Consider the following 72089-nt stretch of genomic DNA (forward strand, 5'->3'; position numbering starts at 1 on the left):
GCTGCAATCCCATCTTGGGGAACTTGCTGGCTGCTTCTTTCCAGTGGATTACAATGAATTCTGATTTGTGCCTTTGGTAAATTCTTGCTTGTGTCTGGGTCACTGCCTTCTCTGTCCTGTTTCCTAGGGCAACCAGCTCCTTCAGTGGCATTAGTCTAACTGTCAGGAGGGCTCTCCTTCATGATCACATCAAGGCTTAAGTGAACAAATTTGCCCTAATGATCCCAAGGCACACATGCAACTTCTTATTTATCTGTTGTCACTCACAAAATGGAGAAATTACCCAGAAAAACTCACCTTCAGTCTCCATGGCCAGGGTTGGGATACCTGACAACTCTTGAGCAGTTACTGGTAAGGTAAACTGACTGCCTACCTGCTTCTCTGAGACCCATTAAGATAAGTTTCTGGGAGAGTAAGGCCTCTGCTAAGAAACCTGGTCAGAATGCTATAGCCAGTATGCCTGGCAGGAAGAAATATATTCTAAAGGGACACTTGTAAGTCTCTCTTTGACTATCAGACCATCTAAATAATGGGCTCCAAGAATTAGAATGTCCCCAAGACTCTCCCATTGGGTGAACACATGGCTGAAGTCCTGGGGCAGCTAGAGGGAGAACCTGTCAGTAGAACTCTTGTCAGATGACCTTGTAGGAGAGACTTGGAACTAAGACAATGGTGGGCAGGTGCTTTAGTTACTTTTCTGTTGCTGTGATAAAACATAATGACCAAGGCAATATATAGAAGAAAATATTTATTTGGGTTTACAGTTGCAGGGTCCATGGTGTCAGAGTAAAGTATGGAGACTGGAGCTAGAGACTAAGATCTTAGAACTTAAGCCCCAAGCAGAAAGAAAAGAGAATGCATTGGAAATAGCGAGTGGCTTTGAAACCTCCAGCAAGGCCACACCTTCTCAACCTACCTGAACATCTCAACCAACTGGGACCAAATATTCAAATACCATTCCATCCAAAGCACTAGATCAGACATCACCTTACTGGGACTGTTTAGACATGCACATCTCTTGGATTCTATTTAAACCTTACCCTCAGGTCAGCATGCCAAAAGATGGGCTTAGGAGTCTTTGGATCTCTTTGCTCTTACTGATACAGATATATTGACTAAACCCCCCTTTTCAGTTTTTCACTATTAGCTTGGCTGTCTTAATACTATTATGGAAGATGAATGGTTAAATCTGCCCCCTTGGGGCACAGACTGTGACTCCAGGTCTAGCAAGAAGGTAAAGTAACTTGTCCCAAGTTCACGGGCTGAAAAACGACAAAAAAGCTGGAACCTAGACCTTGACCTGCCAGAGTCCATGGCCAATTCAATTCAGCATCGCACAAAACACCTCCAATTTTTATTTTTCACACTTTATCTCCTCTCCCAAGTCCTCTCCCTCCAGGGAACCAGTTGCCAGACTCCCAGGAAGTGTGCCTAAGTCTCTTTGGCTGGAGATTGCAGGGTCCTCTCCCAGCCAGGTCAGTGTCAGCAATCGATCTGACTCTTCTGGGTGTGAAAAACAGCCGATTAGAGCTGTAAGTAGGTTTAACAACACAATGCACAAGGCAGCCAGAGCATGTCAGCAATTTTTCCTCTGGTGGCTGGGCATTAGTGAAAATGCTGAGAGAGGCACCCCTGCTGCATGACTGCTGAGGGAGAAATTCTCACCGTGGCACATGATCTGATGAAATAGCATGCTAATGTGTCGAGACTGGGAGGACCCAAGCATAGAGTTCTTTGGCTCTATAATTATATGAATGGGAAAAACACAGTGCAGAGATGGAAAGGGATGGCTTAGGGAAATGTAAACTGTTATCACTGGGGCTGGCAAGATACCTCAGTGGGTAAAGATGCTTGCTGCCAAGCCTGACTACCTGAGTTCAGTCCTCAGGACCAACACGGTAGAAGGAGAGAACAAACACTCGCACATTGTCCTCTGACGTCTACACTTGCACGATGGCACCCTGTCCCCCACAAATGGTCAGAAAATCATCATCTTTGGAGATGTAAGTAGAGGCCAGAGTGGGGATTTTATTCAATCCAATTTCTATGACTCTTCTAAGCCAAGTTCTTAATAAGATCCACTTGTAAGTGGCCCCAATGAAACCAACTTGTTATTGAGATGGTACCAGAAAAAAGCAGAGACCTCTTGCACAGTACTCTTAGGCATATGCTGACAACCTCCTAGGAGGTTGTAGCCATTCAGTTTTTTATTTTATTTTTCTGTTTCCTTGACCTAGGAAACTTAATAGAGGGAGGTTCATTTGACCTACACCTTCAGGTTTAGTTCATTATTATTGGGAAACCAAGGTAGATACTTGAAGCTGCTGGCCATTTTCGTAGCGAAGAAAGTAGAAGGAATGAACACATACATGTCTGTTAGCATTCAGTTCATGCTCTGCACATTCAGTCTAGGGTTCTCTGCCTAGGGAATGGTTGGGTCAATTAGCATAATACAGATAACTCTCCATATTCCTGTCCTCATGCCAACCTTATCTAGACAACTCCCAATTGAGACTCTCTTCCCAGGTGACTCTAGATTTTGTCAGGTTGACACAACCAGCAATCACCTTTTAACCATCTGTTAGTCAATGGAAAGGGCACATGGATCTCAAGAATGCTTTCTGTCCTTTAAGGATGGCTACAGAATTCCGTGGATGGTTTCTACTGTGTCCCATCAGTCAGAGTTGTACTATAGATGACATTTAGCTACAATAGAGTCTGGGAAATGAGTATTTGGTCTTCTCTGGTTCATTAGAAGTGCATGGAAAGGAAAATGAGGTTAGCCGTAAGTGTGTTATCTAACAAACATGTCCACTACAGTCACGCAGAAAGTGTTATTCAACTTGAGGTCACAGCCTATGCCTTAAACACCCTTTCTCAGCAGGCAAATTAAAGGAACCAGATAGGGAGATTTATTCAGTATGGCCACATTGGAAAAAGGGACAGAGATCTGGAGACCCACGAGTCCATATTTTGGAGTCCTGAAGTAGGGATAGAGTTTAAATAGAAGGCAAGAGATATTCAGAACTAAATGGTCCCAGCAATGTATGGACCCTGCCTACTACCGGCTCAACCCCATGACTATCTTTCAAGGCCTGTCCTCACAAGTTGTAAATCTTCTGCTTCTGCCTATCTCTAGGGTTTCAGCATTTTTCTCATCAGCAGGAGATTCTTAGGGAAACTCCAATTTCTTTGGGTCCAGTGTTCAATAATCCGATGGCCAAAAGAGGGGCACAGTGTTTATTCGAGCATCTTTGTCACTGCAAGGGTTAGAGTAGCAGAAGAGCCAGGATCATAGCTTGGGTTTATTTGCTTCTTCAGGTCCTATATCCCCACTGCTGTGAGTCTCAGCTAAAGTCACCTCCGGAGCCTCCTGGGACCATCTGCCACCCCAAGTCTCTGGCACTTTATAGAGGTGCCTCTGACCCCTGCACTCCCACCAGATGCAGACTCCCCTTCATTCTCCTGGCTTTCCTGTCTCTTCCCAACAACTGATCCTGACACTCCCCCCTACCATTCCCATCCTCATCCCCAGTTACACCTAGTTCCCTCCCTCTGCCTTCTATGACTATTTTATTCTTGCTTCTAAGTGAGATTCTAGCATCCTCACTTGGATATTCTGCACTTTATGGCAAATATCCACTTGTCAGTGAGTACATACCAGTTATTCCATTATTCTGGGGGGAAATACTGGTACAACCACTCTGGAAATCAATCTGGCAGTTCCTCAGAAAATTGGAAATAGTTTTCTACATGAAGACCCAGCCATACTGCTCCTAGTATGTAAATCCAAGAGATACTCCACCATTCCACAAGGACACGGGCTCACTATTTCATGCAGCCATATTGAGAATAGCCAGAAACTGGAAACCCAGATGCCCCTTAACTGAAAAATAGATACAGAAAATGTAGGCCATTTACACAATGTAATATTATTCAGGTATCAAAAACAAGGACATCATGAATTTTTCAGGTAAATGGATGTATCTAGAAAATATCATCCTGAGTGAGGTAACCAAGACTCAAAAGGGTTTGTTTGCTTCTAAAACCCATGTTCTTATCCTCCAAGAATGAGCTGGTCCAGCTGTCTTCTTTCCCACAGAAACTGAGGGTGCTTGTTAGTCGTGACTGTAGGTTTCTTTATCTACAAAACAAAGGGATTGTTGAACCGAGGTTCGCTCCTTGCTATCCCCGAGGTCCTATGACTTCAAGTCTTCATCTGGCTGATAGCATTCTTAAAGTCTCCTACAAACCAAATCAACAAGAAAAAGACTGTCTCAGGCGAGTGACACATTTCCCAAGACACAAATGCATAAAATGAGATTGATTTTTTTTGGAGTTTGTTTTTATGGAAGGTGGTGTGCATGTTTACATGTGTCCCTTTGAGATGTCTGATTCAGTTTCAGATGGTGAAGGGAGATTGATTTTTGTCTGCTGTGATCTGTAAATCTCAGTTGTTGAGGCTCCTGCTCAGGAGCTCCCTCCTCCACTCGCTCCTTTTCAGCTTCTTTGCACAGTCTGCTAGAGCCTTTACATTTCAGAGTGTAATTTGATTTTCTGCTGCTTTTTTGATAATAGTAGTTCCTCTTCTAAAGCTGAGAACTGGGGAACAGGATTGTCGTGTTTGTCCCCAGGGCTTTAACCCTCTTTTCCAACAGGAGATTCGTAAGGAAATTCTACACACACACACACACACACACACACACACACACGTACACTATATATATATATATATATATATATATATATATATATATATATATATTCATATAATATTTTATGTATTTCCTAGAACTCCATACATATACAAAATGTATTCCAATCGCATTTACCTCTTACACTACCCCTCCTCCACCCAAATTCCCCTTCTCATCACCCTCCCACTTCACACACTTTTCTTTCTTCTTTCAACACACCGAGTCCAATTAGTACACGGATGTGGGGGTATCCATTGGGCATAGGCAGCCTCTAGAGTCACTTTCCTGAAGAAAACACACTCTCCCTTTATGCTAGATAATTTTATGTTAACTTGACACATACTAAGGCCATCTGAGATGTGGAAACCTCAACTGAAAGAATGCTTCCATAAGATTGGGCTGTGGGCCCTATCTTGCCCTTTAGGAGATTTTGTTAATTGTGTTTGATAGAGGAAGGACAAGCCCATTGTATGTGGTGCTACCCGTGGGCTTGATGGTTCTATGTTCTCAAAGAAAGCAGGCTGAGCAAGCCATGAGAAGCAAGTCAGGAGGCAGCATCCCTCCATGACCTATACATCAGTTCCTGTCTCCATAACCCTGCCCTGCTCCAGTTTCTGTCCTGACTTCCTTCGATGTGGAAGTATAAGCTGAAGAAACCCTTTCCTCCCTAACTTGCTTTTGGTTAGGCTGTTTCATTATAGCAATAGAACACTTTAACTGAGACACCCTCCTACAGCAGTCATCAACTGCCTAGCTCCTCAGATAGGATGAAGGCTCCCCAGTTCCACATTTATCCATGTCAAAGTATTGACTGTCTTGATCTAGTGCATATCCTGTGGAGGCCACCACAGCTGCTGTGAGTTAGTGAGTGCTGTGGTCCCATGACATCCAGAAGACACTGTTTCACAGAGGTCCCCCCTAAATCTCCGACTTTCATAACATTTCTGCCTCATTTTTAGCCAAGTTCCCTGTGGTCCCATGTCTTGTGTCAGCCATGGAACAGAAGAAGCACTTCTGTTTCTCTAGGTTTGTTTTCTCATCTATGCAGTGGGCTGTATGGGATGATAAGGGACTCAGTGTGCTCCAAACTCATGTTCCTACCCATGTCCATCTGTGAAATCAAAACAAACTAGGTATAATCAACAGAACTTCCTTTTTTTATACAATAAAGTGATGCTAATACCCCATAGAAGAGCTACAGCAATACTTCCCAGAACATTGTGAAATTAAGATATCACTCTTGTCATTAAGTCATTTGCATATTTTTTGAACCTGTTCAAATTCTCTCAGGTCAAACGCATCCCACTTATCGGAGAAATCCTGATTGTTTTGTCCCAACTCTCGAAAATCAATCTCTAGCTCTCCACAGCCCTTGCTGCATGGAACATTTAGGAGCCCTTGGGAAATGGACATGGATTGTTGATTATTTCTGTGTGTTTGTAGATCATGTCTACATACGTGTTATCATTCACGCCTCTCACATGCTTGACATCCATCACAGCTTCCATTCCTGTGATTCTCTTAAGATTATGTAGGGACTGGGACATGGCCCAGGGCGTGAAGTGCTTACTACATAACAGGAAGACCAGCGTTTAGACCCCTACAGCCCATGCAAATGCTTTGTGAGTACAGAGGGCCACATGTAACCATAGTGCGAGGGGAGACAGAGACAGGAGGTCCCTAGAGCCAGCTACTCACCGGAATATCTGCATTAGTGAATTTACCCTGTCTCAGAAGAAAGATGGAAATTGATTGGAAAGACTTCCAACATAAATTCTAGGCCTCTATGTGAATGTGCATATATTATGAATACTGGAAAAATACACATGTGAATATGCATGCACACATACAATAGCAGTATGTGTGGGCTCTGTTAGTCTCTTATCATTATTCTTTTTCAGTATTACTGAGTTTCATTCAGGGACAAGTTAGTTTTAATTAAAATTATTTTCCTTCTTAGGAGCAATAGTAACACATACATGTATGGCTCCAAATTCTAAATGTCTAAAAAATTTGCTCCTGTGAGACACTCCCATGCTGCCTCATGTCTGGCCTAAGGATCCTGATTAAAGCAGGAACCTTTCCAGCTCATTGATATCCAAGCCAGATATAGTCCATGAATCCTAGGATGTTTTCTTTCTTGTATCTCTTTGTGACTCCACTTGATGTGCTGTGTACACCTACTCAGTATCTTAAATGTGTATGCATCGTGTGTGAATATGTGTGTATGTGTGTATGTATGTATGTATGTATGAATGTATGTATGTATGTATGTATGTTTTGCTCTCTGAAATTTTATCACATGTGTAGGTTTCTGTATTTCTTACTTCCATATGCTGAAAAGTTGGCTCAGCAATTAAGAGTATGTACTGGTCTTGCAGAGGATGTAAATTCAGTTTCAATACTCACATGATGCTTGCAACTGCCTGTCACCCTAGCCCCAAGGAGGGATCTGGCCTCTGTGGATACTCTACTCATGTGTATACTTGTGTGTGTGTGTGTGTGTGTGTATGCATGCATGCATGTATGAATGTTTATATATATATGTATATATACATACATATATATAAGCAAAAATAAAATATTTAAAAGACAAGACCCATCCATTTTATAGTCATCTCTACCTCTTCCCTCTCCCTGACCCCCAGGATCTATCGACCTTTTCTTCCTTTCTAATTTTCTGTTATTTAAAATGTTCTATAAAGGACTGTGTGGTATGTTACCTTGGGTGTTGACTTTTATAACTGAATATGATTCCCTGGTAGTTACTTCTGTGTGGTTTTTCTTTTCTCAAAGCAATTATATGAGTATATCTAATGTCACTTGTCTATCAAAGAACATCTCCCATTTGCAAGTTATTTTAATTATCAGGAACAAAATTCCTGTGAGTATGTGATGGCCTGCATCTGAAATGTTCCCCAAAGGCCTTTGTGTTTAAGGTGTGGTCTTTTGGGAGTTGATAGAGCCTTTAACAGGTAAGCTCGCTGAAGCTGGAGGGGTGACTCAGCAGTATGAACACTTGCTGCTCTTACAGAGGACCTAAGGTTGGTTCCAAGCACCCACATAGGGTGATCTCAGCTGCTTGTCACTTCAGCTCCAGGGAATTTTAAGCTGGCCTGTGCAGATACTGCACACACACACACACACACACACACACACACACACACACACACACACACACACACACAGAGAGAGAGAGAGAGAGAGAGAGAGAGAGAGAGAGAGAGAGAGATGCATACTTGATGAAAAATAAACCATTAAAGTCAACCAAGAGGTATGACCTATGAGAAGCCTTTACATTAGGAGTGGTTCCTTGAAGAGAACCCAATCATTTCCCTCTTCTACCTCTTCTTCTTCTTCATGCTCGTAAGCTTTGGGTGGCTTCGCTCCACTGTTCTCTCATCAGCCCAGGCTGAACCTTCAAGTCTGGGAACCAAACATGACCTCTCCACACCTCAGGCATTTGCAATAGAGTGGGAAGCTGTGTGACACAAGGTTCTTGTCAACATAAGTTTACTGTGACAAGTACCTTGTATGACCTCTGGCTTCTATGATAATTGTTTGCTTGGTTTTAGAGGAGACTGCTCGACTCTTTCCATTGTAGCCACAGTGTACCACACTCCCACCAGCAATGTAGGAATGATTTCATCCCTGAATCTGTGCCAGCTCTTGGTGATGTCACTGTTTCTATTGCAGCTATTCTGATTGTCATACAATGATGCAGAATTGTGACTTTAATTTTCATTTACCCGATGGGCATATTGAATATCTTTTTATAGGCTCCTGTCAACTGTCAAACTTTTCCATTGAAATATCTGTCATGTCTTTTGCTCACACTCTAATAGAATTGTTTTTTAACTGTTAGACTCCAAGCATTCTTTCTGTACGATAGATGCCAGACTGGTACTGGACATATTGGTTGTAGGTGCTTCCTCCTAGTCTGTTCTGTAACTTAGCTCTCTTCTAGTCTAAGTAGCTGCAACATCTCTATGTTGGCCGTTTAGTATGAATATGATGTGTTGCCATGTATTTAATTATTCTCTGATTTGATTCATCAGTATTATATAATTCTCATTTTATATATCCTCTGCTTCCTACAAGTTTATAACCTTGCTTTTGAGTGGCTAAATATATAGCTTTTTCAGCTTCTTATAAAATTTTTCTACCTTTTTAATTGAATGATATAAATGTGTGTGTGTATGTGTGTGTGTACATGTATGCACCACAGTGCATATGTAGATATCAAAGGACAACTTGTAGAACTTGGTTCTTTCCTTCTCTCATGTGGGTCTTGGGGACCAAACTCAGATGCTATGCTTGGTGGCAAGTGTTCATACTTTCTGAGCCATCTCCTTAGGCCAGTGCTGCTTTCTTTCATATATGTCTTGGTAGGTTTATTGCTTATTTATTGAAATACGTTTAAGTTTGATTTTGTGCTTTTATCTCATTTTCTATAAATGTATTAGACTCACTTATTGCAGAAGTAACCCTGGTATTTGTTTTTAATAGATGTCCTGGGATCTCTGCAAAGACAATGCACCTATAGTAAGATTAATTTTATTACTTCTTCCCTAGCCTCCTTGACATATGTTCTTCTCCTTGTCTATCTAGAATTGTGCCCTCAATCAGGCTGTGAATGACTTGGGGGAAGATCCATCCCTGTTCTGGGTTTTATGTGAAAGGTTTCCCTTCCTTCTCCATAAGTACCCCATTAGCAGGGGTCAGCCTCACTTGTTAGCAGACCTCTGAGTGATGTCTCAGCATAAGGCTCTTCTGTAATTGACCACTTCCTTTGCTCTTTGCTGGTGATTTGTAGCCTTTAAGGTTTTTTTCCAGTTTTCACACATTCATGAAGGCAGGCATAAGAAGGAAAATCACTAGAGTTGGATCACCATCATCAGGACTCAATGCCTGCCTGCAGAGAGCTGAACACCCAGGAGCAATCTCCCTCCTGAGCCCAGGGGCCCACAGACCCATAGGAAAGACAAGCTCCAGTCAGGGACAACAAGATCACCTAACATCACAGATAACAAGATGGCAAGAGGCAAGCACAAGAACCTAAGCAATGGAAACCAAGACAACTTTGGCAACATCAGAACCCAGTTCTCTTACCACAGCAAGTAATGGATATCCCAACACACCAGAAAAACAAGATATGGACTTAAAAATTATACTTCATGATGATGAGGAAGTTCTTGAGAAGTGCATGAATAACTAAACCCCTTAAAGAATTAAATGAGAACACACATAAACAAGTAACACGTAACAAGTAAACACGTAAACAAGCCCCTGAAGAAGAAACATAAAAGTCACTCAAAGAGCAGGAAAACACAATCAAATAGGAGAAGGAATTGAAAACGGAAATAGAAACAATAAAAAGAAATCACAAAGAAGACAACCCTGGAGATAGAAAACCCAAGAAAGAGATCAGGAATCATAGATGCAAGTATCACCAACAGTATACAAGAGATAGAAGAGAGATCTCAGAGGCAGAAGATAACAGAAAACATTAACATGCCAGTCAGAGAAAATGCAAAAATTAAAAAGCTCCTAACCCAAAACATTTAGGATATCCAGGACACAATAAGAAGAAGAAACCTAAGGATAATAGGTGTAGAAGAGAGCGGGGACTCCCAACTAAAAGGCCCACTAAATATCTTCAACAAAATCATAAAATAAAACATCCCTAACCTAAAGAAAGAGATGACCACAGACATACAAGAAGCCTACAGAACTCCAAATTAGACCAGAAAAAAACTCAGTCCAACAACAACAAATGTTCAAAACAAAGAAAGAATACTAAAAGCAGTAAGGGAAAAAGGAAAAGTAACATATAAAAACAGACTGATCAAAATTAAACCAGACTTCTCAACAGAGACTATGAAAGCTAGAAGATCCTGAACAGATGTCATACAGACCCTAACAGAACACAAATGCTACCCCAGGTTAATATATTCAGCAAAACTCTCAATTACCATGGAAGGAGAAACCAAGATATTCCAGGACAAGAACAAATTTACACAATATCTGTTCACAAACTCAGCCCTTCAAAGGATAATAGATGGAAAGCTCCAACACATGAAGTGAAATTATACCCTAGGAAAAGCAAGAATATATTCTTCTTGCAACAAAACCAAAAGAAGAAAAGCACACAAACATAATTCTTTTTTAACAACAAAAATAACAGGAAATAACAATCACTATTCCTTAATATCTCTTAACATCAATGGACTCAATTCCCTAATAAAAAGACATAGACTATCAGGCATATACAGGATCCAGCACTTTGCTGCATACAGGAAACTTGTATCAGAGATAAAAAACAGACACTAAAAGGCTGGAAGAAAACAACAAAAACAACAAAAAGCCCACATACACATGGAAGCTGAACAATGCCTTACTCAACAATAGTTTGTCAAGGAAGAAATAAAAAAAAGAAATTAAGGATTTTTTTTAGGATTTAACAAAAATGAAGGCATAGCATATCCAAACTTACAGAATGCAATGAAAACAGCTCTAAGAGGAAAACTTATAGCTCTTTTTAAGTACCTTCAAAGAGAAACTGGCGAAAGCATATACTAGTGGCTTGACAGCTACACCTGAAAGCTCTAGCACAAAAATAAGCAGATAAAACCAGAAAAGTAGACTGTAGCAAATAATTAAACTCAGAGCAGAAATCAACCAAGTAAAAACAAAAAGAACAATACAAAGAATCAACAAAACCAGGAGCTGGTTCTTTGAGAAAATCAACAAGATTGATAAATTCTTAACCAGATTATCTAGAGGGCACACAGAGAGTATCCAAATTAACAAAATCAAAAATGGAAGGGGAGACAAAACAACAGAAACTGAGGAAATTTAAAAAATCATCAGATCCTATTACAAAAGCCTATACTCAAAAAAATTAGAAAAATCTAGAGGAAATGGAAAACTTTCTAGATAGATACCAGGTACCAAAGTTAAATCAGGATCAGATAAACCATATAAACAGTCCCATAACCCCTAAAGGAAAAGCAGCAGTCATCAAAAGCCTCCCAACCAAAAAAGCCCAGGAACAGATGGGTTCAGTGCAGAATTCTATCAGACTGTTGTAGAAAACATAATACCAATACACTCCAAACTTTCCACAAAATAAAGACAGAGGGAGTACTATCCAACTCATTGTTCAAAGCCAAAATCATGCTCATACCTAAACCACACAAAGACCCTACAAAGAAAGAGAACTTCAGACCATTTTCCCTCAGGAACATCGATGCAAAAATATTCAATAAAATTCTTGCAAACCGAATGCAAGATCACATCAAAACAATCATTCACCATGATCAAGTAGGCTTCATCCCAGGTATTTAGGGATGGTTCAAAATACAGAAATGCATCAAAGTAATCAACTACATAAAGAAACTCAAAGGAAAAAAACACATGATCATCTAATTAGATGCTTCAAAAGCATTTTACAAAATTCAACACCCCTTCATGTTAAAAGTATTGGAAAAATCAGGAATTCAATGCCCATACCTACACTTAGTAAAAGAAATATACAGCAAACCAGTAGTCAACATCAAACTAAATGATGAGAAACTTGAAGCAATCCCACTAAAATTGTCAGGGACTAGACAAGGCTGCCCACTCTCTTTCTGCCTATTCAATATAGTACTGGAAGTCTTGGCCAGAGCAATTAGAAAGCAAAAGGAAGTCAAAGGAATATAGATCAGAAAGAAAGAAGTCAAAATATCACTAATTGCATGATGATATGATAGTATACTTAAGTGACCTTAAAATTCCACCAGAGAACTTCTACAGCTGATAAACAACTTCAGCATCATGGCTGGATATAAAATTAACTCAAACAAATCAGTAGCCTTCCTCTACTCAAAGGATAAACAGGATGAGAAAGAGATTAGGGAAAAGACATGCCTTACAATAGTAAAAAACATTATAAAATTCCTTAGTGTGACCCTAACTGAGCAAGTGAAAGATCTGTATGACAAGCACTTCAAGTCTCTAAAGAAGGAAATTAAAGAAGATATCAGAAGATGGAAAGATCTTCCATGCTCATGGATTGGAAGGATCAACCTGGTAAAGATGGCCATCTTGCCAAAAGCTATCTACAAATTTAATGTAGTCCCTATCAAAATTCCAACTCAATTCTTCAAAGAGTTAGAAAGAGCAATTTACAGATTCATCTGGAATAACAAAAAACCCAGGATAGCAAAATATATTCTCAATAGTAAAAGAACTTCTGGGGAAATCACTATCCCTAACCTCAAGCTGTTTTACAGATCAATTTTGATAAAAACCACATGGGATTTGTACAGAAACAGGCAGGTAGATCAATGGAATGGAATTGAAGACCCAGAAATGAACCCACACACCTATGGTCACTTGATTTTTGACAAAGGAGCTAAAAATATTCAGTGGGATAAAGGACAGCCTCTTCAACAAATGGTGCTGGTTCAACTGGCAGTCAGCATGCAGAAGAATGCAAATCAATATTTTTATCTCCTTGAACAAAGCTCAAGGCAAGTGAATCAAAGACCTCCACATAAAACCGGGTACACTGAAAACATTAGAACAGAAAGTGGGGAAGAGCTTAGAATACTTAGGCACAGGGGAAATTTTCCTGAACAAAACACCAATGGCTTATGCTCTAAGATCAAGAATCGACAGATTGGACCTCATGAAATTGCAAAATCTTGTAAGTCTAAGGACACTGGCATGAAGACAAAATGGCAGCTAACAGATTAAGAAAGGACCTTTATCAATCCTACATCTGATTGAGGGCTAATATCCAATATATACAAAGAACTCAAGAATCAAACCCCAGACGATCAAACAATCCTATTAAAAGATGGGCTACAGAGGTAAACAAAGAATTCTCAATTGAAGAATACTGATTGGCCAAGAAGCACCTAAAAAATGCTCAAAATCCCTAATATTAGGAAAATGCAAATTAAAACAACCCTGAGATTCCACATCACACCAGTCAGAGTGGCTAAGATAAAAAGACTCAAGTGATAGCAGATGCTGGTGTGGATGTGGAGAAAGAGGAACACTTCTCCATTGTTTGTAGGATTGTCATCTGGTAACTCTGGAAATCAGTCTGGCGGCTCCTCAGAAAATTGGACATAGTACTACCCGAATACCCAGCTATTTCATTCCTGGGCATATGCCCAAAAGACACTCCAACATATAACAAGGACACATGCTTCACCATGTTTATAGAAGCCTTATTAATAATAGCCAGAAGCTGGAAAGAACCCAAATGTCCTTCAACAGAGGAATGGATATAGAAATTGTGGTACATTTACACAATGAAGTACCACTCAGCTATTAGAAACGACTTTATGAAATTCCTAGGCGAATGGATGGAACTAAAAACTATCATCCCAAGTAAGATAATTCAGTCACAAAAGAACACACATGGTATGCACTCACTGATAAGCAGATACTAGCCCCCAAAAGCTCTGAATACCCAAGAAACAATTCACAAACCTCATGAAGCTCAAAAAGAAGGATGGCCAGAATGTGGATGCTTCATTTCTTCTTAGAAGGGAAGACAAAGCAATCATAGGAGGAAATACAAAATCAAACAGAGGAGCAGGCACTAAAGAGAAGATCATTTAGAGACTGCCTCACTTGGGGATGCATCCCATATGCAGCCACCAAACCAAGCACTATTGCTGATGCCAAGAATCGTTTACTGGCAGGTACCAGATATGGATGCCTCTTCAGAGGCTCTGCCAGAGTCATACAAGTACAGTCAAGGATGCTAGCAGCTAACCATTGGACTGAACACAGGGACCACAATGACGGTGCTAGAGAAAGAACTGAAGGAGCTGAAAGGGTTTTCAACCTCATGGAAAGAACAACATTATCAACCAACCAAACCCTCCACAACTCCCATGGACTAAACCACCAACTATTGAGCACACATGGAGAGACCCATAGCTCCAGTTGCATACTTAGCAGAGGGCAGCATTGTCTGGCATCAATGGGAAGAGAGGTCTTTGGTCAAATGAGAGTGCATTTTCCCAGTGTAAGGGAATGCCAAGGCACTGGGGTGGAGAGTGTGATTGGGAGAGGGAGTATCTTCATGGAAGTAAGTGCACAGAGAGGGAGATTTCTTGGGGGGGGGGACATTTGAAATGTAAACACAGAGAATATCCAATAAAATAATTTTTAAAAATTAAACATAAAAGAAAAAAAATCCTGACATGGAACCTTCATCTCTACTCTACCTAGACCTATTTCCCAGATGACTTGGGTTTGGTTTTGTGTTGAAACAAAAGATCATACAAATCCCAAGTGCATGTTTCCAGCCTCAGTTCTGCCCTGAACCCAGAGTCACACATTCACTTCCCCACTTAACATCTTGAGCCACAAACATGCTTTCGAAATCAACACAGCCAAAGCTGGGATTCAAATTTGTTGATACATGTTCTATTGACCTTTCCTTTTAATAGATTACATTCCTTCCTTCTTGTGGCTGAACACATGCTCCTCCTTGCCATTCATCCTAGGCTTGCACACTTAAATCTGAAAGACCAGAAAAAATCTCATCTTTCCCCTATTGCAAGGATATTTTTGGTATGGACTCTACCCTCTCTCTCTCTCTCCAGACTATTATCTCCTGCATCATCCAGCTCCCCTGTGTTGCCCTGAAGATGGAAGCTACCTGGAGAGTCACTGGTAATTCAGTCAGTGTTGACGTTGAAAAAGCTGGAGCCCGATGTAAGCACAGGAGGGCTGTGGCAGCAGCAACAGGAGCAGGACGGAGGCCTGGCCAGTGAGAAGACAGACAGACAGCATCCTTGTCCCGGATTCCTTTATGTCTCGGATGGTGAGATGGCCGAGTGCAAATAGCTTGCCATGTAATGTGGGCCTCATGACCTGAGTCCAGTTTCCAGATTATATGGTGGAAGGAGAGAAGAACTTCCACAATTTATCCTGTGACCTGTGTACACTGTGTGTGTACACAAACTACACACACACACACACACACACACACACACACACACACACACAGAGTATAGGCCTCTTTCCATCTGGGCCACCAATTAGAAGGTGTTCTTGCCACCAATTAGAGAGGGAGCTGTCCCCAAGTTAGTAATTTCTGGGAACGCCCTCACAGACACACCCTGACTTGTGTCCTCACGTTCAGATCAGATTAAGCTGACAACCCCGACTGACCATCACTCCTAATTACTCTGATCACCCACTGATGCCCTTCAGTCATTTCGTACACAGGGAATCACAGTGTTCCACTGAGATGGTACCATGCAGGCATGAACACCTCTTCTCCCTTACAGTGACTGCCATATGCCTTCCTCTTTTTTTGGAGAACTCCTGCTTTTTACATTCTTTTTTTGGCCATATGACCTCATTTTCTTAAAATGAATGCTCACTCTGGCATCAAAGTGCACACTGTCCTGTGACTGTTAATAATACTCCTGGCTCCTACAAAATCCTCTTTTCCTTTGTGCTGCTGTTTGCTGTTTTCTGAGAACTTACTTGTACTTCAGAATTCTTTCTTTCCTTAAAGGTGACTGATTCTATGTACCATGGATCACTACTGGAATGTTCTAGGCTAACCTTTTAGTTACTTTATCAAATACATTTCCCAAGGGAATGTCAACAACATTCTTTTTAATTTTTAGCCACATGTATGGATGGCCAAAGGACAACTTTGCATGTCATCCTCAGAATTGTCAACTGCCTTCTAGGACACAAAATCTCATTGACTTATCACTCACTAATCAGGCCATACTGGATAGCTCAGGGATTTTTCTGCCTCAACCATTCCAGCTCTGGGAGTACAAACACACACACCACTGTGTCTTCCATTTGCACATGGGTTCTGAGATTGAACTCTGGCTCTTGTTCTTGCAAGTGCTTTACCAATTAAGCCAATCTCCCCCCAATTGCCCAGGCTCTTGTTTTGATGTTGTGACTTCAGAATCTCCAGCATCCCCAGGGCACAATAAATGTCATGTGGGTCAAATTCTACGTAAGACTAGCATTTTATAGGCAGCACCACACCATAAAGGATGTATATTGACTGTACAGAATCATACATTCTTGCATCCTAAGAGGGAACACTTTCATTTTGAGCACCAGTGGTTAGGAAGAGTTCATCCTCTTAGTGCTACACCAAATCCTAAAGAACATGAGATGGTGGTTAATTCCCTGTACACTTAGCTGGCCTCTGGGAAAGATTTCAGAGATTCTATCTGTAGTTCTAGTTCTGTTAATAACAGAACAAGTTAAATGAGCAGGAGCCCAAGGTTTGCATGTGCACAGGATTTCTCAGCTAGGATGAATCTGGTAAAGAGCTGTTTCTGTCTTCTTTATGTTGAAATGTCACCAGAGTGGTTCCCCATCCACCCTCCTCTCTCTCTCTCTCTCTCTCTCTCTCCCCCCCCTCTCTCTCTCTCTCACACACACACACACACTACCTGGGAGAACCTGCTCTTTAGGGTGGTACTAGTTCTACTTTCTCAGGAGAGGGAATGTACCGAGCTCCCTGGACCACTCAGTGATGAGCTTCTGAAGACTTACTCTGCAGGGATAAGTTCAGGAACCAGAGCCTGTTGCTTGGGGATGGCACCATTGTTTCCATTGTACTCTAGTAGATGTTGTGAGAGAGGCTTTCATTTCAAAACTTTCTTTTATTTTTCAATTATATGTCTTGGTGTCTGGGTGTGGCTATGTGCATGTGGGTGCAAGAGCCTGCAAATCCTAGAAGTGTTGGATCCCTTGGAGCCTGAGATACAGGTGGTTGTGAGCCACCTCTGATGCAGGTGGTTGTGAGTCACCTGAGATACATGTGGTTGTGAGCCACCTGAGATGCAGGTGATTGTGAGCCACCTGAGATGCAGGTGGTTGTGAGCCACCTGAGATGCAGGTGGTTGTGAGCCACCTGAGATGCAGGTGGTTGTGAGCCACCTGAGATGCAGGTGGTTGTGAGCCACCTGAGATGCAGGTGGTTGTGAGCCACCTGAGATGCATGTGGTTGTGAGCCACCTGAGATACAGGTGGTTGTGAGCCACCTGAGATGCAGGAGGTTGTGAGCCACCTGATGTGGGTTCTGGGATCTGAACTCAGGTTCTCTTCAGAAGCAGCATATGCTCTAACCTCTGACTGTCCATATTTCCAGCCCAATGAAACATTTTTATATGAAATATATTTTAATTTATTCTTTGACAATTTCATGCTTGTAAAAAATGTATCATGATCATATATACTCCAGTCCTTTCTTTTTGATTCTCCTTCCAGATACCCCAGACTCTTTCTTCTCAGGTACTCCAACACATCCCTTCACCCCCTAACCATTACATCTCTCTCTTTTTTGTAATCTACTGAATCTAATTAGTGTCTCCCTCTCTTCCTCTCCCCCTCCCTCCCCCTCTCTCCCTTTCCCCCTAATTCCCTCCCTCTCCCTCTTCCTCCCCTTCCTCCTTTCCTTCCTCCCCCCTTCCACTCTGTGGCATTCTGCCTGGAAGAACCTGGTGAATCTGCTCTTTAGAGATGGTACTAGTTCTACTTGGTCAGCAGAGGGAATGAGCCATTGGAATACTAGCAGTCTTGTTGATTTGGTCTTGTGCATGGCTGCTGTGAATTCATTCGGGCAATGGCCATGCATGTAGAGACTTTACAGTCCACTCCTCATCTGGTTCTTACAGTCTTTCCACACTCACTTTTGCAGTGTTCCATGAACACAGGGCTGGAGATTATACAGATGTCTCATTGAGGCCTGAGCACCAAACTGTCACAAGTTCTCAACACTTTGGGCAGTTGGACAGTTGGACAGTTGATTTTCTGCATTAATTTCCACCCACTACATAGAGCAGGGCTCTAGTATGAACCTAGTTTCTGCTCCCAGACACTCCTGCAGCAAGTCAAGCCCTGAGTATCAGTGCCACACTTTATACTCCTTAAGCAGAGTCCAGGGCTTAGTGCAGGAAGAGCATGGCAGTGGCCATGGGCATTTTCCACAGGGACTTACTCAGAACATCAGTATTTTAAGCAGGTTTCTTAGCAACAGGAAGCCCCTGAAAACCTCCTTAGAGACTCCAGGCTGCAAGTGTGCTTTGCAAATGGATAACAGGAAATGAGATGTGTGAGGTTTGCTGACTCGTTTGAACCAGTTTTTTACTCTAATGAGCCTTTGGGGCCTGGGCTTTCAGAGGACAGTTCCCAGGAAGTTTTCTGTCTGGGGTGATCCTTGGATGGATGGTCACTTTTTCTAGTTCCGAGACTTGCTTGTGCTACATTGTCAGAACTTTCATCTTTAAAGGTGGGAAGAGACACTCCACTTTGATGTTTAGCACCTGTGTAAAAGACCACAGACACAGGGCCTGTGGTTTCTGCAGGGCATGAGGGCAGTGAGCTGTCTCCATAAAGTCTGAGTTCTTCCTGACTGGGAGTTGTTAGATTTTCTGATGAGCTGTCCTTCTTACTCATGTTCTCGTGTCTGGCACAGACACCAAGCTGTTCAGGTGACAGAGACAGAAAACAGGAGCCAAAGCTCTGGAGTCTCTACTTCACACTCTTTTTTTTTGTGTGTGTGTGGGTGCAGCGGAACTTTATTGATGGCATTCAAGAGAATAGGGAGGGCTCCCTAGGCCCCTATTATTATGGGGGGGTCTGGGGTGGAAATCCTGAGGGAGATGCTCAGTGTTGGGGGCTGAGTTGGGATGGGACTCCTCAGCAACTGAGGCCTCTCTCTTGCTCTCAGTTTCCTTGCTGGGGGAGTGGGTGGTTCAGGGTTTCTTACTCCTTAGAGGCCATGTAGGCCATGAGGTCCACCACCCTGTTGCTGTAGCCGTATTCATTGTCATACCAGGAAATGGGCTTCTTAAAGTTGTCATTGAGAGCAATGCCAGCTCCAGCATCAAAGATGGAGGAGTGGGAGTTGCTGTTGAAGTCACAGGAGACAACCTGATCCTCAGTGAGCCCAGGATGCCCTTTAGTGGGCCCTCTGCTGCCTGCTTCACCACCTTCTTGATGTCATCATACTTGGCAGGCTTCTCCAGGCAGTATGTCAGATCCACAACAGATACATTGGGGGTAGGAACACGGAAAGCCATGCCAGTGAGTTTCCCATTCAGCTCTGGGATGACCTTACCACAGCTTTGGCAGCACCAGTGGATGCAGGGATGATGTTCTGGGTTGCCCCACGGCCATCACGCCACAGCTTTCCAGAGGGGCCATCCACAGTCTTCTGAGTGGCAGTGATGGCATGAACTGTGGTCATGAGCCCTTCCACGATGTCAAAGTTGTCATGGATGACCTTAGCCAGGGGGGCTAAGCAGTTGGGGGTGCAGGATGCATTGCTGACAATCTTGAGGGAGTTGTCATATTTCTCATGGTTCACACCCATCACAAACATGGGGGCATTGGCCGAAGGGGCAGAGATGATGACCCTTTTGTCCCCCCCTTCAAGTGGGCCCCGGCCTTCTCCATGGTGGTGAAGATGACAGTAAACTCCACGACATACTCAACACCAGCATCAGCCCATTTGATGTTAGTGGGATCTCGCTCCTGGAAGATGGTGATGGGCTTCCCATTGATGACAAGCTTCCCATTCTCAGCCTTGACTGTGCCATTGAACTTGCCATGGGCAGAGTCATACTGGAACATGTAGACCATGTAGTTGAGGTCAATGAAGGGGTCGTTCCACTTTGCTAGATCCTGAGCAGAAGGCAACCCTGGTAACCAGGCGCCTAATACGGCCAAATCCATTCACACCAACCTTCACCATCTTGTCTAAGGGATGGGGCTGGAACTGCACAAGAGATGCGGCTGTCTGTAGAACAGGGAGGAGCAGAGAGCCTCTACTTCACACTCTTTTTCTTCTCACCCAGCATTCCTGACAAGGGACTGACCCCAGCCATATGCCCCCTCACACCACCCTTACACACCTATTCACACTCACACACACACTCATACTCTGACACACTCACATATACACATATATAAACACTCATACAAATTCACATACAAAACCAAATGTGTGCATGCATGCATGTGTGCACACTGAAAGTGTGAACATACACACATTTCTAGGTTCCTATTACCAGAATAGAAGTTGATTCAAAAGTGAGTGTGCCACTGGTGAAGGACAGTTTGAGAGCACATTTGGAAAGGGGGAAACAATTCTAGAATAAAAACTCATTTCCAAGTTGAAGATCAAGGCTTGCTTCAAAGAGAAAGTGGCCACTCAGGATGCTCATCTGGAAGGAGAAAAGATTAGATACTGTTACTTGATGTTTTTGGTTATCATATTTTAAGTACACATTTTGGTTCTGCTTTTATTCTGTGGTTGTGATAAAACACTCTGACCAAAAAGCAGCCTGGGGAGGAATTGGTTTATTTGTCTAACACTTCCAGGTTACAATCCATCACTGATGGAAGTCAAGGCAGAAACAATTGGAGAATGATGCTTATTGGCTCCCTCTCTGGCTTCCTGATTCATGTTTACCCAGCATTCTCATGTATCCCAGAATCACCTGTGGAGGGAATTGTGCTGCCCATGGTGGGCTTGGGCCACCTACAAAAATTAAAAATCAAGGCAACCCCATATAGACATGCCTACAGGCCTATTTGAAACAGGATGATTACTCAATGAAGAATCCTCTTTCCAGGTGATTCTAGGCTTGGATAGGTTAATGCTAGATAGAACAGTGTAGCACTGTATAGGTTTATAGAACTCCACTACAATCTTTCTTTGAGGAATTATCACCTAGAAGTATACCAAAGTATACCATGCCTACTGATGGAGACATGGTAACTACACACAAAAACAACAGGCTGCTGTGTATAGAGTGAAAATACATCTGTGAAAATCAAGATTGCATTTTGTATACCTACCACTTTCTGTAAAAAAAATAAAGCTAAATCTTTAATAGCTTATGTTATACACTACCCACCAATACTTAGAATTGGAAGTAGCTTAAATAGGTAATAGCAGTTATAAGTACAGCAAAATTTTATGTTCTGCATTTTAAAATCTTGTTCCTTTAAAAATGATAATAATGCATTCCATCTGGAGCCAGAGAATAATAGAATTTGTGTGTATGTGATGTGTGTGTGTGTGTTCATGTCCCCATGTGTGTGTACACACATGTGTGGAGGCTAGAAGGTCAAGTAGAGTTGGTTCAAGTAAAGGATGGAGCATCTTCCTTATCATCCTTCACCTTGTAAATGGAGGCAGGTTCTCTCACTTGATTACAGCGCTCACTGATGCAGCTAATCTACTAGGACATCTTGCTCCAGGGTCTCCTGTCCCTGCCTCCCCTGGGCTGGAGTTTTGTGGGTACATGCCTGGCATTTGTGTGGGTGCCAGAGATCCAAACTGGATCTGCTTCTTCAGAAAGCACTCTACTGTTTGAGCCGTTGTCTCAGTCCAGCATATTTCCGAAAATCCATTTTGAGTTTGGCATATATAACAGGTTATCTTCTCTCGGCCTCTAAAATTTTCACAAGAATCATAAAACACAAGGAGTATGTGTAATTTCTCTTTCCTTTCTCTATTTCTTCCTTGTCATCTCCAAGCCTTTCCCTCCCAACCTTCGTGGTCTCTTCTAACTTCTGGAGCTCCATCATCCAGCCTCCTATTCTGTTCTTTCTCCCACACTCTTTACTTGTTTTCATTATAAAAGCCCCTGGGGCAGATTGCTCTAGAAAGATGGCTCACTGCTTAAGAGAACAGAGGACCCACATTTAATTTCCACCACCAACCAGGAAGTTCACGACTGTTTATAACTGAAGTTCCAGTGGACCTGATGTTCTCTTCTGGCTTCATGGAACTTTATACATTATGAGGTACACAGACATACAAGCAAGATAAACACCCATACATGTAAAACAATAAAAATAAAGTAAGAAGCATTCATAGATCTTGGGAGATGACTCGTTGGGTAAGAGCACTCACTAGCTGTGGACAGACAGTTCCTGGTTCAGTGGGAGACCCTGTGTCAAGGCAGTGAGGTGAAGGATGATGGAGAAGTACACTCGGTATCCACCTCTCTCTCTTTCTCTCTCTCTCTCTCTCCTTCTCTCTCTCTCTCTCTCTCTCTCTCTCTCTCTCTCTCTCTCTCTCTCTCTCTCTCTCTCTCTCTCTCTCTCTCTCACCAAATAAACAGAACCCTCTATTCATACTGACCACACAGAAGTTCCTACAGACTGCCAAGGCCAGCAGTTTGCTCCCCAGACCAACAGAAGGAACATGGTTTGGGATGTGCTTTCTCAATGAACCTATCTGGGTTCATTTACTTCATTACAACTTCTTATCTTTGAGAACAGGATCATTGCTGAGTCCCTTTCCTAAACGAATATTTTAGCACACTTAGAAAATTTATGAGTTACTACGAGGCTTTCTTTCATTCTATCCTGCTTATTGGCTCCAGAGATAAACTTTTCTTTCATTTCCTATAAACGTGCTGGCAGTGATGGAGCCCTGGGTGACAGGGAGTTCAACATCTTGATGTCCTCTGTCTTCATTTTGTAGCTTTTGGCCATTTTGTTTAAGTTCTGGGACTCAGTTTTTCCAGCCTCACAGGGCAAGCATCATTTCTATTTACTCTCATTATCAGGAAAATCTTGGGCATGAATGTGTCCAACTATCTACAAGGTTTTTATTCCTCAGGCTATCATGAAAATCAGATGGGCAAACAGATGTGTCCAGCACGGAGCTGCATCTGTGCTTCTGTACTCTTGGCTTTGGAGGCCAGGCTAACTTACATGCCACAGGATGTGTAGAACACATTCACTCCATTCCCGGAGCATCAACCCTGACCCAACTGTGCCAACCAAAAATGTCTCCAGATCCTGCTTCATGTCCCCAGGGTCTGAAACCCACCCCGACTGGAAACCACTGGTATTCATGTAGACATCGGGGTCTGTTAATTATGTAGTTGCTTTGCCAGGAAACAAATGAAAAAGTTCCCAAATGGAATTCCAGAATGATGGCTCTGATAAGGAGCAGAAAATGAGATAAATGGGGACATTGAGCCAAGTTTGGTGTCATTTCTGGACAGTAATATTTCCCTTGGGAAGAAACTAGAAAGAAGCAGAGGGGGTAGGGATGGAGACAGAGACACAGAGAGACACACAGAGAAAGGCAGAGAGAGACAAGGAGACAGACAGAAACAGAGAGAGAAAAAAAGAAAGAGTAGAAGGGAGGGCAGGAAGGAGAGAGTGAGGGAAGGATGGATGGAGGGAGGGAGGGAGGGAAGGAGGGAGAGAGAGAGACAGAGAGAGCGCTTACTGAGAGCTCTTTCCCAAAATGCAGGGAGTGAGTTTTATGGTTTCTGCTACTTTCTAGCTATACATAACAGGGGAAGATCTCAACGAGTCAAGGACGCATTTGACTTCTCAAGGTCTAAGGCATTCACATTCAGGGGGATTTATTATCCAGGCACTGTGCTGATCTGAGTAGGAAGCTTGTTCTGGTTTTGCTTATCACTTCCTTTATCTTTGACTGTGGAATATGCATTTTCCAGCATCATTCTAACTGTGAGCCAGACTAATCACACCGTGAATTGTTCCCTGTGCTTTGTGCTTGGTGCTATGCTGAAGCTCAGAAAATCTGGTATATCTTATTTTTGTCCCACGGTCTAGATGAAAACCTTTCCCTAGATCAAGATAGGTTTTAAATTCATCTCTCCCTGTCTCCAGAGCTCACATGCTTGTCTGTCTCCAAACACCACCATCATACAGCAAATAGACACAAAGGACAGGGACTATTCATGGGCTCTATCTTATCTGCTGGACTTGAGTTTAAACTTTAGGACATTCAGCTGTGTCCTCAATTGTAAAGAACAAAGGATTAATGGTAGAATTTTCCAAACAAGGACGTAACAGTGATTCAAGAAGGTAAGAGAGGATTCTGGATAAGTCAAAAGTACCAAACCCTCCAGGCTGTACATGACAACAGCTATTTGTGAGTGGAAAAGGAGACATCAACCTTTCTCAATGCCTTGGATTTGCTTAAAGATTTATTGTGAATTCTCTCTTTCTCCCTGTGCACTTGAGTGCAGACACCTGTCAAGGCCAGAAGAAGGCATCAGAGTACCAGATTCCTTGGAACTGGAGTTAGAAGCAGTTGTAAACTTTCTGACATGAGTACTAGGAACTGAACTTAGGTCCTCTGTAAGAGCAGGATGTGCTCTTGGCTGCAGAGCCATCTCTTCGGCCCCTGGTGCCTTGGATTTAAATCAATGCAAGCAAAGCAAAGAAAAGCAAACAAAGCAGTTAGTTCTCTTTCCCCAAAAACTTTGCTCATTGAAGGCTTGGTCCCCAGTGCAGTGTTTGGAAATAGAGAGGATGGGCTCAAGGGTGCCCTTACTTCCTGAATGCATTGATTTATTGGTGGAGTTATAGCTTAATGTGATTTTGGGAGATGGTGGAAGCCTCAAGAAGTAGACCCTGGTTGGAGGAAGTAGGCCACTTGGGTTTCCTCTGGACAGGTATATTTTGTTCTGGGTTTCTTTGATTCTTTGTTTCTGGACTGTATGAAGCAAGTAGGGCTCTTCTGTCATTAGCTTGTGTCATGACAGTTTAGCTTTTTCATAGTTCTTGGACTGAAGCCTTTGAAACCAGGAAACCAAACCAACCTTCTTTCTTAGTTGAGATTTTATTGCTGTCAAGAGTCATCATGACCAATGCAACTTTTATAAAGAAAACATTTAATCATGGCTGGCTTACAGGTTCAGTGGTTCAGTCCATTATCATCACCATGGGAAGCGTGGCTGTGTGGGGGCCAGAAATGGAGGAGCCCCCATGAAGGGGCCAAGAGTTCTTACATCTTGATCCACAGGCAGCAAAAGGGGACTGTGTCACTGGCTGTAGCTTAAACCATGAGACCTCAAAGCCCACCTACAAGGAAGTGATGCGCTTCCCTCAACTAGGACACACCTCCTAATAGTGCTACTCCCTATGGGCCAAATATTCAAACACATGAGTCTATGGGGATCATACCTATTCACACCACCACACCTTCCTAAGTTGATGACCCCCAAGTGGTTTTGTCATGGTAACAGAAAAATAATTGGTACAGGTTCTGACTTCTGGGCCAACACCTCATTGTCATGTCCTTGCACACTTTGTAGTTTTATAGCACAAATTATAGTGTCTGTTTGTGACTTTGATGAAGGGTCTGTCTAAATACTTGGCCTGTTTGGACATCTGCTTGTTTCTTTATTAAGTGTTGGGTTCTGAGTCTTTGCTCTGTATTTTGGATATGCACTCTTTCTCAGACAGGCTCTACTCACCTTCTATCTCAGCCCATGGGTTATCTTTCATTCTTTTGTAATGAAAAGTACTTTTGTAATGTAGACATCTGGACATTACTTTTGTAATGTAGACATCTGGAATGTATAGAAGGTTGAATTGGTCAGTCTTTACTTTTAAATTGTATTTCTATTTATTTCTTGAAAAATTTCGCACATGTATATAATGTATCTGTTCATGTATATAACAAAAAACTGGTCACATTTTGTAATCCTATCCCCAGTTCTCCTCCAACTGTCTCTAAAACCTGCACAATACACTTTTATACCAAATACATCTTTTCTTATTTATTAATCAACTAAAACAAATTAATGCTGTTCATATACATATTTGTGTGGAGTTAACCCCTGGGCAACCTACCACCTTCCCTCAAAGGGAAGTGCTTTTTCCTCCACTCAAAAGCCATCTGCAGATGTTCTAACTTGAAAGCACAGTTTCTAGAAGGACATGGTAGAAGTTTAACATCTTGGTCTGTCACATGCCTGAGGTCAGTTGTCTTAAGTATGAGGTTTGTGTGGATGTTTCCTTTTGGTGTCTGGATGTACTACATGGCAGTGTGTTGTAGGCACCCAATCTATTTCCCCTGTTTTCAGTGTGAAAATGACCATGTTGGTTACAATGGGTACATGAGCACTGGTCAGTGCATCTCCCACTCATGTCTTAGAACCACTAATTATTTCTGCCCCCGTTGTTGTGATTACAATTACAATGATCTGTCGCTCTGTCCACAGTCTTCCCCTTGATAAACGGCATCTACCATGTAGCAGTTACTCCATTAGGCAAGGAATTAACAGCATTTCTGTCCCTGTCCTCAAGCATCCCTGGCTAATTAAGAGGGTGATTACCGAGGGGCACACATTTATAGCGATGACAACCAGGTGCAATGCCTATTTGTCAGTCTGATGAGGAGTTAATTTCTTGGGTCGAAAAAAGGGAGGAAACATGAAGCCTGACAGAGTCAATTCTCTTAATTTCATAGCTCACTTCAGATCCCAGGGACAAAATCAGGTTTAATTGAGCTGGAGACATCTCCAGGGACTCAGAAAGTGTGTTGTGAACAGTTTTGCTGGTGGCCCAAGTGTTTGGGGGCAGAGGAAAATTGTCCATTTGGATTTTAACTCTTACTAGTAATGAATCAACTCTTTTCTCTGGGCATCTGTAAATAGAGCTTGTTTAACTTAATAAAGCTAGTTGGAGTTCTTCAGGCTCCTGTCACAATGAGCACTTTCCCCTGTGTGGGACCGTGGACAGTGCCTGGGAGTGAGTCTGTGTTGTGCATCTCAGGAGGTTAAACATGGCAGCGGATTTCCTGTCTTGTTACCATGATTTCTGTTCATGGAAATCAGGTTTGCATGGGTTTAAAAATGAAAACAAAAGGAGCACACAGAGTTAGATGGATGGAGAAGTCAGGGGTGGGTCTGGGAGGAATTGTGGTGTGAGTATGATGGATTTGGATTGAACACAATTCTCAAAGGAAAAAGGAGCATTTAGGGTTCCGCATCTTCTCTTTTCATTGCTGCATAGTGAAGAAATAAAAATTCTGTCAACTTTTGCTGAGTGGTATACTATTGTGTCCATCTTTTTTTTATTTTTTAAAACGACTTTATTTTACAAAACAAAGATAAATGTACATATTTTAAATATTTTTTTGCTTAAAATTATAAAATTTTGTCAGTATTGTTTTTTCAGATATTAAAATAATTTTTACATAAAACTATGTGAATATATTTTTTAGTCAGTACTTGATTTTTTCAAAGGCTTGACAGTATGCATTGAAAACCTAATAGTTACAATGAGTATAAAGTACATGCAAAACAAAACGCAACATGGAAATAATCAAAGTCTTCTTGTTTTGTAAATATTTTTTTGTTTTGTTTTGTTTAGTTCTTGGACTTCATACAGTCTGTGAGTTGTTTCTGGGGGAGTGCAAGCCTCTGGGGTTAGCATCCCAATATCAGTGACTGCATATTATGTCTGTTCTTTTGTGACTGGGTTATCTCACTCAGGATGATATTTTCTAGATGCAGCCATTTTCTTAAGAATTTGGTTAAGTCATTGTTTCTGGTGGCTGTATTGTGTCCATCTTATAGGTGGGTTACTGCCTTGGCATTAATTAATGTAGCAATGGCACATATGCAGCAGGTAGTTTTCCTGCGCTGAGTCTTCTTCCAGGCCTTGGAGATACGGTGGTGGCTTCCAGTAAAAATATTCTTTGTCTATGCAGAGGCTGTGAGTTCACATCACACCCACAGTTAAGAGCAGACAGCAGTGACAGTGCTTAGCTTATGTTTCCCACTCTTGTACAATCTAGAATCCCTGCCCAGGAAAACAGTGCTACCCACAGTGAACAGGTCTTTCCCCCCTTAGTTAATGTCACCAAAACAGTCCCCACAGACATGGTCACAGGCCAAGGTAACCTAGCCAATCTCTGACAAAGACTCTGCCCCACGTGATTCAATATTGTGATGAGTTGGCCATCACTACAGCCCATTCCCCACAGTTCTAAACCATGGGTTGTGACTTGTGAACTTACATGACAGTGTGAAGATGTTGCACAAGACTTTAGGAAATTTTTCTGAGTATGCAAGGACCCACAAATTCAAAATCCAGAGTAATAAGCACAGGTATTGCTTGGTGCTTTTGCTTGTGTTGTATGTGGGTTTTGAACACCCAGCACACACACTCTCCATTGTAAGTGCTGCTGTCCCACAGAACATCAATGTGCTCTGCCAGAAACATATTGGCTTTGACTCCAGACTATTCTGTATTATGAATTACAATGTTTTTATTACACACTAAGGTGTTCTAGTCTTAAATAGCTTAATAATGAGAAACAGAAGTTCTTAGTATTTTCAGCTATTCTTCCCAATATGTCAAATCAGTTCTCCATTGGATGGTATTGTGTTAGTTGCTTCGATTTAAAAAAAAATAACTCTTTGAGTTGTTGATTTGAATTTTCAAGAAAAAAAATCATTAAATAATTTTGGCTTGGGAATAAATGCAGAATGTCCAATGATTTCTGAGGCAGCTCTGAAGACATGTCTGCCTTGTACCATGTAGCTACTGATGATTATAAGACCAATGAACTCTAAAAAATATTGAAGATATGTCATATCCTGTAGTACCAAATATTTAGCTAGGATTTATTCTTTGTGGAAAAATAAACAAATTCAGTCATCTCATCAATATTCAAATTTGTTTTGGTCTTTAATAAACGTTAAAGCTATATGTGTGCCAAATATTGGTTCAGAACATTTTTATTTATGATTTATTACTAGTAAATGCTTGATTTGTATCCAGTTATCTTTAAGTATCAACTTGACACAACCTAAGGTCATTTGATAGGAAAACATAGATGGAGAGATTGCCCAGGTTATCTTGGGCTATGGGTGTCACTGTGGGGACCCATCTTATTTATTGATATAGGAAGATCAAGCCTGCTGTGAGCATCACCTTGGACATGAGGGCCTGGGTTCTGTAAGAACCTAAGTAAGCATGAGCCAAAGAGTGAGCCACAGAAAAAGTCAGCAAGCACTGCTTCTTCACTGTTTCTGTTTCAAGCTCTTCCTTGAGTTTCTGCCCTTACTTTCCGCCATGATGAACTGTGACCTGGAAGTACAAGTCAAAGAAATCTTTCCTCTGCTAAGATACTTTTGGTGAGGGTGTTTTGGCACAGCAACCAAAAAAAAAAAAAAAAAAAAAAAGAATAATTTTTATTTAGGTATTTAGTTGCATACTTAAGTTTTTTCCAAAAAGCATTTAGTTCTTATAGTTGCCCAAAAGTTTTTATTTGTTTGTTTGTTTTGGTAGAAGGAATTGCCAGTGGAGTGAGTTTTAACGTCTCCTGTCTATTTCTTTAATTTTCATTTTTAATATTCTGTGGTTTCAGAAGTGACCAAACTGCTCATTAGCCTTATGTGTAAACTAAGAGCAGGCATTGAGAAAGGGCAGAGATCTCATTAATAAGGTGAACACACTGGCATTGTTCATGAAGGCACCATATGGTCAATGAACAATTGTAGATACCAACAGTTTCTTCATGACAAAGGTGCCTCTAAACAAATGAGGTAGTTAATGTAAATAGGAGAGCAAGGTAGCCAATTAAAATATGTTACCTTTGCATACTGTGGTGATTTGCTTTAACTGTCAATGTAACAGAATCTAGACTTACATGGAGAAGAGTCTCTGGACAAGTCAGTGGGGGATGGTCTTGATTGCACTAATGAACATGGGAAGACACATCCACAGAGGGTGGCACCATCCCCTGGACTGTGTTGACAGAGAGAAGAAAAGCCAAATATTGCCATGAGTTCATGATTCTCTGTCTTCTGACGGCTGATGCAAAGCTCCCGCTGCCTCATGGCCCCACTGCAGTGGACCACACCCTTGATCCATGGGCCAGCATCTGACTATTTATCACAGCACAAAGATGTGTGTTTTTCTCTACTCTATTTTATCTTCCAGGTACTCCTGCCTCTCCAAGTCGAATCAGGGACAGACAGGAGACAACTCCAGCTCAGAGGCACAAAGGGCTTTGCCTCGGGTCATGTAGCTGTTGACATAATTATGGCTGGAACACGGGCTTTCTTCCATTCTGCCTAAAAAAATAAGTAGGAAAACAAATTCAACAGCTGAAGAGGAGGCTTCTTCATGAGCACATCTTGGAGAATCGCTGTAGGGATCTAAAGTGTTTGGGGAAAGCTTAACTTCCTTTGGGGGAAATCTGTTTCTGGATATGCTGGAGTTATACATACAAACCCGACACCAGTTCTTTTGGCTCCTTAGATGGTTTAAGGTCTTATCTTTCTTGCCAGAGCAAATCCTTCATAACCGCCATAGGAGTCAAGTGAAACGTCAAAACATGCATGGAGAGTGTGGACAGAAATGGCAACGTTACCGTCAGGTGGCTCTAGTTCATAAGACAATTTCAGCATCTTGTGGGTCTGACGTTAGTTTTAATCTTTCAGTTATCTACTGTTTGACGTTAGTTTTAATCTTTCAGTTATCTACTGTTTGTTCAGCCAGTATTTATTTCGGGATAGATAGTGTACTGTGATTGACTGACAGGGCCCAGGGACATGGCTCAGTTGAGTACTTACTCACCACACACAAAGCCTTGGGCTCAGTCGTTACCATTGCATTAACTGGGTTTAACAGTGCACGTTGTCGTTTCAGTAGTCCAGGAGGGAGGTGGAGGATCCGGAGTTCACGGCCATCCTTTTCTATGTGATGAGTTTGAGGTCAGCCTGGGCTGCATAAGATCCGGTTTAAATTTATTTATTTATTTTTAATTTCACATTCTTCAAATTGCTTACGTATTAACAGGAGAAAGATAGATGTCTTTACAACTTAAATCATAGATTTTATTCTACAGCTGTAAATGTAACTAAATTGTATATTTATAATGGATACATTTTATGATATTTAACATTTTGAGTGGGACCTGTAATTTTACTTATTTAAAAATTATATGGGTCTATGTATGCATGAGAGTGCAGTGCCCGGAGAGGCCAGAAGAGAGTGTTGGATCTCTCAGAGCTGGGGACTGTGGCTAGGGACTGAACTCAGTCTTCTGAAAGAACAGCTAGTGTTCTTTCTAAAAAAAAGTTATTAGATATTCACTGTATTTACATATCAAAAGTTATACCCTTTCCCCCATTCTCTTCCCTCCTCCCCCTCAACTTGCTTCTGTGGAGGTGCTCCCTCTCCCAATCACCCTCTCTACCTCAGTGCCTTAGCTGGTTGATGATGTTGTTCTTTCCATGAGGTTGCAAACCCTTTCAAGCTCCTTCAGTCCTTCCTCTAGCTCTTTCATTGGGGTCCCCGTGTTCAATCCGATGGTTAGCTGCAAGCATCCTCATCTGTATCTATATGACTCTGTCAGAGCCTCTGAGGAGATATCCATATCTGGTTCCTGCCGGTAAACACTTCTTGGCATCAGAAAATGCAGAAACTGAACAGAGACACAGTGAAACTAACAGAAGTTATGAACCAAATGGGCAGCTAGTTTTCTTGACTGCTGAGCCATCTCTCCAGTCCCTGCAATTGTACTTCAATTAGCACATGTCAATTACACCATGTCAACCTCTCCATGTGACATTTTCCATGAATACAAGATGTGCACAGATCACATGATGATCTCTTGGCCTCTCTCCCCCACCTCTCCTATGATATACTGCATCTTTCCAAATAGTCCTTATAATGGTCAAGTATTTTTTACAAAATAAAAAACAAACGACCTACATATGAAAGCAAACATGTAATGTCTGTGTCTCCCTTAGCCTGGCTTTCTCTCTTAATGTGATGATTGATGATCACTATTACTTTCCATTTTCTTGGGGGGAAAAGGCATGGCTATAATCCTCTTTATGGTTGAGTAAAACTCCATTTCATTTCCTTTAAAAAATTGTGCTTGTGTGTGTGTGTGTGTGTGTGTGTGTGTGTGTGTGTATGTGGGTATGTGCATAAATGTGCAGGCAACTGCATACTCCAGGGAGCTTATTGGATCCCCTGAGGCTGTAGTTATAGACAGTTGTGAGCCTGAACAAGGTGTTGGAAACTGAACTTGTGTCCTCTGAAAAAGCATCAAGCTCTTATAATCATGGAGCCATCTCTCCAGCCCGGGCGCATCCTGTTTCCTTTATCCAGTTGTCTGTTTGTGGGCATTTCCACAATGTGGTAACAGTGAACAGTGCAACAATCAATGTATATATATAGGCACGTCTGTTGTGTGCCCGCACCAATTGCTTTTGATACATTCCCAGCAGTGGTGTATAGCTGGGTCATAAGGAAGTTCTATTTTTCGTCTTTGAAGGAACCAGCACACTGGTTCCCATTATGATTTCTCTAATGTACAGTCCCACTATGTGTGAAGGTTCCTTTCCTATCTCTTCATTAATATCGGTCATTTCTGGTTCTTTTTGACAACAGCATTACTGACTAGGAGATATAAAATCTCAATATAGGATTTTATTACATTTTTGTTTTAAAAATATAACATGGGACTTATTTTTAATGATTTATTTCTATTTATGTACATATTTGTGTGCATGCTTGTTTGTATATGTACCACTCCATGAAGTGCTCAGAAATAAAGAGGCCAGAAGATACTGTTGGGTACCCTAGAACTGGAGATACAGGCAGTTATGACACTCCTGATGTGGGGTTCTTTGAAGAAAAACAAGATCTCCTAACCTCTGAGTGACATTCTTGGCCCCTAATGAGTTGATTTTTACCTGTATATCTGCATATCCCTGATAGCTAAAATTGCTAAGCATTTTTCAGATACTAGTTGGTAATTTGTGTTTCTTCTTTTAATGAATATTTGTTTAATTCACTTTAACCATTTATCGGTGGAACTAGTTATTTTTGGTGTTTGGTATTTTATGATTTTTTTCATATATTCTGGATATTAGTACCATGCCGCAGATTTTCTGCTGTTTTATAGACTGTCATTCACTCCTATATGACAATCTTGTCTCTGCAGTTTCACGTCTCTCCATCTGTCAGTTCTTGCTGATCTTTCCTCAGCTACTAGAGTTTGACTCAGAATGTTGTTGCCTATGCGTGTATGGCTCCTGTGCTCTCTCTAGCAGACTCAAATGCCCATGGTTTATGATTGATTTTGAGTTGATTTTTTTTGGTACGGTGTTTCATTCTTCAACATGTGGAATTTTCCTAGTATCACTCGATAAAGAGGCTCTTCTTTAACCCTCACACAGTTTTGGCACCTTTGTTGAAAATTTCATGGTTAAATTTTCTTGAGATTATTGCTGGGTCCTGTGTTCTAATTTCCCTGGTCTGTATGTCTGTGCCACTATGGTTCTGCAGCACAATTTGAAGATAATTTTTGTGGATACTTTTAACATTGCTATTCCCTCTTGGATTGGATCTTTTGTGCTTCCATATGAATTTTAGGATTGGAGAAATGGAAAGTCTGTGATTCTATTATACTTTGGAAGAAGATACCAACTATCAGTAATCTTGTTGAGAAGGCAAAAGTCTTCTCCATACAATGCAGGGCACCATCAGTGAATTATTTTTAAAGTATGAAGAGCTGGGTGTATTAGTCAGGGTTCTCTAGAGCGGCAGAATTTATGGGATGTCTCTATATAGTATGGGAATTTGTTGTAATGACTTACAGTCTGAAGTCTAACTAACCAAACAATGCCCCGCCGTGAATGGGAAGTCCAAGAATCTAGTAGCTGCTCAGTCCCATAGGCTAGTTCATTCAGTTGGCCTTCTATATAACTTGGAATCCTGAAGAAGTAAGTTTCAACAGATATGCTGGCATCAGGGTCCCCTACTAACCTGGCGTGTGCAAGCAGGCAAAGAAGAGTGACTCTGCTTTCTTCCATCATCCTATGTAGGCCTCTAACAGAAGGTATGGCTCAGATCAGATGGGGATAACATCATGCCTGTATTTGGAATTTGCTCTGTCTTAGGATGGTCTTGAACTCAGAGATCTCAGAGATCTACTTGCCCCAGATTCCTGGGATTAAAGTCGTGAACTATCTTCCCTGAGCCTAAATTTTTATTGCCACCGTACCTCAAGTTTTGGATCAAAAGAGTGCCCTCCATTTCTGGATTGCAGTTCATTCCAGAGGTAGTAAAGTTGACAACCAGAAATAGACATCACAGTGAGTTTCTGCCATGTGGGCGAATTTAACATAAAATTAGTATTAGAGATGAAGATGAGGACAGGTGTTCAAGGTGTCATGAAGGGTCTCAGTTCACTCCTTGGCTCTGTAGTTGAACTTGTCTCCCATGGAGCAGGCTTGTCATGGTGCTTGTCTCTCAAGTGCAGGTTGCAGATCATACCTGGTAAAAGGTAATGGTGGGTCACCTACTCACCTTTCTTGAATGACAATGAAAGCAGTTTCTCCCTCTCCCTCTTCCCCCCTCTATCTGTGTGTGTGTGTGTGTGTCCACACACATGTGTGCATATGTGTATGTATTAATTCCAGAAATAGACACTAGGTGGTCTTTATTGTTGTTCATATTAATTTTTAAGGCAGGATCCCCTACTGAACCTGGCACTCAATAATCAGCCAGACTGACTGGCCAATAAACTCCCAGAATCCTTCTGTCTCTGTCTCCCTGGCACTGGGGTGACAGGCCTGTGCCACACTGACAGGGCTTGAATTGGGGTGTTTTGAATCTGAGCTCAGAACCTCACACTTGCAAAACAGACACATTATATCTGAAGCATCTCTTCAAGTCCTGGGGGGCATTTTGGAAAGAAACAGAACAAGACATAGAGGAAAACATCCACTGCAGCTTGGTGAGGGTTCTGATCACTCTGGACTGGTTTGTTCATTAGTCACTTGGGTAATTTACCCTCTGTCCCCCTAAGCCAAGACTCACCCAAGAGAAACCACAATGGCCACTCATCACAAGGGACACTAGAAAACCAGAGACTCAAAAGCTCAACTTCAGGTTTCCACACTCGACTACCATTGTTCATTCTCCAACCTTTGATCCACAACTGTTAAAAATTCCTGAAACTACTCTTGTCTCCCAGAAGAAGAGGTAGTAACGGAAATTGCATTGAAGCCCCAAATCCCCAATGCCCAAGCTTAATCGAATGGACATATTTCATTAAACAAACACCGCTACCATCTGCCGTGCTCCAATTAGGAATGCATGAGGAACATATTTCTCAATTACATTGGAGATTTCTGGACCCAAAGGCCCTGGCAAGCAGCCTCTCCTCAGGCACCACTGGGTGGGGTGGGAGGGACCAAACTCCAGCTCACTGTGGTTCATGCTCTTTCTTCCTTCTCTCTGGGCCCCTCTGCTAAGCTCTTACCACACTCTCTTGAGTTAAGGCAGGACCCAAACAATTACCTTGCAGTCCAGTCTAAAGTCACTGCTGTAATAAATTTACCCGATTATCTGTCATGGCAGTTGATGACTGGGGGTATTTTATCTGAACCCGAGAGCCAGTCTATTAAGTGGTCTGTAGATACAGAGCCTATGGTTGATAGGTCTTTGGTGACTTACCAAGGTTCTGTCAGTTATGAGGGATTGAGCTGGGTTGGAACCCAAGCTCTTTGTTGTCAGAACTCAAGAACGTACCCACTGTGCCTTCTGGTTCACATGGGAAGATGATGCATAATGTGAGGTGGGTGAGCCTCTTCCAAAATGCTCTTAGTCCGATGTGGGTGAGTTAAGGTATACTTTCTTCCATCAGTGTAAGCAGAGACAAAAGAGTTGAGGATAGTTGGTAAATTGGGGAGGTGACACCTTGGTTCCTGAGTCTGAGCCTTTTTGTGTAGATGTAGTCTCTCCATGCTGGTGGGCTGCCCTGGAGCTGCAGAGAAAGATGTCACATCTGATTACCTATTGTCACCACTCTCAAAGTGCTTCATTACTAACCCTTCAATCTCTGTCTCCCATGCACTTCCGGATGTTTTTCTCTCTGTCCTGAGTCTCTCATTATTCTGGCAGACTCTTTGGTCCATACTATCGTCCTTGAAGTCCTTAACTCCCTGATCTCACAGCCTTGCGTTCACTGTTGGAGGTAACGTTGCCATCTGTTTTACAGGATAAAATAGAGACGATCTTCCAGGCGTTTCATATCAGCCTCTGTCTCCAGCTTCTCCTCTGCCATCTCAGTGAAATCATCACATTAGCCATGGAGGCTTATTCAGCATGTTTTATAAATCAGCCACAACCAAAACCATACAGTCATCAGCTCAGCTTGCTCCCGTTCTACATCAATGCCCACACCTACCCAGGAATCTCTACCGACACATGACAAGACACACAAAACGATACAGCACACGTGTGAAAGTGGGCAACCACTCACCCTAGACTTCCACACCCTTGATGGTAGTCACTGTAGAGAAGTTGGGGAGAGAACAAATGCTGAGAGAAGAAGGTAAGCCAGGGGCATTCTGAGGACTGAAATGAAGGGGAGAGAACCCACTATGTATACAACAGCTCCTCCTTCCCGGTGATTGCCCTTGCTATGTTGAGGTCACACTGCCCCAAAGTCGCACAGCTTTGGACAGGACTGTTCTTCTTTGAGGGTAAGTGCATTCTTTGCTTGACAGATATTGAGAGCAATGTGGAATTTAGGGTTTCTTCTTTTGGAAACCTCTATTTCTCCAGCTTGTCTCTTCTGGTCTTTTGCTATTGTGTGACTCAGTGGGTCCCACTCAGGTAACTTACAGGAACATGGGCAGCAGACCAGTGGTTACCCTGCCCCGTCCTTGCGTAGATTTGCAAACTGGATCTGACTTGGTCAGCTAGAAACTGAAGAACTGTCAGACACACAAACACAGGAAAATGGAGATTGGATAGACAGGGCTTTCTGAGGGGCAAGCCTGAACCCTCCCATCCCTGAAAGTGCAGAGTATTTAATATATAGCTGAACAAAGAGGCAGGTCTAGCTAATCTTGGCAAGAGCACTGTCTTCAGGGGAGCAGTCTTTAGGCTGTAAACATCCCTTGAAAGAAAGCTATAGTTCTGTACATGGTCCACACTCCCACACTCCCACTCAAACCAGGAGGGAAGGCTTTGACATATTCCCATGAGCCAGAAACTTTGGCCTTTGATATGTCTGTGCCCACATCAACAACACACATTCACCTGGGACTTTCTCTGCTCCCTACACTAAACTAATAAAGGAAAATGTACTTTTTTACCTCAAACTATTAACCACATGTAGATTAGCAGGTCATAGGGACCTCCTGAAAGGATAATGGGGTTTGAATATGATTAAAACACATAGCACCCAAGTATGTAAACGCCATAATGAAACCCACTTTAATATATAGTTAATATATGCTGATAAAGGATTTTGATAAAGGTACCCTTTGTATTATCTAAGTGATCTGGTTATGATCTTAACTCTCACAGCCTCACACAACATATCTGTAGGAAGCCATCAGTGATTTTGGTGGGACGTGAACTTTTACTACTTGACTTTTACTCTCTTTACCCACCAGCAAAGTAGAGAATAACAGGAGGGCTTACCCCACAGAGTAGATGGGTTTAAATGATGTCAGCTAGCATCAAGCATCCTAAACAAGGTGGGATTTGTTTGTATGTGTGTGAACATATGTATGCATGTACATGTGAACATACATGTATATGGAGTTATCTCAGAGGTTGATTTGGGGTATCTTCCTTAAGCTCTTCCCACTTTGTTTTTTTGAGTCAGAGTCTCTCACTAAACTTGGGTTCATTAACAAGATTAGAATTGCTGGCCAGCAAACAACAATGATTCCCCTCATTTCTGCCTCCACAGCTCTGGGATTACAGCCACATCCTACTACAATGAATATTTATGTGGGTGCTGGAGATTGAACTCAGGTTCTCATGGTTTTGTGGGAGACAGTTTAGCCACTGAGCCACCTCCCCAGCCCCTGGGCCTCTTAAAGCAAGGCTCATACATCACATTAGTTCTGGGGGCTGCACGTTACAAGGTATGGGCAGGAACAGGCTTTCTGATGGCTCTAGATCAGTGGTGCTTAACCTTCCTAAGGCTGCAACCCTTTAATACAGTTCTTCATGTTGTGGGACCACCCAACCACAATGTTATCCTGTTGCTACTTCATAACTAATTTTGCTACAGTTATGAATCATAAATATCTAATATATGATCCTTGTGAAAGGGTCATTTGACCCACAACAGGGTCACGAGCCACATGTTGAGAAACACTGCTCTACTGAGATATTTTTCTTACCTCTCTTAGATTGTTCTGCTTCCATTAATTACTGGCATTGCTTGGCTTATAGATGCTTCACAGAAGTCTTCCAGCTGTCTTTTCATGGGTGTGTTTACATCAGCTCCCTTCTGTGGCTATTTCCAATTGCCCTCAACTGAGAACACCAGGCCTATTGTGTATGTCCTCACTCAGGTAACATTGTTTTCTTTTTATTTTCTCTTTTAATAGTCTATTTTTCTTAAATTTGTTTATTCATTTATTATATACAAGTACACTGTAGCTGTCCTCAGATACACCAGAAGGGAGCACCAGATCTCATTAAAGATGGTTGTGAGCCACCATGTGGTTGCTGGGATTTGAACTCAGGACCTCTGGAAGAGCAGTCAGTGCTCTTAACCATTGAGCCATCTCTCAAGCCCTTCTTTTTCTTTAAAAGAATTATATTTTGATTCCAGTCATCCCTTACAATCCCTCCTGCTCCTCCAGACACTCCCACTATCACATCACACTCTGAATTCCAGGTTCTATCTCTCACTCTTTTTAAAAATATAACCTATTGGACACAGTTAGCTCTGTCCATATGACATGGGGGTGGGGCTACCCACTGGAGCACGGGAAACCTACTGGTCATCATAAACTTGTAGAAAACTGACTCTCTCCAGCAGCATCCAACAACAGTCAATAGCTCCAGCTCTGGGTAGTTTCTTGTGCTCTTCCCCATCCGTGTTGGAATGTTGACTAGTTTGATCTTATGCAAGGAGTCACTGCTTCTGTCCAGTGGGGTCATTTTTGTTTGAGCATCTCTATAAATTTCTCACTAAGGTTACACTCCAAGACGCTCTGTGTAGGATTTGTTAACTCCCAACAGAGAACTTTGCACAGCCTTGGGTACAGAGTAAATGGTAAATGTGTCCCCCCCCCCTTCTTCCTCAGAAGCATCTCTGTCAAAGCAAACCTCAGTGGTAAAAAGCAAGGCTGACAGTGTTGGTTTGGCCAGCACTCATGCTCCAGTCAGCTGTGGCAGCAGGCAGCCTCTGTGTTCTTGGGAACATCATCAATATTGTGACACTCTGACATGTGTCAGCCATTCGGCTTCTCCAGGGCTCCCTCTCTGGAGATACTTCCTTAGATGGAAATTAGTTGCTCACCTCCAATAGTCTTGAGTGATGGCCTGTCTTGAGGTGACTGAGCAGAGGACCAGAGAGTTTGAAATGTGAGGACCCAGCTACCATCTCAGCCAGGCCCCTCTGTAGCAAAGAGGGAAACTGATCCACAGCAAGCAAAGATTATGACCATGGCTTACCTGGCGAGAGAGAGCCTTGATTCCAGTCTGGGACCTTAGCTTCTACGTTGTTCCCTTGCACAAAAGGAGGATCCCACCATTGGTGCTGCCAATGCCCCTGTTCTGACTTAATCTGAACAGAGCTTCCAACCTTTCTACCTGCAGAATGGGAGAGTGACTCTGGCCCAGTTCTGTCCACTAGAGATACAACATAGGCTCTGTTGTGGTTTGAATATGCTTGGTTCAGGGAGTGGCACTGTTAAGAGGTATGATCTTGTTGGAGGAAGTGTGTCACTATGGGGATGGGCCCAGAAACTCTCTTTGTAGCTGCCTGGAAAGACTCTCCTCTTGGCTGCCTTCTGATCAAGATGTAGAACTCTCAGCTCCTCCAGCACCATGTCTGCCTGCATGTTGCCACACTTCCCGCTTTGATGATAATAAACTGAACGTCTGAGCATGTAAGCCAGTCCCAATTAGATGCTGAATTGCCTTGGTCATGGTGTCTTTTTACAGCAATAGAAACCCTAACTAAGACAACCATATAGGAACCTTTACATTTTCTAGAGGACTCATTAAAAATGTATTGTATAGGTGCTGGGGAGATGGTTTAGTTGGCAAAGTGCATGTCATACAAACATGACTAGCTGAATTTGGATGCTAACCATCAATGTAAAAGCCAGGCTCATCTATACTCCTGGGCTGGGAAGGCAGAAGAGAACTCATAAGACTTGCTGGCCAGCCAGTATAGCTCGGTTAGTAAGCTCCACCTTCAATGAGAGACCCTGTCTCAAAAGCAAAAATAGAGGACCTGCAGACAGCTCAACAGGTTGGGATCCTCCCCTCCTCAGCATCTGTTACCGCTCATGTATCTGTGGGAAAGGCCTTGCAAATGTCAGGAGCTCCTGGAATATTGTCATGCTCATTTGCTTTGAGAGTTTTATCCATCTTCTGTCCAGGATGAGATGGTTCAATTTGGAGGCAGTAGCTACATAATACAGATATCAATCTGGCCTACACACAAACAAACACATACATAGGTGAATACACTCATTCTCATATACATGTATATGGATACATATTACACAGAGAGAGGGGGAGGGGGAGGGGGAAGGAGACAGGGAGGGAGGGGAGGGGGGAAAGAGAGAGGGGGGAGGGAGAGAGAGGGGAGAGGGAGAGAGAGGAAGGAGGGAGAGAGAGGAAGGAGGGAGAGAGAGACAGAGAGAGAGACAGAGAGAGACAGAGATAGATAGATAGATAGATAGATAGATAGATAGAGAGAGGGGGGGAATATAAAAATAAGCAGGCAAGGGCTCTTCATATTTTTGGCTCTCCTAGTGTCTCTAAGCTCTAATTTGAGTGTGCAGTTTTTAATGACCTGCATTGGGTCCTTGCCATCTTTTACATCTCCCACATATTTTGCACATTTCAGTGTTTATCTATTGCATTGCAAGGGCTTGGTGGCTGCATGTGTACAGTGGGCTACCATTGGGACAACTCACGTCTAAGTCATCAGTCCCTAACACTGTCTGTCTGTCACATACAGCAATATAGGCCTATCCCATCTACCTTCTAGAAAGTGACTGAAGTCTCAGATTCTATCTTTTCTCTCCTAAATTTTTTTTGGGTTAGAATTTTCTTTGTTTAGTGAAACTAAATGTTGTCAAGCAGATAAAAAAATTAGGTTGTTGTTTCCAAAGTGTCTTTGTTTTGACAAACAAAATAGCTAAGGAGTATTGGACCAGTCTCTTCCTAAAACTGTCTACAGTGTGGGTCATAGCACTCATGCCTGTGACCTGAACATTCAGAGACAAGAAGGTTGCTGTGAATTTAAGTCTAGCCTAGGCTACATAGTGAGTTCTAGGCCCACATATGCTGCAGAATAAAACTTTGTCTACAAAAGTAACAAAAAAGAAGGGGCCTGTCAATATCATATATAATGAACACTCCACATGCATGCATACACACGTATATAGGGATCATCATCTAAGGTTCTACATAAACTAGGAAGTAGGTGTCGAAGCATCAGAAGAAACCCATTTGGCTAATTGGTTCTGAGGATGGCGAATGGTGTGGCCCACATTGTCAATTTCCTGTGGATAAAGACTCATCCTCAGTTTAGCTGTTGTGATGAGAGTTCTGTTTTCCTCTGGATTTAAGAAAGACAATGGGTGATGCTGGGCAACTGCTCTGTGTTCTTTCCCTGACTCCAGCTGTTGGCTCTACAAAGTCTTCTGTATGGGTGGACAACTAATCCCACTTTCCCTGAGAGGATGCAGTCAAGACTAAAGCGCAATTTTCCCCCCTATACAACCATGTAGAATCCTGCCTCTCCTCATGTTACCTCTTCTCTTAGTGCTGTTCACTACCCATCAATATCTGCTTTAAATCTTCAAGTATTCCATACTTCTTGTAGCTTGGGGGTCCCACACATGCTGCCCATTTTGCTTAGGAATTTTTTTACTCTAACTTATTTCTTGGGGTCAGCTTAAAAACCATTTCCCCAGGGAAGCCTTCCTTGATTCTCTTGGACTTGATTTGTCTCCTGCCATAAACTCCCCTAACCACTGATCTCCACAGCTTATAGCCCAACAACATCTCCACAATTATGTGTAAGAAGCTCCGATTGACTTATGTCAATTGACTTATGTGTCTTGATTGATGGGCTGTGACGTCAAGGAATGACACTGGGTTGTTCAAAGCTGATTGCCTGGCAACTAACACTGTGGCTGATGCAGCAGGCATTCGGCGAGTATTGGTTGATAATGTTCTGGGCACTGATGGTGTCTTATTTCAGAGTAATTACTGTGCATACAGAGAAAAGGACATGTCACATAATTTCATCCCTTTAGAATATTTAATTTCTGTGTATATCTGTGTGAATGTGCATCATATGTGTAGATACCCGCAGTCTAAATAAGGGTGTTGGATCGCCTGGAGTTCAAGTTACAGATAAATGTGAGTCACATCATATGGTTTATAGAAAACCAGAAGAGCAGTGTTCTTAGTTGCTGAATTACTTCAGCATCCAACCTCTTCCTTTTAGCTTAACATGGATGCTCATTGGTGTGGTATTTTATTCTGTGTCATGTATTCCCTTCTTTGTTTGGAAATTCCAGAACATTCTGTGCATTTTTTCTTTCCTCTAGCAGCTCTAGCTGAGAAGCCATCACAGGAGCCTGCTGCAATGCATATCTTGAGGCATGGTGCTTTTTAGTTACACCCCAGTACTCATTAGCTGTGGGACAGGAAATCATAGGAGCTTAGATCCAGTAGGTTGGGCCTGGCTCTTTTCTCATTTCCGAATCTGTGTCTTTAATCTGAGAGGTAAGTTTGTCTAAATCAAAAGGTATGATGCAGGCTAGATAGAGATCCAGGATCTCCAGGGGCCCCATCTCAGACTGTGGCAGCTGGAGAAATTTTGTCAGAAGTGATGTGGCTTGTGACATGCTGGGTATTCAGCAGTAGAAGCTCACTAGAAGAATAGAACTCACCTCTGCTCATTCAAGGTCACCAGTGAGTCACTGACTGCCTAGAATAGAAATTGGCCCAGGACACAGTTCTGCCTCTTTCTGAACACCATCCAGATGTTTGTTAGATGATGAATATTTTCTCTCTCCTTTAGTGGGTATAGATTATGGAAAGTCCAAACAAACAGGTATTCCTGCAGGAATGTACATACTTTTTCCCGAAGGGGCATTTACACAGGAATGGAGGAATTGTCCACAGATCTGAGTTTGAGATGTTTCTAAGCTTCCTGGAACCCCACCTTATTCCCTAGACCCCAGGAGACCATATTGATCACTTTAACCAAATGTTGTGGTGGTCTTCTTCTCCTCCTTTACCTTGTGCTTCTCTTTCTTCCTTCTCTTTCCCCTCCTTTCTTTCTTTCTTTTTTTCTTTCTTTCTTTTCTTTTTTTTTTTTTTTTTTTTGAGATAGGGTTTTTATCATGCATCCCTGGCTGGCCTAGAACTCACAGGGATCTACCTGCCTCTGTCTCCAGAGTTCTGGAATTTAAAGTGTGTGCTGCCATGTCTGGTAACTGGATGGCATTTTAAAGTTCCAATAGAATCTGATTGTAAAGTGCTGATACACACATGGTTTCCTACAAACAGAGTGATGTTTCTAGTCACTTCTGTTACATGTTGAGGACAAGACTGTCCTATGCTTTTGGTATCTAGTGTGTGGAGCAAGCCCTTTGCTCAGTCACTCTCTGGGAAGAACCTGGTACTGTTGAACTTGATATTCCCATCTGTGAAATGAAATTGGCAGGTCTTACCCTGAAGCTCTCTGTGGTTTTAACAGGGAATTTGATGTCAGATGCTTTGAAAAATATTCACTTCCATTTCTGTCCAATTTTTCTTCCTGATGCCTTTCTCTTTTTTATGCCTTTTTTGGTGCCTGGTATGTTTCAGGGATGAGTTAATTACAGAGGATATACGTGGTATACTCTTGGCTTATATCATGCCATCAGCGGATGCTACAGTAGAATGGAGATATAGGAATGGAAGCCCACAAATATTGCCATTAAGCCATTACTTCACAACATCAAGCAGTTACCATGTGACAACCATTCTAGATCCTTGTGTTAACTCATTTTATCTTCTCTCTCTCTGTGTGTGTTTCTGTATGTACTTGCATGTGTTTACAGATCTGTGAATATTTGGAGACTAGAAGTCAACCTTAGTTGTTATTTTTCCAGTGTCTTTCATTGTGTGTGTGTGTGTGTGTGTGTGTGTGATGTTCTTTCATTGGTCTGAAGTTCACCATGCAGACTGTACTGGCTGGCTGGGAAAACCAAAGCAATCTGCCTATATTCCTTTTCTCTCAACTTTTTTTTAACATATGAAGCAGTTTAATTAAGTTGTTAGCAATTTAGAATATCAGTTTGTGAAGAAACATCCCATTTGTCAGAGAAAACTGAGATCTCGGGTAGCCCTGGAGCTGAGGAACAGCTTTAATCTTTGGCAAAAAATTTCTGATCAGCTTTTTGCTGCTCTGTAATCTCATATTTCTCCTTCTGTGTCGAAGATCTTGCCCCCCTGATGCCTGGGCTTGAGTGGCTCTTTCATCTTGAAGTAAGTGTCAGGTGTTTGGGGATTTTAACCTCGCTGATATCGACTTTTGTAGAGGTGGTGATGACAAATTTCTGGTGTGTTCTGCACGGAGAAACTCTGTTGAGGGCAAAAGGTCCAGTCACAGGTAGCAAGCCACTGCCCAGCTGCCTCAGGAAAACCACTCTCCTGCCCCTGTGCCGAGGATGATTAGGACAGTCCCGGGAGTGATGCTGGAGCACAGCCTTCTCACGTGCTGACTGCAAGAGCTTCTTGCAGTGGCTCAGTAGCTTCTGAGGCACATCTTCGGTAGGATAATACCTAGGCATTCGAAGCTTCATCATGTGCGTGCCACAGTTCTTGTCCCCACCAACTGTTTTTATGACAGTTGCAAGGACCTTCTCCCTTCTCTTCTTGTTTTCAACCTTAGTCTTGGTAGCTGAGTATTTCCTTTTGTACAAGGTCTTTCTGGAATACATAGCAGATCGGAAGTACCTACAAATTCCTCTAACCAGGACAGGGTTTCTTCTGCAATGGGGCTTCACCTTCTTGGGCTTGTTTAACCTTAGGGTTACTCTTTTTGGCTGTTCCAGTGGCCCAGGCCCTGAAGGCAGGAGCATCCCCATCAGCCTTCTTGGCAGCAGGTTTCTTTTCTGCCTTTGCACCTGCCATCTTGCAAGATGGGGAAGAGAATGAAGGCAGCGGCTATAAGCAATTTCTCCCAAGGTTATGATGGTAAAACATATGCCTAACATTTCACTGGGTGCTGGGAATCAAGTTCAAGTCTTCATGCTTATCCAGCAAGACCTTTACTGGCTGAGCCATTGCCCCAATCTCTCATTTTGTCTTATAACTTATGATTGGGTACAACACTGAAGCAAATGTCTTTCTCTCTCTCCCCTAGCAACCACTCACTTTCAATAGGTCTTCAGTGAGGAGTGGGGCTTCACAAGTCCCTCCCATTCTGTGATGGAATACTAATGGGTCCAATCATAGGCAGACTTTATGTGTTGATGACAGCTGCTGAGAATTCAAGAGGACTGCAGGCATGCTATGCTTAGAGGACACTATTTTACAACTCTAATGTCCCAAAGAACAGAGCCTTGCCCTTTGCGGCTCCTTCTATGTTTCTTTGCTGCATAGACTTGCGCTTGCTCATAGCACCTGAGAATGGATTATAGTCATATGGGAGATAGGGGATGATGGATCAAGATGCTACTAGAAACCATCCTAAGACCTGGAGCAACTTTAGGCCATTCCTGTGACTCTTCTCCAGAAGTGGGTTTTCACCTGGGCACTATTGCCCTCCCTGACAGGGACTTTTGGGATGTAGTTGGTCTGGTCATAAATCAAAGAAAGAATGGCTGACTTTTGTTGGGTAGGTGATTGTCTTAGTTGCATTTGTATTGCTATGAAGAGACACCATGACCAAGGCAACTCATAAAAATAATGGTTCATTGGGGCTCGTGTACAGTTTCAGAGGGTGAGTCCATAACTAGTAGGATCATGGTAGCAAACAGGTAGGTGTGAGGCTAGAGCACTAACTGAAACTGGCATCTGACCCAAAAGTTGCAGGCAGAGAGAGTGAGTGAGACTGGTCCTGGCATGGACTTTTGATGCCTCAGAACTCACCCTCAGTGACACACTTCTTCCAATGAGGCCACACCAAATCCTCCCTAAAAAGTTACACCAACTGGGAACCACACATTCAAATATATGAGCCTATGAGGGTTGGTGTTCTCATTCAAACCACTACAGAGTTAAGGGCTATGGTTTTCTTATCATGTATGGGACAGTCCCAAATGGTATACCAAGAGAAGGTCCCATTCAGTTCGACAACCATGCTCCCCAAACGACATGAAGGAATGGTGAGTCTTTACAAAGAACAGCCTCTGAGGGCTTGGTGAGAACACTACCAGCTTTGGCCTTTGGTTAACCCTTCTGTGAACCATGGGTCTGCCTGTGGTCACTGGAATACTTAAACAGAGAAAGTTCATTGTCAGCCGAGGGAGGTGTACCTGTCTTGTACCAGCTCTCTCTTCTCACATACCAAGTCTACTGCTATTTGCATGGGAACACATCTTAATTGTGATTTCACTGGAATCCTAGCAAATCTCCCCGAAAGTCATAAAACAACAAGGTAAAACAGTCTGTTTGTCCAGACAGGAGAAACCCTGTGGCTCCCTAAGGTTATGCAGTAAAAAAATAAAATAAAATAAACGAAGGAGGATCTGTGTCTCCTGATCAATTTCCTTTCTCTGACTACATTATCTTCAGTCCCCCGTGGTTTTATAGATGGAACCCTGGTCATGACAACAATCACATTAACATAATAATGAGAGCTTTCTTGTGTGAACTGTCTCATTTGCTCTTTCTCTCAAGCCTGGGGCGGACCCTTCAGTGCCTCTTTGCTTTTGGAGGTAATGAAGCTGATGCTTATGGAGTTTCCCAACTTTCCAGGGTTGCCATGCAAAGAAGAGAAAATGTGGGACTAGCCAAAATGTGACCACATCTTGTCCAGAGTTTCACACCTCGAAAGTTACAGCAAGCCAGGTGTTAACAGCAAGCCAGGAAGTGGTTGGGAAAACATGTTACCATTTGCTTGAAGAAAGTGGGGTTTCTCTACCTCCTCTAAAACCCAATACCTCACATTGATTTTTGTAATTTTCTCTTCTCCAACTGCCCCTAACATTGCAGAAGCTTAGTGGTATTGAAGCCATATTCATTCCCATTGCCTTTTCTCAAGCATAAGGAGGAAAATGAAGGGATGAACATGGGTAATGAAGAGTAAGAAACCACTGAGTCTCCTGAAGGTACTTAGTTACAACAAAGCACAGACAACTTTTGAGCAGACTCAAGAGGATAATGCTTATGGTCAAATTATTGGAAGGTTCAAAGCGAAATTTCCATAGTAGCACTGGAACCTTTAAATGTATGTATATTTGGGCTTAATCACAGCCCGATGGTGCTCCAGTCATAGGGTGCCCTGCTGGGAGCCCAAACATCTTTATGGAATATGAGTATGACCACATACTCATTCTTCCAAAAGACTTTTTAAAAAAAAATCAAAAGTTTTTTTTTTTTTTTTTTTCTAGTGAGTTGTGTGTCAGAGTCATACTGCATATCGAGGAGGAGGGTGGGCGAAGAAAGGTTTATTTGGTATACACTTTCGGGTTCCAGTTCATTACTGATGGGATATCAAAGCAGGAACTTTAAGCATCATGTCTAGAGTCAAGAGCTGAGATGCCTGCTTCCTTTCTTAAGGCTGCTGGACAGTTTGCCACCAGCTTTCTCTGCTTTTTCACAGCCCAGGGTCTAGCTCAAGAAATGACACCACCCATGATGGCCTGGGTCTTCCTATATCTGTCCCTAACAGACCAACCACAGGCCAACCTGACCTAGACAATCTCTCATTTGAGAGTCTCTTCTCAAGTGATTCAAGGTTATGTCAAGTTGACAGTTAAAGTTAAGCAACACAGGGTGTACTGGCTGGTTTTGTGTCAACTTGACACAAGCTGGAGTTATCACAGAGAAAGGAGCCTCAGCTGAGGAAATGCCTCCATGAGATCCAGCTGTAAGGCATTTTCTCAACTAGTGATCAAGGGGGTAGGGCCCAGCCCATTGTGGGTGGTGCCATCCCTGGGCTGGTTGACCTGGGTTCTATAAGAAAGCAGGCTGAGCAAGCCAGGGGAAGCAAGCCAGTAAGTGACATCCCTCTATGGCCTCTGCATCAGCTCCTGCTTCCTGACCTGCTTGGGTTCCAGTCCTGACTTCCTCTGGTGATGAACAGCAATATGGAAGTGTGAGCTGAATAAACCCTTTCCTCCCCAACTTGCTTCTTGGTCATGATGTTTTGTGCAGAAATAGAAACCCTGACTAAGACACAAGTCCAAACCTAAACATCATTTCCCTCTTTGCACATGCTTCAAGGCCTGCTTTCTCCAGGGCAAAAGGTGTCTTGCTAGATGAGGTAAACTCAAATCACCTCTCTATAAAAGGTCCAATACTTTAAACAGTCACCAAATGCTTTAAGATTGATTTAGCAGAGAGAAGTTACATTTTACCTTTCAGGTGTTTACAGGATGATAAGGTACAATTAGGCACATACTTTGGGATCTGTTGGAGTTAGTTCAAGTTCACCCAATCTTGTATCCTAGGCTCTTAGCTTTCCCAAAAGTTCTCCTCCTGTGTTAAATGGGACCAATTTGACTTCTGCTTTGGCTCTGGGACAGAATGTGAGAGGACATACATGATCCTTGAGCTGGGAAGAGTGACCTGCCATCCTAGTTTGTCTATGACTGTCTCATAAACAAATTTCACATCCATGACATAGAAGTTACACACATAAGTCACAGTATGTATGGTTATGTGTACAAAATCAAGCAAGTTAAAAATGCCAGGATGGAGTGCAGCAGGAATTCTGAAGGCCTCTAGCTGAAGAGATATTGGTAGTTGGTGCCTGCTTGGGGAGGAAGAATCATTTTTCTTTGGGGGCCATGGCCTCTGGTAGATGAACTATGCCCTGGTGGATGAGGCATATGGACAACACTAAGTTGGACTCTGTAGGTTAAATAACTAAATAGTTAAATAGATAGATAGATAGATAGATAGATAGACAGACAGACAGACAGACAGACAGACAGATAGATAGATAGTAGGAGATGTGAGAGGGGAACCTAAGTGGTTTGGGAATAAGTGAGGAGTAAATGAGTTCTAGATATATATTGTACACATGTCTGAAAATGTCAAAGAAGCAATAAAATTACAGTTTTTCAAAACTGTAAAGTAGAAGAGAAACTAATTGGGAAGAGGACAGGATCAATGTGAGTGGAAAGGGGACAGGAGGAAATGAAGCCCACATCTTAGAAAACTCCTAAGCACTGAAGAGTTAGAATCTGGGACAATCACGGGATCGTGACCTCATGTAAAACACGTTATTAAAAACAAGGGCAGCAAACACTGGCCTTGTGCTAACACAGGGAGAGACCCATTGGGCCTGGCTCTCCTTACTACTGCATGCCTCTTTCTCTTCCATCATTAACATGGAATTTTGGTATCTTTTAAATTCTGGTTCATTATACTATTTTATTCTGAGGCCTCCGGCCTTTAGATTTTGGTAGTTGGATCTATTTGATTGATACCTTATTTTTGCTCTAGCTCAATCCTCTCTGTCCTCAGTGTCTATTTACTAAAGAGAATAACTGGCTCAATCATAAAGATCAAATGAGACCATTGGTGTTCTTGTGCAAATAAACTCAAGAACACATCATCAAATCATGAATAACTTCTTCCTAACCTAGCTGTGAGTGAGGATAGAACAGACTTTTAATTCTGAAGTTGAGCACAGTTTCAGGTGTTCCTTACTCTTATCTGATAAATGAGTGAAGAAATGAGTGAGTGAATGAATGAATGAATAGGTGGATGAAAGTTTGAGTCAATGAATGAACCAGTTGCTTAGGTGTCAGTTGCACGCAATGAGTCAGAGAGGCGGGGATGGGTTCTATGAAGCTAGAGGCTGTGGTTCCCCTGCTTTGGTAGGGGCATGTGAGTCCCTCCAAAGCCTGACTTGTCACAGCAGATCCAAAGATGCAGTGTGCAGAAGGTTAACACTCGTTTAACAGCCCGTGAACATTTTATTTCTCTGTTGGCTGAGCACAGTAAATATCAGTAGTAATGTCAGAAGGAAAGCAAGAGGCACTTAGGGGAGAATTAACCTGTTATCATTGAATGAGAAGAATGTGGGACAGTAACTGGCGCACACACACACACATATACATACATGTACTCACATATATACACACTATATGTGTATATGCATACATTATACATACACACACAGTGACCCTTCCTTCTAACATGTATTTTCATGGTAGATTAGATATTTTCAACCTTCAAAAACCATTCTGATTGCTCTGGGCCTGGACCCTGGCTGCCACATATATGCACATGCACATTCGGCTTGCCCTGTAGTAACAGGCAGATCAGACCTACTTAGAGTCGCTGTGGACTCAGGAGGAAAAAGGTTTTTTACTGTCATCAATGCTTTCAGTTTATCTGGTGAATGTAGCTTGACTGGGTCAAAGGTACTTTGAGGAAATCTTAAACCACCCTAATATAGACAGCACCAGCCCATGGCTTGTGGTCCTCAGCTGACTGAAAAAGGGGGGAGCAAGCTGAGCCTTTATTGCTCTTTGTTCCTGACTAAGGACAGAATGTGACCAACTGTCTCCACTCCAGTCACCTTAACTTCTTTGACGTGATGGATTGTGTCACCTCCAACTAATGGCCCAAATAAATTCTCCCTACCTTAAGTTGCTTGTTTTCAATGATTTGATCACAGCATTGAAAATCTTAACTACTAGGGCAGCTACCGTAGAGTTCATTAAAAAGTATCAAATTTTAATTGTGATCCAGCAATGGGTTTTGTTGGGCTGTCCTTTTGTTTAATGTAGAGTGTGTGTGTGTGTGTGTGTGTGTGTGTGTGTGTGTGTGTGTGTATGTGTATGTTGTATGTGTGTATATGTTGTATGTATGTATTGTATATATATGTTGTTGAATTAAATGACTAATTAATAACTCTTGGCGGTTAGCTACCTGCCTCAATGTTTTATGTTTTCAACTGAAACACACACACACTGTCTTTAATTTTACTATGTCTTATACAGTTCAAGAGTTGGATCATTGTCTAATCTCGACAAGGTTAATCTTGAGTTATTATTCACTAAATGCTATGTTTTATCTTGGCTGCTCTGGACCCAGAGGGCTTGCTCTGTGGCCCTCACTCTCCCATCTCCTTCACATAGCAGCCATGCCTCTCTGTCCTGTACACTTCTCAAACTTGGCGTCTCTCCTCTTCTCTACCTCTCCTGGCATGGCGGATCCCCTCCTCTTTCTCCTCCTCTGGGTCCCAAGCCAGGGGAATCCTAAAAGTCCCACCTCTGTCTGCCTTGCCCAGCCATTGGCTGCTAACATCTTTATTTACCAATCAGAACCAACTGGGAACAGGGTCCCTCAGTGTCTCACATTAGCAAAGAAACAACATTGGGCCGAACCCACTTCAGTGCGTGTTGCGTGTGTGTGCTGATCTGTACACAAGGAAGCTGAGGAGAGTGTCAAGTGCCCCGCCCAGCTTTTATGTGGATGCTGGGATATGAACTCTAATTCTGTTTTTAAAGTAGGCTCTCTAACTCACTGAGCTGTCTCTTTAGCCTTTTTTTTTTTTTTTTTTTTTTTTTTTAATTGTGAGAGTCTCTCCAGCTCCTCAACCCACATTCTCTTGGTCTTTGAGTTTGTCCTTTATTCTAGGACAGGTAAGGCTGAGACATTTCTTTTGGATTCCAGAAAGAAGTCTTCCGGGAACTCCGAGGTCAACCATCCTCGAAAACTGCCTTCAAAGGAGATGTCATGCAATGCTCAATAGATAAAGGACACATAGAGAGCATTTTTTTGTTGTTGTTGTTTTAAAGGGACCCAAGTGCCCGACAGCCCTGCAGTTATTGTTACCCACTCCAGCACAGTGGCTCTGAAGGCGCCTGTGGGGAAAGTTCCTGAACTTTATGGGGGCAAGTTCAAAGTTTCTGTGTATCAGTGAAAAGTTCTTCAGGAGTAGGAGAGAGAGAGACCCAGCTCCAGCTAACTCTGGTGAAGAGGTGATTGACAGACACCCATGACACTGGGAATTGCCATCAATGGGGCTGATCTAGATACTTGGTTGAGTCTGGCCAGGGTTCTACTAGAAGTAAGAAGATTGGCTTCACTGGACCATTTTGTTGGAGTGACTGACCTGGAGTCAATTGTGCTATTAGAGGTAAAGGAGCCTGCCCATTGTTCAAATCCTGACTGTGAGTTCCAAGACTCAGAGGCATATGGAACAAATTCTTCCTAGGGGAGACATTACAGAGGAAGAGGTGCCACATTAGACAGTTACTCAGAGGAACAGATCTTGCACATGGCACAGCTGCCACACAAACCCAGAACTCTCATCCAGTTCCAGTGTCTCTCCCCTTTGGTCCTAGCTCTTTTTATCTCCTTTTCTATGATCCTGTGTGATGTATGGTGGGTAAGGGTAATTGTAACTGACAATAAATCAATCTCAGAAGTGTATAATTTTGGTAATGAAAGGGCTATAAATGGGTTTATCATTCAAATGAGGCAACAGGCCAAGAGAGACCAAGGCGTCCAAGGTCAGCTGACAAGTCACTGACAAGTTACATCACACTCTGGAACTGGCTTTGGATTTCTGATATCACTTGACAGCAGCAGATCTTTGAACAGGCTGGACTTAGGGTGGCGTTCTTTCAAATGTTTCCTCATCTGTGAGATCATCTGCAAGGAGCCCAAAATTAGGAGAGGCTGAAAATATTTGTCTTCTATGTCTAGAAACAAAGACTGAGTCAGACTACCCAATGCTTTACATCCTAAGTGCCAGAGCCTGGGCTAGAATGCCTCTGTCAGACTCTATGCTCCTTCTTGCTATTAAATTTTGAGTTAAATAATTAATTTATGCCTTGGGATCTTCTACACAAGGAAAAAAATGTATGTAGGTTGATGGGATAGTCAGTTTCTATGTTTGTAAATCTTAGATTATGAGAAGCATATATTGTGTTATATTAAAGACAAATACGAAGACAATAGAGGCTTATTTCAAATTTCAGACAGTAAAATTTAGAGAAAATATGTAAATATTCAAGCTAAAGTAGAACTCAGTGTTTTAGATAAGGGAGAAATTATAGAATAAAATGAAGAAATATTTTCCATTTGCCCTTTCTTTGATTTTTCTTCTTCCTTTTCCTCCTGCTCTTCCTCCTCTTCCCCTCCCTTTCTGTTTTCCCAACTCTTACGGTCTCAAAAATCTAGGCTTTCCTTAATTTTGGGATCATATGATTCTCTTGCCTCAGTGTCCTGTGTCCTTGGTTTGCAGATACACACAACTCTGTGTAGTTAATTCTTTTATTAATAGATGGGAGGTCCCCAGTGTTCCAAATGTTTCTATAAATTGTCTCAGATCCTGCTGCTGGCTGGTGACAGAGATTAGGGAAGAGTGATAATCTCCCACCTCTCATGGCACCGAGGTTGGGAAGGCAGTGTGCTGGGGTGTGTGTCACTTGATGGTCTTCTGTTTCACGATTTTTTGAGGGCATGAAGCCCACCAGATTCTGGTGGAACTAAAGGGAGCTTTGTTGTCACCTAAATGTGGAAGTAGGTGATGCTGACTCTGAGGGGACCCTGCTGGTCCCTTCCTTCCTATTGCATCTGGAGGCAGCTCTGTTTTTCTGACCAACTTGACCTTGATTCTCCAGATATTGCTCTTTTATTTTCCTCTTTAGCGCAGTATCTGGGCTGTAGATTCAAGCACATAGTAGGCAACAGAGCCCAGGCTGAACTTGGTGGTACCCTTTTTGCATTGTGGTATATTTTTTCACATATGGGAAGGTTAATAGTGTGTAGTGTTCTTGTAATCTCCTGTATCCCAGGCTAGTCTTGAACACAGTATGGATCTGAGGATGATCTTAAATTCTGGATCTTCCTGTCTCTACCTCCTAAGTACTCAAATTACAGGCATGTACACATCGGACTTTATTTTCAATTAATTCAGTGACAAAAGGATTTTAATTTAAAGTTTCAATTAAATTTTACTCCAAAACTTATTTCAATGCAAATGAACTGACTTATAAAAATTCTATGAATAATATTTAGTATTATTGTATGAACAAGAATGCAGATTACAGCAGGAGTACATAGACAGGAGAACAGGGATTAAATGAAATGGAAGAATTAATGCTGTGAGGACCTCTCTGATGCTATTGTCCGGGGTGTGTAGAAACTGCCCCTCTATGACTTTAAAGAAATCTTTTTTAGTTTCCCACCACTAAAATTAGCTGTGTGACTTTGATCTAGATGCATCCCATCTCTGAGTTTCAAAGACCCCTCCCCAAAAAAATGAAAAAGAAAGAAAAATAAAATATTTCTTTGCAAAGTTTGTATGAAAATTAGTGAATATAAATTACAGGTACCAGGCATAGTGTGTGACACTTCTTGTGTAGTAAAGAAATTGCTTCTTTCAGGAAAATGTGCTGCTGGCTCTTCCCTCCATCCCTTTTTTCTTTCCTCCCTCCTTCCTCCTCTCTATGTGTTTGTGGGTGTGGTATGCATGAGCCTGTAAATACACACACAGATGTGAGTGAAAAGACAAGTGTGTGGAAACCAGAACACAGCCTTGAGTGTTCTGAAAAATCTCAGTGAATCTTACCTTTCTGCTACTACGATACACTGGCTGTCCCCTCAACCCCGGGGACCCATGTGCCTCTCTTTTCATAGTAGGTGTGCCACCAAGCCTGGCTTCTAGTTCCAGGAATTAAACTCGTGTCCTTGGCTTACAGGGCAAGCATTTACTGAGTGAGCCTTCTCCCAGCCCACAAATGTGCTTTTTGATAATTATGATTAGAGAAAGGAAATTACAGAAAGAATGACACATGCATAAAAATCTCAATTTTAGCCTCTCGTTTTTATTGTTTCCGGTGCCGGCCAGGTAGTTGTCACAGCTGGCTAAGTGCATCCTTGCTCTGAGACATCTGCTCTCATGTAGGGAAAAGGTAAGCTGTAATCCTTGAGGCTACTTTATTACCAGAGGAGAGACTGTGTGTTTCCTTGATGGAAAAGCAGCCTTCTGGGCACGCTAGCAGGAGGACTCATTTATTATTCCTGCGTAGGAGGCCTTGGCTCCAAACAAAAACATCCCTTAAAAAATAAGCTGTTATTTGGAGTAGCTCAAGATGTAACCCTACGGTTCAGCCCTCAGAGAAAATCTCCATTAAGCTTTGTAGGGTTTGCCCTCATGGGCCACAGTACCCTGACCAGATTCTTAAACGTTGCTGTTGAGATGCTGTTTGTCTTGATTGGAGAGTTTCTTGATTTTCACTTCAGTCTTGCACTGGAGGTAGGTTCCCCCATCCCACACCTTTTCTCAGTGACTGGCTGCATCCCCACCAGGCAGAAGACAGATTATTATTTTTTTTATTACTAAGTAAGGTCCTGTGGTAGGCCTAAAGGACATAAGAGAAAGACATTGTTCTTAGTATAAGCAATGAAATATCTGGCCTTTAGGAGAATAAATGAAAATATAAAGTTATTGGGGTTCGGGGTGGGGTAGTCTCTAGAAAGTCCCAGAGACCTTCGATGTAAGAGGCTGCCAGAACTCAATGAAGGTGACCTTAGCCAAAATGTCCAATAGTGGGGAGATGGAACCTGAAGAGACCACCTCCAGTAGATAGACAGGACACCCAGTGGAGGCCCACCTTCAAAATTTTTGACCCAGAATCGTTCCTGTATAAAAGAAATGCAGGGACAAAAATAGAGATGGAAGGAAAAGCCATCCGGTGGCCAGCCCAACTTAGAATTTATCCTATGGGTGGGCACCAAACCTGACATTATTACTGACGCCATGTTGTGCTTGCAGACAGAAACCTAGCCTGGGTGTCCTTTGAGTGACTCTACCAGAGGCTGACTGAGACAGATGTAGATACTTACAGGCAACCAATGGACTGAGGTCAGGGAAATGATGAAAGAGATGAAGGGAACGGCAACCCCATAGGAGGACCAACAGTGTCAACTAACCTGGACCTCTGGGATATCTCAGAGACAAAACCACTAACCAAAGAGCATACATGGGAGGTCTGAGGCCCCTTGGCACATACATAGCAGAGAGCTGTTTTGTCTGGCCTCAGTGAGATAGGGGGTACCCCTGGGAGGGCATCCTCTCAGAGGCAAAAGGGAGGGGAGATGTGGTGAAGAACTCTGGGAGGGTGACTGGGAGAGGGGCAACATTTGGGATGAGAAGAAATAAAACTATTAACTAAAAAAAGAGAGAAAGAAGGAAAGAAAAACAGACCTGGCCTTTTGGGGTGCTAATTTTGGTTCCACTGTGAGAATACAAGATGAAGAGGTGATTGTTTCAAGAGGGAAAGGGGAGGGCTGGGGCCTTATGCATTAAGAGGAAGTAAGCTTTCACAAAAGGAGCCTATTGTCTTATTCCTTCATTCAGCTGTTGACGTAAAACCATAACTCATACCTCAAAAAGGCTAAGAAGTTTATTTGTTTGGTTATTTTCTTTTTATTTTTTGTTTGTTTGTTTGTTTGTTCTTTTGAGTAACAGTGGTCCCAGGAACAGATTTAGGTTATCGTAAATTCTTTGTTCTAAGCTAATAACAGTTACATGAAGGTTTTATAGGACCAGAACAATGGAAGTCATAAATCAAGAGGATTTTCAAATATGTCAGTAGAGATATCAAGTAAAGCAGAGAAGTCTCCGCTGTAGGCTCCAGATAGGCTATGGACTGTTTTTAGCTTTCTAGTCGGTGGAAAGTAGAGACTTTTGTTGCTGATGCTTTTATCTTTTACATTTCAAAGGATTTACCTTCTTGTCATGATGATGATGTTGGGTCATATACATAGAAAGATCATATATGGCTATTAAGGAGACTTAACATGCCCCAAGGTATGCTGACTCTAAACTTGCAACATTCCAACCTCTTCACCTTTCTGACATTCCAATCAGCCAGTCAGCCTTGCAGGTAGATGGTCCAGAAGTCGCAGTTGTTCACAGAAACATTTGTTACATCTGTTCCCTTAAAGATCAAAATTGTGTTTGACACAGACTGTGACTATGAGGACAGAGGCCAGAGAGCCATTCTGGGAAGGTTCACATTTGTTCCCTGTTTAAGTTGCTGGGGATCTAAAGGCATCTGATGATGCATCCTCCATTAACAGGTTTATTGTGTTCAAGATGTGGCTGCTAGTTTCCCTTCCTGTATTACTGCATATTTATTATAGACCTACTGTAAAGGAGGGTGGCACTAATCCACAGTCTGTGTTCCTGGATAGAATGACACTTGCTTGGCTGATAGTTTATCGTCCCACAGCTTGAAATATGAACTTAAGTGGCCATTACAATCTGCTTCTGGCCAGATCTTTCTTTCTCTTACAAACGCCAACTTCTCATTGTATTCCTGCATGGTAAGAAGAAAGAATGTTCTCTCTAGAATTTTCTAAAGGCATGAGTTGCATTCTGGGAGACTCAGCCTGAATAACACCATTAGTTCATAAACCTCCCTAAAAGTCATTATGAACTTGAAACACATATGAATTTGGGATAGATACAAATGCAATGCGTGGATATTAAATTAGTCAGGTTCACAAAACTTATGGAATGTCTATATTTCTGGAATCTATTGTGATGACTTATGGTCTGTAGACCAAATAATCCAACAGTGGTTGGTTGTGAATGGGAAGTACAATAATCTAGTAGTTGCTCAGTCCCACAAGGCTAGTTGTTTCAGCTGGTCTTCTGTAGAAGTGGGTTCTAACAGATATGCTGGCAAGTAAGTGCAAGCAGGTAAAGACTGGTGAATCTTCCTTCTTCTAATGTCCTTATGCAAGTCTCCTGCAGAAGTTGTGGCCCAGATTAAAGGTGAGTACCACTACACCTGGATCTGGGACTTGCTTTGTCTGTCCTAGGCTGACCTTGAACTCAGATATCTTTTGCCTCAGTCTTCTGGCATTAAAGATGTGTACTACCTTGCCTGGGTTTATGTTTTTCATGGCCACTATCTTTGTGCCAAGATCCAGGTCAGAAACATGTGTCATTTGGCCTCAAGATCTGCACTATGAGAGCTGGAGAGATGGCTCAGAGGTCCTGAGTTCAATTCCCAGTAACTACATGGTGGCTCATGGCCATCTGTAATCAGATCCCATGCCCTCTTCTGGTGTGTCTGAAAACAGCACCAGTGTACTCATATACATAAATAAATCTTAAAAAAAAAAGATCTGGATCACAGCTGAGCCCTCTAATTCTGAATTGTAGTTCATTCCAGATACAGTCAAATTGACCACCAGGACTAGCCATTACAGATATAGTATTCATATTTGGCTTTTTTAAAAAATAGAACATTACCCTACTATTTAAAAAATATATATACAATTTTTATCTTTCCAAGGACTCTACATAACTGACTGTAGTCCTACTTTGTGCCTTCCTAAAAGATATGGCTCCAGTCTTGACCTTTGATCTTAGAAACAAGCTCTTTATAGAGCTGATGAAATGAGATTTTACTAGCATGGAGTGGGCCATAAATCCTGCGGCAGCTGTCCTACACACAGAGAAAAAATTGGAAATGAGAACACCTAGGAAAAGGCTATCATGTGAGGAAGTGCAAAAATCTGTGGACAGCTCCATAACCCAAGGGGATGTCAGCCACTGCCCATGATGACAGAGACTAGGAAGAGGTAAGAAATGACCCTTCCCAAGAGCCTTTGGGGAAGGAACCACATTCCTATTCCCACCTTAGGTCTGGACTTCCAGTTTCCAGACCTGTAGGAGATGTGATCTGTGTATTTTAAACCAGAATGTTTGTGATCTTTTACAATGGTTTCCCTAGGAAGCAGGTACATGGCACCTGCTTCCTCCTCCTGTACCGAGCCCCCTGTTTCTTGTTTTCTTTTGAGACCAAGTGCCATTCTATTGGATGTTACAGTGGTTAGGGGTTTTTGTTGTTGTTGTTGTCATTGTCACTGTCATTGTGTCAACTTGGCACTATCTAGAAGAGGGAAGTTTGGTCGAGAAAATGCCTCCATCAGATTGGCCTGTGGGCAAGTTTGGTGTGGAAGGGCACAGCTGATTATAGGTAGGGCCACTCGTGGGCAGGTGGTTCTGGAAGGTATAATAAAGTAGCTGAACATGAGCCTGAAAGTAAGCAAGAAGCACTCTTCCATGCTGCTTCTCTGTTCCTGCCTCTGAGGTCCTGCTTTGAGTTCCTGCCCTACTTCCCTCGAGGTGGACTGGGATACAGAAGTATAAACCAAAGGAACCTGCGCTTCCTTAACTTGCTTTGTACAAGGTTTTATCACAACAATAGAGAGCAAATGAGGACATTCATTTATTAAAAGACTGAGATAGCTTTAATTTGGATATACCATGTTCATACATATTCTGTCTGCTTTTAGAGTCCTGTCTTGTCTGGCCTAGAACTGGTTACTTACCAGTTGGTCTTGAAATTTCTATGCTTTGCCTAAATTTGCTTCTCAAGAGCTGAGATTGCAGATGTGAGCCAGGTCTAGATTAGTATCTTTCTAATGGTTAACAATGCTACATATTTCCTTCCTTCCTTCCTTCCTTCCTTCCTTCCTTCTTTTCCTTCCTTCCTTTCTTTTTTTGTTAAATCCACATTTTTCTTTGGTGATATAGCTAGTCAGGTTTTTTGTTCACTGTAAATTTTGTAGTTTATTTTTATTTGCACTTAAATGTTATTTATATATTCTGGATATATAACTTGTACAAGATATAACTTGTACAAACTTCTACCACAGTCTGTGCTTTCTCTTTTCAATTGCTCAATGCACTTTTAGAAAAATTTTAAATATTAATATTGAGAGTTATAAACCTTTTCATTTATGACTCACAACATTTTATGTTGCATGCAAGACCTTTGCCCTGCTCAAGATGTGCTGACTTCAAGAAGACTTCTAAGTTTGTTGGTAGTTTGGGAGTTGTCTTTGGAAAAAATCAGAAGGAAACATCCTGGCTTCTCCCTAGTCTAGCACTTCCAGTGTGCTTTTTACAGAATCATGGTTTTGATGTCTTCCTGCTTAAAAGAAAAAAAAAAAAAAAAAGCCAACAATAACAAAACCCAGGCAACTTCTTTTGCAATTGATCTTGCTTCTCTGCTGCCAATTAGCCTTCTACCTATGTGCATTTAAATGATATTTTTATTTTGCCTTTGTTTCAAAGCATATTTTCATTAAGCACAGAACTGTGAATGGGCAGTGCTATGTCCTGGACACCTGGTGTCACCCCATAGGCTCTGCATCTGTCTTCTCTGGCAGGGAAGAAGCCACCTTCATTTAGTGTCCCTGCTTACCTTGCACATGCTCTCCCTGGATGCTTTTAAGATCTATCTTTTGTTTCAAGCAGTTTGACTCTGATGTGTACTTTTTTTTATGTTCATGCTGTTCAGGGTTCTGTTGTGATTTTTATATCTCTGAAATGACTTTTCCATCACCTTTGGAACATTTCCAGTCATTTTTTTCCCATTATATTTTTCAATTGTTTTCTGCTCATCTCTGTACAAGGCTCCAAAATCCAAAGGTGCTGAGGTTCTTGCTTACTCTGGGGCATTAGGTGCTGGGGTGCTTGGTCTCACAGGTCACTGGAGATTCTGCATGTTTTTCCCAGCATCCTTCTCTCCTTCAGACACAATCTTTTTATTTCATCTCCTTCAAGTCTGTTATTCTTTGTTCATATGGTTTCTATCTACCATTGATACCATCTAATTAGTCTTCTATACTTCATATGATGGGCATCCTTCTGGAGTTGCCTTTTGGCTCTTTTGTGGGTTTTTCTATAGATCCATGTCTTTTTGCACAATTGCTTTCTTCTTATGTTTCTGAATGCAGAGATAGCCATTGCTTTGGGGCTGTCGTTTGCTGATAACACTGGGGCTATTATGGGGTCTCCTTGCCATCTTCCTTTGATCATCATAATGTTGGTATCATGGACACCACATTATAGATTGTCTGTATTGCTTTCACTTCTTCCCCCAGGGCTTGCTTCAGAGCTAGTTAAGTTGTTGAGTGTTCATGTTCCCCTGTATGAAGCATAGATATCTACTATGGCCAGGGTGTGGTCAAGGCTTTGACCTGTGATATAATGTCACCTGAAAAGTTCGTGATTGGTAAAGGTGTCATTGAGAGATTTGGAGGTGTTTATTTATTTTCTAAGACTCTCACAGCGTTTTATATAAGATTTTGATTTATGTTGGGCTACCTTCATGGGTCTATCCTTGGCTACATACAGCCCAGGGGCTAAAGGTTATAGATACCTCAAGTTATAAAATGGCCTTCTGGAGTAACAATGGGATGGTTATCATGATGGTTCTCAAGCTTTCCAACATGATGAAATTAAGCCTTAATTATTGTCTTAAGTTCAGGCCTGTATATATAGTTCAGTTGATAGAGTACTTGCCTAGCATGCAAGAAGCTCCAGGTTTAGAGCCCAGTGACTGTCTGTGCACATATATAATCCTGGCACTTGGCAAGTAGATGAAGGAAGATTAGTAGTTAAAGACCATCCTTGGCTGTGTAGTGAGTTTGAGGCCAGCCTGGGCTACAAGAGAACCTGTCTCTACATAAACAAAGGAATGAAAGAATTAATTTAATTTCAAGCCATTAGCTTTTTCCAGGGGTTGATAGAGTGGCCTCCTTACATGTCTCATTCAAGAGTTGATGAAATACTTAAGGGACATACATTTTCATGTTTTTGGTACCATCCAGGTAGCTTCTCTCATTCCTGAATTTTCTTTGTCAGGTGTTTCCCACTATGGTAGCACTGAAGTCCTTGGATCTTCTTAGCCCACCTCTAGCAGCACTGTCTCTGGATTATATCCAGGTTATATCATGTGGACAAGAGAAGGCATACTTAGAAAAAACAAAGTAAACACAAACCTCACCTCACATAACTTCCTTCCCTTACAAACAGGATGAACAGTGTTTCTGGGGTGTTGGGCTTGGATGACTCTTGTGCCAAGTATCTGAAAATACCATGTTTCATAAACTATTTAATCTCTGGGTTGTAATTATCATCTGGGCCTTGTTTATTCCAATTTACAGGCCTCTGTTATTGCTGGAATTAAATTTTCTTTTCATTTTATTTCCCTGTATTGCTGCAAAACAAAAAATTATAATTAGCAGGTGTGACTCCTACTGTGTTCCTGGTGGAGGAAACGAGGTGAAGAGAATTCAGTTGATGGCCTCAATCTTGCAGCCTATCTATCAGTAGCACAGAAGACATGCTTTCAATCTATTAAACCAGCTGTCATACATCTACAGAACTGCAAATTATAGGAATGCTATCCAGGACAACAAATAAAACACCACATAATCTCAAACTGAGTGTGCTAAAAAAGAAAACATCCTGTAACTGGTCTGTTGGTTGATGTTAAGCTGATATATAATTGGACAGTGGAGAGGTAGGCGGGGAAAGACTAGCAAAATGGAAGAGGAGGAGAGAGAGGAGATTCTGTGAGGAACAAAGATGGAGGCAGACGTGTATGTTTCTCTCAGTGTATCTCTTTATAAATAAGTTTGTTATGAATGTTTTATAAGGATTGGAATTGTAGGAGATCATTTGACTTATCTAGCTTTGCAAATTCTATTAGACCTATTGGTTCAGAGAAGTTTTGTGTGTTCTTTGATGTGACTACATAATTGAGTTCAAAGGGTGTAGTGATGGAGTGTATAAAGTCCACCACAGAGTTGGGATGTGTGTGTCTAAGGCTTGTCAACAACATGCCAAGGGGAAGTGAGCAAAAACAACATGCTGGGTGGCCGTATCCACCTGGGACAGGAGCAGTGGGGGTGGTAGAGTGAACGACACCTGAGTTCTTAAAGGCAGAATGGAATGCCAAGTGGTGTGGGCACAGCATGATGTGTGCTTGGCTCCTCACTAAAGCAGTGTCCACGAAGTGAGACCTTGAGAGCCAATAAAAGGTTAAGCTGCCTTTTAATATTTACCACAACACTGGTCTATGTGTTAGCTTGTAGACTTGGTGTCTGTTTGGCCCACTTATGGGCTGTGCTGAGTCTTTTGTCCTCCTATTAGAGGTAGAATGGAATACTGAGAAAATGGGGCAGTGTGTTGACTTATGTATGGGACAGTGTTCTATATTTATTTATCAAAAAAGCCCTGAATGGGAGGGAGATGGGGGGTAAATGGGGCAACTTCACTGTCCCCACTTATTTTTTGGAGACATCAATCCCATTTATGGTAGGATAGGACTAATTACCTAGCAAGCACTAACCACCTCAAATGGCCTCATTTTCAAATGCCATCACATTGAAGGTTGACATTCAGTAGGTAAGTTTATGGTTCAGTCTATAAGAGTGAAACCATTGTCTCTAAACAGTAGCTGTGTGACTGGGGACACACAGAACCTAGAGGGCTTTGCAAACTTTCTCCCTTGCTCATGGATTTTGGAAAACAGATGAGATGAACAGGTGGAAGACCTTTTTGTTCTTTGCCAGAAAAGTAGTCAGTACACTTGTCTGAAGATTTCTTTTGCTTATGGGAATCATTTTACAGGTCCTAAAAACTGAAAAACCATGTCTCTTGCCTGAAATTTCCATCATTAATGGTAGTTCTCTTGAGGGATGTTTGGCCTTTTAACAGCACAGAGAACCTTGTTAGAGGAAAATCATTTTGGTTTGTATAAGCTCATACATTCCTCTCATGAAGAAAATATAAATATAAGCATCAATGGGAAGAGCTGTCAGAGTATGAATGGCCTTCACTATGTTACTAGCTTGAGGTTGTTTCTCTGATTTTAAGTACAATGAGGGAAGCAAAGTTTTAAGATTTCATATGAAGAAACGGGAGAAGTTGTAGTTAACATTTTATACAAAGCATCTAACATATCACAAACTAAGAATAAATGATGAAAGCTACAGCTGATGTAGTGATGGTGGTAATGGTGCTTTTGAAGATGGTGTTGGTGGTGATGATGGTGTTGGTAGTAATGTTGGTAATGAAGATGGTGTTGTTGGTGATGATGATAGACAAGAGAAGCTGAGGCATCTGATGTTATGAGAAGAATAAAAGGTATTTTCTATAGCCAGGTGCTAGTGTGAGTACATTGTGATGATGGGCCTCATGGGAAAAGGGGCCATATAGAAATATATATATATTGAAATATATATAGAGAAATGAGTTTAGTATTTGGGGCACAATGTATGTCATCTGTATTTATGAATTTGTATTTATATCTATATGTATTTGTATTTATGGATTAAAAGTTAATAAATAAAAGTTATACTAGGAAGTCAATCCACACAATGAGAGAAAATATTTATGAGTCATATATCTGATAATGGGTACAGAATATATAAAAAGTTCTCCTAATTAATTACTAAATAACAAGGCAAATTAAAAGGTATGTAAAAGATTTGAATAAACACTTCTGTGAGAAAATGAAGAAATGGCCAAGAAGCATAAGCAAAGATATCCAATATCTGGAAGCATTCGGGAAATACAGATTGAAAAGTGAGGTATCATTTTATACCCACTGGCATGACTATTATCCAACTTCCATGAAATACCTAGGATGTGACAATCATAGAGACTTGAAGCACACAAGAAGTTACCAGGTCTGGGGAGGCAGGAGAATGGGTTGTGTGAAGCTTATGGGTGTGGCAGCTTCTTTAGGATGACAGAAGTTCTAGAAATAGATTTAAATGCAAGTAGGGTTTCTGGGTTATTCTGAGAAAGGTGGCTAAAATAGAAAATTACCTGATAAGAATATGGAGTTAAAAGAGTGAAGTTGACTCTTGTTCTCTCTTGCTCTTGTCTTCCTGCCTCTGCTCTCTTACCCCTTACCCCCTCTCTCCATATACTCATGGCTGGTCTCTACTCCTTTTCTCCTTCTCTCTCTCCCTCCCTCCCTCCCTCCCTCCCTCCCTCCCTCCCTCCCTCCCTCTCTCTCTCTCTCCCTCCCTCCCTCCCTCCCTCCCCCTCTCTCTCTCCTTGTGCCTCTACTACCCTCTCAACTTTCTCCCCATGCCCTGAATAAACTTTATCCTATTCCAAGAGAGAGGGGGGTGGTGTTGAACATGAGAACATGGTCTACATAGTTTTTTTCCAGAACTGATACGGAATTATGAAGAATTGTAATTCCATCTGGAAGATGGACTAAGAAGAAGCTAAAGGAGCAGCCTCATGGTAACCAAAAAGTCAGCGGAGAAACCAATACTCAACTCTCATATCTCTAGAGGATGCCCTGGGCGCAGTATCTAACAATTGGTGTTATTAATAAACCAACAAAAGAGCAGGAGCTTTCCTGTATTGCTTTCTGGGCAAATGATCAGAACTGTGTTCAATGCCTGGAACCTACATAAAAAATGTCCAGCATGGCAGAGGTTGTGGGGTGGCTGGGGGCTGAAGAGAGGAGGATTTTGGAGTTGCTGGCCAGTCAGTCTAGTTAAATCAGTGAGCTCCAAGTTTAATAAGAAGTTTTGTGTCAAAAAACAATATGAAAAGAAATTGAGGGAGATGCCTGATGTTGACCTCTGGCCTCTATAGACATAGTCATACATGTACCTACCTACCTACCTACACACACAGACACACAGACACACACACACACATGTATGCACATACTCACAGACACACATACATGCACACACAGAACCTTTATAAATTCTCACCCAATGTCATGTTCCATCCTTGATTCTATCAGTGATGATAAGTAAGGATCCAAGGCCCAGTTCCAACTCTTATAGATCCTATAGCCTTGTTGGGATGGCTAATTAAATCATACACACTCACAAAATGACTTTGGGGAGATTTACATTTCCAAGAGCTGCATTGATTGGTTTAAAACCATGAAGACCTGGTAGCTGTCTTTCAGAACTGGGCATGTCTGAGAGACCTCTCCTCGGGGTGGTGGTGGTGGTAGGGGGCAGCTTGGTTTTGGATGACATGCCTGTCAAAGTTGACAGGCTTCTGTTCTCTTGAGCTATTGATGAGAGTCCGCATGAATGTGGAGTTGCCGAGGCTAAAGGGTTTATCAGAGCTCCCCATGAAAGCTGCTCTAGCTGGATTAGCTGCTAACATGGGTTGAGGCTTTGAGTGGGATTAACCTCAATTGCTGTGAATTAGTTCTTCTCATTGATCCTTTTTCCTGTATCTTGCCTAGTGCAAAGCCAGGTAGGACTGGAATACAATGGCCAGGTCTATGTTCCTGGAGTTTAAAGAACCCGGAGAGGAAATCCTTTCTCAGAGATTTAATTCAATGGCTAAGACCCCGGCCCTTGCAACCTAGCTCTGAATTATCTCTCAACCCTGTAGCCTGAATTCCCCGAAGATTAGAGAGAAGACCAAGGGCTAGAATGGTGACTTCCTGTGATAGAGTGTGGTCCTCTTAGCAGAAAGCTTCCACACGCATTGGATCAGCTGTGCCTGATTGAAAAAAAAAATCACAGATGGGATTGCTGACTGTTGGGGTTACTTCAGAGAAAGAGGGGCTGGGAAGGTCATTGGACCATTATCTGAGATTTTAGCCTCTCCTCCCAGCCAATAATTTGTATGTGATTATGCTCCAATTGCATGGGTGGCTTCAGCATACAGGGAAGTATATAGATTGGAGAAGTCTAACAGAGAGAACTTCCATTTCTGTGACTCTTTCTGAATGGAATCATTCATGCTGGTGCAGAACTTCAGGGGTCACCCATGCTCCTGCCTGTAATCCCTCATTCACAGTCTATAAGTAAACTGAATGAACTCTCTGGCTTCCCAGGATGAACTTTGATGGAATTATACTTTGTCTTGTCATTGGCACCCCACAGAAGGGCCAAACTCATTATTTAAGTCTCCCCAGGGAATAAATTTTCTCAACATTTCAGTTAGTCACAAATGGAAGGTGACATTAGAGGGTTGACTTATTGTATTAGTTGAGTTCAACTTAGTAAGATCTGTTTCTAGGAAGTTCCCCACACTCTCTGGCCTCCTGTCACATTCATGGGTAAGAGTGGTTATTGAAGCCTCTTCGTTTTCTTTGGCCTTTCTCCTCTTTCACTTCCCCTCTGCTCCTGTTCCTCCCACACAGAGTATTAGTAAGGGATTAAGACTAAGCTCCAAGTACACACAAATGAATGAACCCCTCGCAGCTAAGCCTTAATTAACATTTCCAGACTGAATGAAAGGTGAACACATACTCTCTTGCTTGTAGGACCTTCTGCCTGGCATTGAAGTCTGGCCACTAAATAGCCAGCTCCATTCTCTTCTTGCTGTTCTAGCTATTTCCAGAGAGCTCATTGATCCAAAGTCATTGATCAGACCTCTTACAAACATGTAGAGGATTCTTTAAAAATATGAGTATTTTACATTTATTTGGTGTGTAGGTGGGCTTGTATGCATGCATGCTACAGTACACCGGTGGAGATCAGGTCACATGACAACATTAGGGAATCAGCTCACTTTTTCTACCATGTGAGATCCAGGGGTAGAATTGAAGTCATCGAGTTTGGCAGCAAGTGCCTTTACCCACTGAGCCATCTCTCTGGTTTCCATCAGGCCCCTCAATTAGTCTTGATCTTCTATTCTCTAAGTCTGACAGGCTTGTATATGAAATTCTTTTTATCTTTCCATATCTCGACCTTTCATCTTCCATTCTCTTCTGGACAGTCTTTTAAGCATTTCTATAGATCTTGTTGTTATCTGTGGATCTCATAGTTGTCTACAGGGTCTGTGTTCTGCCTTCACTTCCCCTCCACTCTCTTAGTGATTGGTGTGTGCACAGTAGATCTCACTGTGCAGTCCCGAGCAGTAAATCTTTAAGTGTGCCTTTTTGTCTGCTTCAGTCTTCATGGGGGCAGTTAATAATTGTCTTCTGTGTTACAACATATACAATGGTAACTCCTGCAGCTTCTCAGCAGTGTTGCTTGAACTGGTTTTAAAAATCTTTTTATTATTCCTTCACATTTTTAGTTGGCACGCAGGTTCTTCCAGCCTGGATTCTGCTGTGGATAGGAAAGAGGCTTAGCCCATACTTGGAGGTTATAAGGTAATATTTGGGAAGATTAGAGTAAATTTAAGCTTGGAGTTAAATCACTCCAGTAAAATTGTAATTGATTTACCCTTGATATACTTCTCTCTCAGGAATTGTCTGTCAAGCACAACATTCCTACTGTTCAGCCGAGAACCAGGCCTGTAGGTAGGTGTTTGTAGATGCTCAAACACTGGTTGAGTGGATAAACTATAACCCTTATGCTGCCTAGGGTTAAGGCTCACCAGTTGGTGAGATTAGTGCTAATTCTGTGCTTAGGTTTGTCTTGTTTCTAATCTGGATCTGACTGGGAACAGACACTGGTGTGTTAATGCTCAGGGCCAAGTGAGTGCTTTATTAGTGACTAAGTATCTAATCAAAGATCACAACAGGCAAGCTAGTCCAAATGGACTCTAGCCACTGTTTTCAGGTTCATTATTGCTGAGTACTCAAACTCAAGTACCTAGGAATGGGAAGGTCCAGAGAGTTCAAAGTCAGGAAGATACTACCTGATTTATGATTGGGTGCCAGGCAGCCTCCATCACATTCAAGTGTAGACTCCAGAGATAGTTTTAGCTGAGCTTTAGATAAGAGGTTCTGAATTTATTGAATTTATTGGCATCTATATGTCATCATTTGAAAATGAATGGCCCAAGTCTTGTATTTGGGATGGTCCTTTAGTGGCTGGTGAACAGCATGGATTCTGACAGATCATGGTTTTGAGTGGCTGTGTGCCTGCATTTTCCTTTCTCTCCTAAACTGATGTTACCTGCCAGCTTCTCTGTTGCAGCATCCAACTTGAGCTTTCCTGGTTCTCTGTCTCACTGCCCATCTCCAGTTTTCCTTTGTCCCTTTGCCGGGCTTTCGGCAGTCACCTTGATGGCTTCTTGCTGAGACAGCACTACTCCAAAAGATTAATAAGTTGGAAATTTGACCTGAGTCTAGTGATGGATGAGAAGGAATAGCTTAGGGTGGAATATGAAACAGCAAGAGTCTCAGGAAAGGAGATGTTCACTGGAAACTCTTTGCCCAAAGTTGGGAAAGTTTTCTCCCTACCTGTATATCAGTGTAGGGCATAGGATCTACTCTTCCCTGGATTCCTTTTCCAATAGAGTCTTATTATCTTTGCACCATCAAAAGTGAGCAGTCCGTTTGTAGAATGCCTAGCATGCACAAAGCAGCGGGTTCTGAGCCATGAAGATCAGAAGTTCAAGCTTGTCCTCGGTTGCTTAGCAGGTTGGAGGCCAGCCTAAACTATGTATGATAAAAATTTAACCAAATGTACAGAATGAAATTCTAGATTCTTGTCTCTTCTTTGAACCCAAAGAGATAGAATTTTATCTCAGTTGGGTAAATTTTAGCTGCCTTGTGTTGCCGAAGAGATTGAGCACGGAGAGTCCCTACTAAAAGGGAAAAAGTGTCTCTGTGAGGATGATGGAGGAGATGAATTTGTTAATTCTTCTAAACATAGAAGCTTTGTCTAAAAACGAGAATCAATTTTACGGCTCCTACTGCAGGCAACGTTTAATCTTCAGAAAGGGATTTCTCCCTGATTTGGAGAATTGGACAATAGCACTGCAGAAACCAGAAAGCTGGGGGGAAAGACTTCCTTTGGATGGTGGTTGTTTTCCAGAGATTATTAATAGATATAAACTCATCTACATGTATAAACATGTATAAACATTTTACTTTTTGACTGAATATACTCACATTTATCCACATATGCCTACACGCATCTGGTCACACCACTAAGAGTAAATAATTTGAGCAAAGATTGACTTATTATGATGTTTCAGAACTATTTATTACTATTTTCTTTTGACCTATGGGTTATTGGTGTCATATAAAAGCTATACGTACCAATAAAAATTTAAAAATAAATAAAAATTGTACTGGCAAGATGGCTAAGAGGATGAGGTCATTTGCATTCAGGTCTGATGATCTGAGTTCAGTCTCTGAATCCCAAAATGTAGCAGGAGAGAACTTACTGTGGAGAAGTGACCTCTGACCTCCACCCTCCACTTTTATGCATATAATGGAATGCATCCTATTCACCCTCCCAGGGGAAAGAAAAAAGCCCTGATAAATTACAGCTGTTTCCTTGAACCTGCCATGACAAAGATGTTTCAGTGACTTGACATGTTGGGTGAGTGACACAGGCTATGAGATGCCTTCTGAATTTTTCATCCACTATTTGGGATAAACAATATTTCCTAACAACTTCATTCAGAAAAAAATAACATTATATACAAATTGCCATTGGCGATCATACAGATCAGAGGTCCTCTGTTCTCACCCAAGCACACTAAAAGTATAATATTCTCACACTATGGCCTTGGGAAGGGATTTATAGACAGGTAGACAAACGTGCCATTCTAGAAAATAACTAGGGTATTATCCAATGTGCTGTAAGGAGATGCTGAGTGTATGTGTGTGTGTTTGTGTCTGTCTGTCTGTCTCTACATGAGACATATTTTTTTCCATTAGAGTGAGGTTCTTTGTGTGCATTTTTCTTGGAGTATTTTTCATGCCTTCTGAAGGTGTGCAGTCCAGGTGTGCAGTTCTGTGGTTAGCATTATCCACTGTACAAATTATTCTCATTTATGCAAACCCTGTTATGCAAATAACAGCTATGCAAATCAATCTGTGCAGATCAGTTATACAAATAAGGAGAATCCTGGTTGGCCAAAGGTCAGTCCTGGTCAGAAAGATTAGATCTGCAGTTCTGCCGTGTCAGGTCACAGTGCCCAGGCTGCCCACTTGAGGTTTCTGGACCATGTTTTTGAAAAGTTCCCAATAGGAACTGGTTCCAATCCTGGCCTCTTCATAATGGATTTCTATCTACATTAAAAACTGCAAAGGATGAAGCAGTAAGAAAGTTAGTTCCCAGATAAATAAGGCATTAGGTTAGCTCCATGAAGAAACCCAACCAGGTAGGGTGGGAGAAAACCTTAAGGTAAGGGAACATGGAGAGGGATAGGGCACCTAGAGAATGTAATACATATGTTAGAGTGACAGGAAAGGAGAGCCAGGCAAATATTTCAGATGACAGGAGCTCAAAGGAGGCCAGTGTGGACACAGCCTGGTGATCATGAGGAAGGACAGGGCTAAAGCTGACAGGGAGAAATTGTGCAGGGCATTGTATGTCATTCAGTTCTGAGGGTGTCAGAAATCTCATTTTAAATAGGACAGTGGCAAGGTTTTTAATGTCTTGGGGTTTTTTTGTTTTGTTTTGTTTTTAGATCAGTAGCTCATTCTTGATATTTCCAAAGAGTTAATTACACTGTGGGAATGATAGTACCTCAGATACTCTCATAAATGCTTCCAGCCAGTGGTCCAGATAGAGACCACATGGGCTAGAGAGTTTATAATAATGCATGTGGCCAAAACAGGCATGTTTTGTGTGTGTGTGTGTGCGCGTGCGCGTGCGTGCGTGCGCTCGAGCAAGCACACATGAATGCAGTTGGCTATTAAGTCCTAAAGAAGGCATCCCATCTTC

General features: G+C 42.0%; 2 pseudogenes across 2 annotated transcripts; both read right to left on the minus strand.

Moving 5' to 3' along the window:
• Window positions 1-19469: 19469 nt before the first annotated feature.
• On the minus strand, window positions 19470-20460 carry LOC308425558 (glyceraldehyde-3-phosphate dehydrogenase-like; annotated as a pseudogene). Its single transcript has one exon. The product of its transcript is annotated as a glyceraldehyde-3-phosphate dehydrogenase-like (transcript).
• Window positions 20461-44826: 24366 nt separating this feature from the next.
• On the minus strand, window positions 44827-45677 carry LOC308426577 (large ribosomal subunit protein eL6-like; annotated as a pseudogene). The gene has a single exon. The product of its transcript is annotated as a large ribosomal subunit protein eL6-like (transcript).
• Window positions 45678-72089: the final 26412 nt, after the last annotated feature.

Source organism: Micromys minutus, assembly GCF_963924665.1.
Source record: "Micromys minutus genome assembly, chromosome: 10".
Classification (NCBI taxonomy): domain Eukaryota; kingdom Metazoa; phylum Chordata; class Mammalia; order Rodentia; family Muridae; genus Micromys; species Micromys minutus.